Source organism: Phalacrocorax carbo, chromosome 1 (genome assembly GCF_963921805.1).
Source record: "Phalacrocorax carbo chromosome 1, bPhaCar2.1, whole genome shotgun sequence".
NCBI lineage: Eukaryota > Metazoa > Chordata > Aves > Suliformes > Phalacrocoracidae > Phalacrocorax > Phalacrocorax carbo.
In genome coordinates, this window is record NC_087513.1 from 188,224,037 (window position 1) to 188,292,387 (window position 68,351).

The 68,351-nt window shown below is 41.7% G+C and overlaps 1 protein-coding gene across 2 annotated transcripts; it reads left to right on the plus strand.

Moving 5' to 3' along the window:
• The first annotated feature begins 2,570 nt into the window (after positions 1–2,570).
• RNASEH2B (ribonuclease H2 subunit B) lies at positions 2,571–47,102 on the plus strand. Of its 2 annotated transcripts, XM_064440911.1 has the most exons (11): positions 2,572–2,724; positions 14,782–14,853; positions 18,453–18,560; positions 20,845–20,921; positions 23,464–23,584; positions 28,881–28,945; positions 30,167–30,272; positions 33,279–33,357; positions 34,301–34,343; positions 39,061–39,141; positions 41,083–41,835. In XM_064440911.1, exons 1-11 carry the CDS (start codon positions 2,661–2,663, stop codon positions 41,188–41,190), a joined length of 924 nt encoding a protein of 307 aa, XP_064296981.1. In that variant the 5' UTR covers positions 2,572–2,660; the 3' UTR covers positions 41,191–41,835. The 2 variants fall into 2 exon arrangements, with proteins under 2 accessions (XP_064296982.1, XP_064296981.1); XM_064440912.1 differs by lacking the exons at positions 39,061–39,141; positions 41,083–41,835 and adding an exon at positions 45,096–47,102 and having other exon boundaries at positions 2,571–2,724.
• Positions 47,103–68,351: the final 21,249 nt, after the last annotated feature.

The window sequence follows — 68,351 nt, forward strand, 5'->3', positions numbered from 1 at the left end:
AGATCAGTCTAGTGTTTTAAACTTCAGCATTTTCTTTCTGGGAGATATCACTAAGGTTTAAAAGTGTTGGCAAGACTGGAGGGAAAGTATTTAATTCTTAAGCAAATAAGATTTTAGTATCATCAGCTCCTGACAGAAATCCCTAATTAGTATATCTTTTGTTTATAATGATATAGTATATCCTCTGTTTATAAAGACAGATAGTACATCTTAAATGTGCATGAGTAATAACAGAACGTTTTAAATATTTAATATGTATAAATTACTGCATTATTTTTATTCCAAAACTGATGTCATTCTAAAGCCTTATTCGGGCCCATTTGGGAATTACCATTTGGGGCATTTTGAAGTATCTGAGAAAAACATTTCTATCTGAAAGTTCCTGGAAAAGGACATTATAGATCCCATGGCCAATATGCATTGTGGGAGACGCTCATAAATCACAAGAAATGAACAGCTGGAATGTCCATTCAATTCAACTGATGTTAGGAGTACTCAGCACATCTGAAAATTAGCTTGCTTACCAGGTGCCTAAATAAGGATGGATCGGTGCTTTGAAAAATGTGAGCTTAATAAGTCAGTTTTGTAAATGTACAGCAATGTTTGCTATAACATTTCCATCACACACCACAGCCAGGGAGGAAATAGGATGTCTGGAACAACTGCAGGTTATGCCTCTAGTCTTGACCCTGACACACGCTGCATCTGGAGGCTTCCAGGGTTGGATTCCTGGCTTTTCCAGAGCATTGTTAAGCTCAGCAGAGTACAACAGCCTGCGACTGTTGTTATTTTCAGGACGGGAGGACAAATCAGTGTTGTTATTTACAGAGAACCTTTTCTCTATATGGAAGGCTTTCCTTCTAGGGAGGTTTCAAATACAGCAACAAGCTCCGTTCTGCTTTTCTAGTGCTCTTGTATGGATTGCAGTGGAACAGTTGGGACCCTCTTTCTCTCTTTGCTAACACAAGTACTGAGGACGGTTTTACAAGACCCATCTGTGAATGTTGCAATCCAGGCATATGCTATGGCAAATTGCAATCACTTTGAAAGCAAGTAATTTCAGTGGGGACTTCTTCAAAACACATGGTGTGGTGTGGTCTTTGGCACTTAGATCTTGCCCTACTTCAAGCAGGGAAAAAAATCAGGAGAATTAAAATAAAACAAATTTAATGTAATCTCAGAGTTATGAATGCATATGCTCAAACTTCAGGAAATTATTTTTTTTTCAGCCTTACATCAACTCAGCTGTTTTGCATATGTTGGCCTTGGTTAGTTGTGCTCTGTTTTGGGGCATAGATATTAGTATGTTTTTAATACTTGTTTCATATCTCTGAGATTTACAATTGATATGTATTATTATTACTTTTGATAACATATAATATTTGTCTCTTGAATCTCTGGGATGGTGGCCATCAACCCATTCTTGTGTTGGTAAAGCTAAGTTTATGTACATACGTACGCATGTATGAAAATACGCATAAGTGTGGATCTTATTTTGTGACTATGGCTCCTCGGTGCAATCTGTAGGCATAGGGCCTATTTAACAGGATCATATTATACACTGGTGACGACAACTCTGGCTCTGCCCATGCGCAGCCTTGGAGGACCACAGCAGAGAGGGTCTAGTCCAGCTCCCTGCTCAGGGATGAGCCAGCTACAGCAGGTGCTCAGGGAAATGGCGAGCTGGGTTTTTAACGTCTCCACAGATGGAGACTCTGCGGTCATTCAGGGCAACCTGCTCCAGTGTTCAGCCACCCGCACACCAAAGGCATTTTTTCTTATGTTTAAAAGGAATTTCCTGCGTTTCAGTTTGTGCCCTTTGCCCCGAGTCCTGTCAGTTAGCACCACTGAGAAGACCCTGGCTCCATCCTCTTTGCTCCCTCCGTGAGGTACTTATGTACATGGATTAAGATCCCCTCCCCAGGCCTTTCCTTCTCCCAGCTGAACTGCCCCAGCTTTCAGCCTTTCCCCACAACAGATGTTCAAATCCGTTAATCACCTCTACGGCCCTGCATTTCTGCCTTTAGGTCCAAACTCATCACGCCTAACTGAAGCAGTGCCTCCCTCAAAGCAACGCTTTCGGCAGAGATGCTGCCTCCTGCCAGGGGCTGGCGGTGATGGGGCAGTGGCAGGCACCGCTGCGCTATGGCCGCCCAGGCATCTGCCACAGACCTGCTAAACCGTCACGACCCGGCCTGCGATGGGAAGGGGTAAAAGGGAACCTTTGCCTGCCAGCCCTCAGGGTGCGAGGGGGAAGACGTGTATGGGAAAGCAGGAGAGTGGCTACGAGAACACGACCGACTGACTGACTGACTGACTGACTGACTGACTGACGCCCCACACACCCAGAGCCAACTGCCCACTGTGCCGCTCTGCGTCCCGCCAGCAATGGCTCGTACCATTCTCTCCGGGTGGGAGGGGGGATCAGAGGAGGAGCGGCAGCGCAACCCCGGCCATTTCAGTGCTGTGCTGCCGCCCGCCCCCCTCTCCCGCCCGCCGGGTGGCGCCGTCCTGCCGCCACGCGCGGGGCTGCGGGGCGCGCGGCGCCGCTTCCCGCCTTTCCTCTCGCCGTCCCCCGCGCGGCCCCGCCCCGGCCGCCATGTTGCGGGAGCGGCGGCGGGAGCGGCGGCAGCGGGAGCGGCGGCCGGGGCGTACGGAGCATGCACGGCGCGAAGCAGCGTCCCGCGGACGCGCACCCTGGCCAGTGGGTGCTGATTGCACCAGGTAACCCGGCGGGGCTCCGAGGTGGGACAGGCTCTGCCGCAGCGCCGATCTCTCGTTCTCCATCCCGCCCTGCTGACTGTCCCGGGCGGGGCTCGCCCGCATCGCGGCGGGGCTGGGCCGTCGCTCGGGCAGGAGAAAGGTGCCTTTTCTCCGAGGGCTGGGGCAGGTCTCTGGGCTGCTGTGTGCAGCCAGCCTCAGCCCTGGTGTGGTAAGGACGTTTTGAGACACAGCCTTTACACCAGGCCCTACGGAGTACCCCCTTCTCCTCTCTAGGGACCCTGTTTCCCTTACTGCATCTCTGTGTTTCATTTTTGTGTGTCATTAGGGTTTTCCAAAGGTCAGCTCGCCCCCGGTTTGCAAACAGCGTTGTGAGCCCTGGGGAGAGGAGCTGTGGAAGAGAGGTCCTGTCGCCAAGGTCCCTGATGGAGCCCCGCTGTCGTCCCCCTGCTGCTGGCAGCCCACCTCGCCTCCATCCCCTTAGTCCGTTACGTTTAGTAACGTTTAGGTTTAGTGCCCTAAGCCTCAGCTTTAAAACAAACTCCTTGGAAACTACGAGTCCTTAGCCAGAGTGAGATCTCGTCTCTTCCTCTGCAGGCTAAAGAATCAGACATCACATGGCAGCTCGGCATATGCAATGTACACAAGGCCTTAAACACTGTGCAGGCTTAGTTTCTCTCATGTAGCGCTGAATAAATGAGCAGATGCCTTTCCCCCTGTATATTCATTTCTGCTTAGTATCAGGTTTTAAAATTTTCAATTCACAGATCACAAAAGGTTTCTGTGTTAAAGAGGATGAGTGAAACAGGGTGTGCTCAAACTCCAAGGCACTATGAGGAAGCAGACACTTAATAAGTGTTCTTTTTCAGTTTGATTTCTTAAGGAAATGCAACTTCCACAAAATGGGTCAGCTTTGTACTGTGCCTATTTCTTACCCCATCTCAAATTTTTCAGTGTTAATTTCAAACAAACCTGATAACGGGGAGCTCTTCAGAGTTTTATGAGCTTTGTGAAAATGTCTACGATGATGTGAGAAATGCTATAAATGGCACCACTGAAGGAAAAGTGTAGCAGGAGCTTAGTTCAGCAAAGGTTGAAAGCAAGGCAGGAGCTCAGTCTTGAGGCGTGCAAGAAACCAGGCTTCTCTTATACATAAGAAACAGAACCAACTGTTATGATTTCACATATTCCTCTTTTCCTCTGGTTTTAATTTTCAGTTCCACCCTTTGGTATCTAACATGCTTGATGCCTAATAAAGGAATTTATAAGTGAGGAATTCCTTTTTTTTAATATTGACTCTCTGCAGACTAGGATTTAAAGCTGAATCTTGTATCAAATGACTGGCTATGCCAACAGATGTCCATACTGTGCAAATATTTACAAATATGCTTAACTTATGCATAAGTAGTCAGTTCTGTGCAGTAAGTTAAATTCTTCAGTAAGTGTTTGCAGGATTGGAGCCAGAGCTTGTAACTTTCATGAAGCCAGACAGTTTGTATTACCAATTATGCCAGCACAGCTCTGACAAAATTTATATAGTACTCCAGACCTGCAAGAAAGTTTATTAAGGCTTAGTAGAACCTCAGAGCACATAGTGATTTTTAAAAGTCTGTGGCTGATAATTTTAGAACTCCATGGCTGATGAGACTTGCCACTCATGTGAATAGAAGTGCTGAAATGAAATAGATTTAATGATTTTAGTTTGGTTTTAACTTTTTTTTTTCAGAAAAGAGTTTCAAAGGTAATGTCTATCACTTTTCAAAGTGTTGCATTTCTTAATTGCTTTGTTGAATGGAACTCAGAAGTTCTTCACTGGCCATTCAGCAGAATTTGTAGTAGGAAGGCCTGATTACTTTTAGGAATGAAGATGGATGTTGTTGGATTTATAGCAAAAAATGCTTTTTCTTTGACTATGTTAAATTTTATTCATATGGCAATCCATATCTTCATAATACCTCCATGGCATTATGCTATGTACATGCATAAAAATGACGGGTGTAAATAAGTGCAGGATCTGGTTCAGGATGTGAGTTTAATACCATTTGTTAATAAGTCTAACATCACCTTCTAGGTGTAAATAGCCTATTTACCTTCTTTTAGCTGGGCCATTATCCTGCGCGGAGTGAAAGGGAGGAGCAAGGTATGTTTTAATGCTACGCAAGAAGCTCAAAAATTTTTCTTGTAATAAAGGCGCTTTCTCAGATCCTGGTTTCAAGGACTTAAGTTAGTTTGAACTACTCACCTGGGTAGTCTGCCACCTAGAACAGCCTGTAAGGTTAATAATGTATACCATCCTATACAACCTAATAGCATCTCCACTTGCCATTCATCTTCCTTTGATTGTGGCATCTTAAAAGTTCCTGTATGGATGGAGATGGTGACTAGTTCTGCAAAGACGCTAGATATCTTAGTCTGAAAAATAATTAGGTCTGTCAGAAATATAGAAATAAAGCAATGAGAACTGAAACTTGCTTTCTTAGGTATCAGTATTTTTCAGATATTCAGACTGTTAGAAGTTCAACAGTAGCTTTCTAGAGCTAGGATCTAGGCAAAGATGTGGCTGGAGTTCTCAACAATGATGTGTGTGTTGCTCTGATTCCTTAGTTATTATGTTGTCTGACTGTCTGATTTTACACCAGTCTCTGAGCATGGTTTTGCTGCTTATGTGACGTGTAGTTTCTACGCTTTACTGTGTGAGAAGGACATGTAAGAGAAAGGTGAGATTCTTTCTTATGTGGACTTCAGCAGCTGACAAAATCAGGTTGATATCTGGAACGCAGTGGATAAAAAGCAGGCAGATGTCATTTTTTAATTGCCATAGAAAGTGAGCAGAGTATGCTTGTCTGCTTTAGTATTGAAGATTATAAAATTAGTTTCCCTCTTTCAGTACACATGTATACACTATGTTATAGGCAATAGATTGCTGCTGTGCAGTTCAGAGCATGTTTGATGACTGAGCCAATTTTGTTTCTGATTTCTTAATTTTTGTATTGATTTCAGTGTTCTGGAAACAGATCAGAAACAAGGAATCTCCTGTGTAAGGTAGAACTGCCCATGCTCTTTGTTGAAGTGATGATTATGGCTAGAGGAGTGATGCAGTTGGAGTGGTAGTTTTACCAATGATGTGTATTCCCCCAGCCCTCTTGAACTGTTCTAGAGGGCCAGGTTCTGTCACCTGCTGCAAGTGGTTAACTCTATATTTCTGGTGCTGTGAAACATTGATTGGTAGCGTCCATCTCATGCCTACACATCACAGGACAGAGCTACAAGCCACGCAGCTAGCTCAGCAGGTATTTTGCATGGATTATAGAGGTGGGTGAATGTGGGAAGGGGGAGCAGAGTTGCCGGAGCTAAGAGGCAGAGTTGATGTTCATTCAGCCAGCCGGTCACCCTGTGCTGCATTTCGGTCTGTCTTTGCCTACCCTCATTAATTCCTGTGGCATTCGTTCCTTGTTCACTGTTCTTATCAGTAGCCTGTTGATGGATGTGAATAGTCAAGAGAGAAAACAATGAACAAACAGGAAGATGGTAGATGGAGGGATTGGTCCTATGGAGGGAGGCGATGAGGATAGAAAACTTGGGCATGTAGGTGGGGGCAGAGCTGTGCTTGCTGGGCTCGAAATAGTCAGCTCTGGGCAGTTTCTCCAGTTGCAGATTAACTATGCTGTGGATGTACCGGCACCAGATTTGGCCTAGAGCAGACTCAGCTCAGCACTAAGTTTATTAGTTCAAGTGCTGTGCCATGTTAACACATCTTTGCTATTTCCAGGACCAGCTTTGCAGTGCAGCTGCTTTCAGACAGTGTCTGAACTAATAAGTCCTGATGGACCCAAGCTGGCTCTGTGCAGACCACTTGGGTGTTTCTGTGCTGTGCTCTACATTCCAGGGGATTTTATTAGCTTGGCTGGAAGTCCAGATCTAAACTTGCTTTGTGCAGGGTAGTTGACATCGATGGTTAAGAAGACATCCTGAACCCGGAGTTCTGGAGGAATCATGGTACAGAGACACCAAAGTGCTAGTAAGTCCTGAAGGACCCACATGGACTTCACTGGTGGGTGGCCATATTTCCAAATTGTGTTTTTCCTACATTTCTTGTAGTTGTTGGATACTCAGGGATGTTATATTACCCATGTATCTGAGCCCCTGTTTACCCTTGAGAATGTAGAGCTTCCTGTATAGACTTCCTGTTGTATTGGTCTAACTACTGAACAGGTACAAGGTAAAAGAAGCTGCTCCTAAGGATTAAAACCTGTCCATCTCTAATCATGTGCTTTAGTACAGGAGATTCTGTCTGTGTTTACTGAGTATTCATATATATTTTTTTTAAATCCTACTACCTGAACCAATGAGATTTTTTTTTTTCAGTCTGCATATAGGAAATTTCTACTTGCTTTGTGAGTTTAGCCCATGGAACTGCCATTTTTAATGTTTTCTCTGAAAATCATAAGAACTAGAAATTATTTTCTAGACAGAGAAATAATACTGAGACCCCACCTACATTGTAGGGTCCTAAGGGCAGTTCTGTGGCTCTGGAAAACCCTCAGTACTGCGATAAAGTCATTGTGTATGGTATAGATGTGTATAACAAATAAACATTCTTACATAATGGCTTCAAACTGGTCTTACCAATAGCAACCAAAATCATACTAGCTGCTTAACAGGATGGGTGTGAAGGGCAGCCTCTGTTCAGTACACTTTGTCAGGGATAGGTGTTATGTCAGAAATGGAAATACTTGTGTCCTTCACTGGTTTTAGCAAAGGGGTCAGGAATTGAAGGCAGTTTTCTAAGTCTGGTGTTCCATTCTACACCTAAAGTTAAAACTGCGGTATTTAGTTTGTTCTGTGCCTGTCTGTATTAGGAACAGAAGTAGGGGTTAGCTGCAAGCTGAAAATTATTTTCAACCTTTATTTTTCTGAACTAGAGAAGTTTAGATGACTATATTTTTTCAGTCTGCTGTTTTCTCAAACAGTAAATTGATTAGGTTTTTTATTGTTTTATGGGAACTGCCATATGAATAGCACTGGAAGGATTGCAAGGGGGAGGGAAATTTAACAATCCTGTTATTCTTAGAAATTACTTATTTAAAAATAAAAGGAGCAGTTTCACATTAGACTTGGCAAGTTGTTTGAACAAATCTCATATATGCCAAAAGTCAGGTGGAGGCAGAAATAAATGGGCTGTGGTGCCAAACCATAGGGCATCAGCACACATTAAATTAATCCTTCATTCTTGCAAATGAGACTAAGGAACTTTTGTCTCCGTGCAACAACAGAGGAAGCATTTGACTTGAAAATTCTGGGTCATATTGAGAGAAGATGTCATAGCAAAAGAAGCTGTGGAATACTTAATGCATAAAAGTAGTTTTCTTTAAAATCTGAAGTAGGCAGGTTTTATATCTTTTTTCCATTCTCACACCTTGCACTTAGTGCTTTGATACGTTCTTTTATTTAGCATTTAAAAAACTTATCTGCTCCAAAATAGACCACACTTCTGGGCTGTTAGGGAGCTTGATTCAGAAATTAAAATGAATGTTAACATTGAGCAGGATACTCAAACATTATTACTTCCAGAATGATTTAGATAAAGAAATTTGAAATAATGTTTGTAATAAACAAATATGTATTTTTTTAACAGCTGACTTAAAACATTAGAAAGATTATATAAAATAGGGGCACATATTTATATACCTTTTTAATAAGGTGAATGTGAATACACTTACTTTAGAAGTTAGCACTCTGTGGGCATATTTTACTTAACCTCCCTCTAAGCTGGCATTTGCATCTCCCGAACAAAGCCTTTTGCCTGCAGGTGATTTGCACCATTTCTTATATGTCATCTCTTAAAAGGCATACTGAGCTCAGCTGTGTATAAAGCAGATATAACTGGCAAGCTAAGGAGCCAGAAGGAAGCATAGCAAATAAAATAACTGAAGAGAGATGTTTTAATGTGTAACACCATCTCCTTCTTCTGCTTTCTGCCATCTGGCTTGGAAGAGACCAACTTATGCCAACTTAGGCCTCTCTGCACATGGGAATAGGGCTGATTCAGCCAGTAATAGAGCTGCACCAGCGTTGACCCCATAAATATTGAGAAGGGAAGTCTGAAGTTTTTATTCTTTTCAGTGATAACCTGTTCTTGAACTTCTCAAGATTGACCTTTCCTTCGTTCAGCTCAAACCCCTGGATGATCTGCCTAGCATCTAATCTTCAGTAACAAATGAATTAGTACTGTCCATTGTTGCTAGTGAGTCCATGAACATATTTTTTTTGGCCTAAGAAGTGAACTGTGCCAGCATAAGGGGAAGCCAAAAGATGTTGTCGGGCAGAGGTCTTAATATTTAGCTGTATTGCATAGCTGTGTACTGGAGCAAAAGACCACTCAAACAATCTAGTAGCATTTCCATGTGAAGTTTTGCTCAAGAAAACAGTGCCACTTTAGATATCATTGTGTTTTATCGTAGGATTTTCAGGTGAAGTGGGAGCCAGAAAGACTTTAAGGGGTGTAAATTATGTCACATTAAACATAATTTCCTTAGGGCACCAAATAATAAATGTTGTGATTACCAAACTCATAACCATTCTATCTGTTACAACAGGCCCAGCAAAAGTCTCCTCACTGAAGCTAGTACTCTATGTATGTCAAGGAGAGGGTAAGGTGGTAACATCAAGTTAACATAACTGAGTAACAGCTAAGAAGGTTATTTCCGAAAATCAAGTATCTGCAAGTGCAAATCCATACCTTATGTGTAAGCACCTGCAAAAGAGGCTGTTGGAAGGGGTAAATAGAGCTGTGTGCCATTTAGTATTCCCCTTAGAGTATTGTGAGCCAAGGAGACAACATTGTAGTCTTGTGGCTTATCTCTTGCTTTCCCACCTCCATAAAGTCACACATGATCTAGTTTTCTAATTAGCTTACACTGGTCAAAGACCCCCAGTGTCACATATAGAGTAGGTTATATTCTATGCCATCTGCTTCTGCCATGGATTCTGTTCCTTTGTTCTGGTGATCGAGTAACCATATGGTGAGTGAGAATAGCTTACTGATCTGAAAATTAATACTTCTTTTTTGTGACTGGTTACTTCTCAGCTGGATCAGGGAACTGAGTGACTTGTTGCGTGGCCACAAGACAGCTAGTTTTGGTGGAAAGAAAGCAGCAGAGATTGCAACAGGGAGGGAACAGAGGTAGGGACCTCAGGACTGCGCTTTTCAATAGCCTGTGATCCGTGGTCATTTGAAGCCATTCATGAAACTGTATCTTCAGACTGTGCGTACCTGAATTCATTCATTATGCTAATAGCTAATTACCTTGCAACTTATAAAAATTGTAAAAGTTTGGGTGATACAAAGTACTAGATTTATTAATTAATTTTCACTGGGCTTTTTTCAGGGCATGCTGCGGGACAGAGGACACAGGTACCAACTTAAAAACATTTACTTCAGGGTTGACTGATTCTAAAAAGAACATAAAATGATTATTAGATCTAACATACCTGTATCCTTAGGCTGCATAGTTTAAGGTCTTCCTTACAAGGTCCATTTAATGGGCTCCATCATAATGTCTCTATCTGACACACCTTTCGTGCGTGGTTAGAAGTTAAGAAGGGAATGGAAAAGACTTGTGTAGGTGACGTATGGTTTAATATCTGTTTTTAAATGAAATCTTAACTTTATATTTCCAGACTTTAAATAATCCTGGTTTTTTGCAGGGTGATGGTGGTAGGGAAATTTGTGCTCTCAGAGGGTTTTTTCCTCTTACGCAATTGACAGATATTTACAGCCTTTTTGCTTGCTTGGCTGGCAGCTTTTTGAATGGGAATTCCATATAACTTGATATTAGTATGTTATATATAGTATTCTATAAGCAATTTTTTTTAAAAAAGAACGTGAATAGACCTTGCATCATGTATAACAGTTTCCTAGATCTTAGTGGGAGTTTTATGTTCTTTTCCAATTTATTCATGTTGCTGTACCAGCTAACACTTTTTTTTTTTAATGGCCAGATTCATTAGTGCCTCATATCTATCCATTGTGGAAGAAATTATTACCAGAAATCCTTTGACAGCTGGTTCATTTTCACTTTGTTCTGTTTATATATTTTATAGAATTTGCCTGGTCGTATGTCTGACCTCCACAAAATACTTTTTTTTTTAGTAGGCTTTTCTCCTTTTCTGTAATGGAAAGCTTTGTTTAAGCTTTTATGGTCTCTTTAGCTCAGCTTCAGGATTCTGAGGTTCTGTCTGTAGACTCCAGGACAACTGATGGATATATCACCCACATTTTTGAATGGACTTCAAATGAACAGTTAGACTATACTTCAGCAAACTAGACATACTTATCAGCCCAGTGTTGGCATTTAATTGTCCTGCATTGTGCTTACCTCAGAATTCTCTCCTCTGGTATAGCCGTATCAGTACTGTACCTAGATTCATTCTGTGTTGCTGGAGGTGTCTGTAAGCTCAATGGAGACAGGCATATACTTGCAGGGGATGATACAGGTGGGTTTAGGCTTTAAGTGGGTTCAGCTGCCTCCTGGAAGTGCCTGTCATCTGTCTTCCCTGGCAATTTAGAGAGTGGCTTGCTAATTGAGATGCCTCCTTGGACAGGATTAATTGAGCCCCTCTGTACCCTAGTATCAGTTTTTTGTATCCTTGTAGTGAATGTTGTCCTAGGAGAAGAGCATGCTGTACTGGCGCATCTGTTAGTAAGCTCACCTGTACTGACTGTGTTACCTGCAGCTTACAGCTGCAAGACAGTTGATAGAGAGTGTACTATTAGTCAGAAAGGTGTTACCTCTCTCATTTGTTATTCTTGTAGATGACCAATTTTCTCGGGGCTGAGCTATGGAAACCATTGGAAGCATAGTGGCAATCATGTTTTCCTTTAGGATTTAACAAAAAAGCTCCTCCTGTAATGTCCCTTTTGTATGCTTACATTCTGTAAGATTATTTCTTATCTGGATGTGAATCTTAAAACTAAAAAAAAAAAAAAAGAAGGACCTAGCTTAACTCTTAGTTTTGCTAGAAAATTGCTACAGTACTGCTTTTTAAGAAGTCTTTATTTATTTAGCTGTAAGAGATCCTTGCGCAAATACAAGGACTGATAAATGTAATGACATTAAAGAAATAGTTACCTTTCCTGGCTGAAGGCCAGAACATGCACAAATTAGGTTTGGACACCAAAATTCAGAAATCCCTTGCTCAGCATTTTCCTAGTCATGAGGGGCTTAAATTCAGATAAATAGGGCCTTCTTCACCATTAAGTCCACGTTAATATTGCATCCAGTTTTCCAGGCAGTCGTTCTCCTAATTGCCTCTCTTTATCTGCCAACTTGACATCTAGTAGAGCCAATCTGTAACAAAAATATACTTCAGATGCCCCTGGAGCGGGGTATTGCCTACATTTCGAGGAAAGTAAAGGTAAAAGAAACTCCAAGAAATCACTTTTGTCTTTGCCCACTCTTTCCTTGTTCTTGTGTGTGCATGCACATGCGTGTCCCTTCTGGTAAACCATCTTCTGTGGCAGCTGTATGGAGAATGTGACATATATTCCAATCCCATCAGTACGAGTTACTCGGACTGAAGGCTTCAGCTCAGACTGTTCATTAGGGTACGATCCCTGCTGTCCTCTGTGCAATGATGAACCCCACAGAGCTTGGGAAGGACCAAAGAACTAAATGGGCAGAACTTTTCTTCTCTTCACATGGGGAAGAGCTACTGGCTGAGCCAAGGCAGCTGCAAGGCCAGGGTGCATATACAAAGAGGCAGAGCAGAGAGTGCTGATCCTGGGATAGCATAGGGCAGGCCTTAGTGATGGAGGGCCATCATCTGGGTTGAGAAGGCAGAGGGCTGATGAGGAAGAGGTGGGACACTGTGTCCCTTGGGTTTATTACACGAAGTGCTCCCTATGTGCAGGTGTCTCCCAGGCTCAGCAGGGATGGATAAATTCAGTGTGTTACTAGAAGGTTAGGAAAAGAACATATCAACTAAATAAAGATGTGAACTTCGTTAAAAACAGCTACATTAGGAAGGATTGTCTACTTAATTGTTCACATTATACAAGATGCGACTTAGGGCTCAGCTGGACTCATTCCCAGTGTTCATAAATCTATGCATGAAGAAAGGAGAGCAAGTGAGCGCTAAAAGTTCCTTTGGGGTTTTTTTTGTTTGTTTTGCTTTTTGTTTTAAATTTCAAACTCATATTTAGTATGTATATTTTAACATGTTCATGGGAAACACATCAAAGTAAACACATGCAGTGCGTTTCTTTCACTGTCATTAATCACTGTAGTGTTTTAAAAAGTAACAAAAAATACACTAATGTTAAACTGTGGTCAAGAATTGAAATATACACAGCTCTAGAAATTTGACATTTGCCTTTGCCAGGGCAAATGGAGCTTGACAACTGTGTGTGTTTATGTATCAGCATTTGAAGCAAGCCTGGTTAGCAAATACAGGCTTTTTCCATTAAAAACCCTTAACCTATATTGAAGCTTTTTAAAGCACTTTTTCAAGACACCTGAAGACATTGGCTGAAAATTCAGGGGAAGAAAATGACTCTAAATTCTCCAAAACCCCTCCGAGAACTATTATCCTCTACCACTTTATCACAAAATGCACTTGCTTTTTAAGCCCTTGTTTTTATCTGGGCATTTTCTGTTTGTGAGGCAACTGAATAAGCAGGAGTGGATGTGAAAGATGAGGGTTATTTGGGGCTTTTTTTGCCACTGAGGAGCCAGTGAACAACCTGTGAGAAGTCCACCTGTCCTTTCTGGATGTGTTGGGGATATGCTTTCAGCCAGAGTAGAGGACAGTTATTTTTGGTTGTACTTGAGGTTCCTACTTCCCTGTTTTCCACAGAGAAGAGCTGTGCTATCTCCTTCTCTACAAACCTCCTGGATGCTACTGAAAGGGGAAGGATGATGTGGCACTTGTGTTCCTTCCAACAGCCTCTGTTGTGAATAGCTGTGCAGCCCACCTCTGCTGCTCCTCTCTGCTTTCCTCAGCAGCACCATAGCACAAATATCAGTCTGATCTGCCAGGCCATTCTCTGGGGTCTGGATACTGGTTATGCATGTGAAATGCTTTAGTAATTTTCCTTGCTCTGATGAATGCCTGTATGAAAGGAATTGGGACAGAACTGGCAGTGTGCAAGCTAAGAAGGATGATGCTGTCATGTTGCTCTTCACTCAGATGGGGGAAGTTGTTTTCATAAATACAAGTTAGACTTTCATAGAAAAAGAACTTGGAGAGAGTATAATTAACTGGGTTTCTTATAGATGTTTTTTCAGAATTGAATCAGCATCCTTGTGGGAGCTGTTTCCTTTCTAATTTTTTTTATTTAATTTCACAGAGAAATCGTACTTTTGTGGTTCTGCTTTTGTCTTTTTTGCTTAAAGACACAGGAAAGAGAACACTGTCAGAGGCTTAAACCAGAGGTGCTGTATTCTCTCAGCTTCTTTTTCCTGTGGGGTGAATTAAATGCAGTCTTTACTTTTCAGGATTATACGTAACAGATAAACAAGTGTGCATATTTTTCATACAAGTAACAACTACTCAGACAATTCCTGCCCCATATTCCTGCATAATCTGACTTCCTGAAAGCTTTAGAGGACCACTGTTTCTTCTCACAAATATTTTACCTTTTGCACTTCTAACTTTTTAATATCCACACTGTGCTTGGCCTAATTTACCAAAGCATTCTCATTGTCTTTGTGACTAATCAGGGCAACATACCAGTTCACCTCACTTAACTGAGATGTCAGACTTAGGAGCACCCTTGCCTAAGGCTCTCTAGGAGGAAGTGGTTTTCAAAATCAAAATCACCCGCAGGGGCATATCTTTCCTCTGGCAGATAGAGAGTGCCAGAAGCCTGAAATCATAATCTAGGTGCGTTGATCAGGTAGGATGAATTTCGGCTGAGGCATATAACTTTTAGGAAGCAAATACATGAGTTTTCAAAAAGTGTCAATCCAATGAATTCTGAATGTCCTGGAGAAACATGGCAGAACATGAAATACTTTTCAATTTACAGGTTTATAGCTTTTCCCTCTCCCCCTACAGAGGCTGCTACTGACCACCTCGAGACACCCGACAGCGAACCTTTGTTCACAAAACTGCGCAATCCAAGCACAGGCAAGTTTTGGAACTGTGATACGAGCCTGTTAATGTTCTGTTTGATTCCCTACACCACCAAAAGATTCATATTTTGCAAGCTGAAATAATGATGATAGTATAAATCTTACGTGCCAAAGATACTGCTGGTGATGCCAGGTAGTTAATGCTGTGCAAACATTTAGGATTTCTTTTATAATTTTAATTGGCTGAACTGTTTATTCATCAAGAATATTGGCAGCACAAAAAAGATGTGTAATTTAAGTTCTGTTTTAAGTGCATTAGTTTTGGGGAGCTTACAGTGTTGGGTGTTGAGCCGGGGCTTTTTTTAATCCAAATATAGGCTTCATAGCATTCATCTTATGGTATAAAATAAATAGAGTTAGAAGAAGTGATTCAGTCATACTTACCAAGCTTTTTGAGTCTTCTGATTTTTAAATCTAATTTTCTTCTTTCCCTGGTCCAAGTGGTGGTGTCTCTTTTCTTGTTAATAGATGAGGAGGCACTTTGAATTGAAAATACATTGGAAAGACCAGCAAATGGAGGCAATATAATGACACCACCATCCCACAGTTAATTTCTAGTCAGATTTTTTTTTTCGTCAAGGATGTGGTATTATATGAATAATGTAATAATTAGAGTATGAGATACTGCAACAGAAACTTGCAGTAAGCCTTTGTTAGGGTTAACATATTTTGTTTGAAAAACGTATACTTTTTTTTTCTTTTCATAAGCTTGTTTGTTTTCAATAGATTTAAGTTGTATGTTTTTGCTTTGAAATTCACTGCTCATATTTATATGTTTGTAATTAAAGTCTTCAGGTACGTTTTAATGTCATAATATAGTAACTGCTACTTGTTCTTGAAAGAGGAAAATAATTAAGAGAATAAATATAGAATATGAAATCACTTACTCATCGTGATACCTTTTTTTTGACTGCTCAGATTTACAGTGGGAATATATAGCCACAGAAATTTTCTCCTTGCTGTATTATATTGGCTTTCTAATTTGTTATGTTTTTAAAAGTGTAGATATTAATTTGCTTTCCTATGTGGAACAAGAGATCTGTTTACCTTGTAGAATCAGAGATCTTGGGAAAGTTTTTCTGGGGAAAGCCTAAAGTCCGATGATTGCCTGGGTGTGTTCCTTTAGAATTTACAGGAGCTTATTTATAGACCTGCATAAACTTTCAGTTATGTAGCTTATTACAAGTATAGGGTCTGAAAATTGAAGGACTGAGAACACCCTGTTAATGTATTTTCCTTATGTTTGGGTCTAACAGATGAATTGTTGATGCCAGGTATTGTATAAATATGCACTGAAGGACTCGGTGCACTACAGAATTTGTGCTAACCACTTTATTAAATAAAAGTATGCATGGTCCTTTTTATAGACAAGTAAAAAGGACAAAATTTCTATCCCTTACAAAGCCTATAAACTAAGGTTCAACCTGCAATTCAGAAGCACCACAAGAAGCATTTTTCGAAGTGCTGAACTAAAAGAAGTGAAGTAACCGTACCACAAGACTTAAGCAACTAACTGAAGTGGTGAAGTTGTGAGCAAAGCTGCCTAGGTTCTCTGTCCCTCCTCTAGAGTTTCTGTCTAATCATACTGTTGGGAACCTGTGTTGACTGTCCTTTTAACATAAGCAAATAAATTAAGGAGCTGGAGTTAGGCAATAGGAATGGTCACTTTCCTGAGATTTTGTGGCTCACCACTGCATTTGGCTAGCATGCTGTGCCGATTTTGGCCAAGATAATTTTCTTGCTAGTAGTTAGTATGGGGCTGTATTTTGGATTTGTGCTGGAAACAGTGTTGGTAACACAGGGATGGTTTTGCTATTGCTGAGCAGGGCTTACACAGAGTCAAGGCCTTTTCTGCTCCTCACCCCACCCCACCAGCGAGTGGGCTGGGGCTGCACAAGAAGCTTGGAAGGGATACAGCTGGGACAGCTGACCCCAACTGACCAAAGGGATGTCCCACACCATATGACGTCATGCTCAGCATATAAAGCTGGGGGAAGAAGAAGGAAGGGGGGGACATTCAGAGCGACGGCCTTTGTCTTCCCAAGTAACTGTTATGCGTGATGTAGCCCTGCTTTCCTGGAGATGGCTGAACACCTGCCCACCCATGGGAAGGAGTGAATAAATGCCTTATTTTGCTTTGCTTTGCTTTGCTTGCGTGCATGGCTTTTTCTTTCCTTATTAAACTGTCTTTATCTCAACCCACAAGGTTTCTCACTTTTACACTCCAGATTCTCTCCCACATCGCACCAGGGGGGAGTGAGTAAATGGCTGTGTGGTGTTTAGCTGCCTGCCGGGTTAAACCACGACATGTGCTCACTGGTAGGAGTCTTAAGTTGTTCAGTGAGCACTTCTGTGAGTAGTTTGACATCTGGTGATGATCAAACTATGGTCTAGACCCTTCTTGAGAAGCACATGGTAATGATTGAAACCTCTGCTCCCCTTATATCTACTCTTCACTCTTCTGCTCCTCTCCACAAAAGAAAAATTATCAGAGAACTGAAACTATATCCTTAGGTGAGGTTAAACATCTGGTCAGCCTTTTGGATAAAGGGGGAAAAATGCGTTATCAGTCATTTTTGGGAAGAGATGTGTCTGCCCATTTTAGCTGACCCCCTCCACACCTAGGGATCTCTGCAGACCGAGAGCAGCAGTGCTGATGTCAGCTTGCAGGGGCTTACACTGAGGTTTTTTGAACAAGCGGCTGTGTGGTGCTTAGTTGCTGACTGGGGCTAAACCACGACACCAGCCTATAATCTGCAAGTTTGTGCAGCTTTGCAATTTATATGTTTTGAGCAGGACTGCCATGTTGTAGTTCCTCTGTCTCTTGAAGATGGATTGATAACCAAGTCAGAACCAGTCCAGCCAACAGACTCAGCTGACCAAATTTTGGTGGCCCCTTCTGTAGTTCCGGCAACTTCCTGTTTTAAATATGGAAAACGCCAATCCTGTTTGCAAGATATTTGTCACCCTTTCATTATAAGCCAGAACTAACGTGAAATGGCAGAGCCATGCTGTGGGGTGGCGTAAGACAAAGTTTTCCTTTTCCTTTCCAAACTATCAAAATTCTGATGAGCACTTTGAAGCAACTTCTTTTAGCTTCCTTGTTCACCTTATTTGTCTACCTGTATCAAGTCATCAGCAGTCCATTTTGATGCACTCACAAAAAATTTATTTCAAATTGTCACTTCAAGGTTTGAGACTCCTGTTCCCCTAACCCAGAGTCTGATATTTTAGAGACAAACATGATAGAAGGAGAGGGAGTTTTCTTGTTTTCTGCCTTCATCCTTCAGTACAGACAAAAGCTGATTTTTTGAGTGATTTTGATTTGGGTTTGGATCAAAGGCTTTGTGTTGTAAGATGAACTATTCACACATCTTATTTATTGATTCAAATTCAGTTTGGTTTATAGAGTTGGTAAACGAACATCTGTATATAATAGTTTTCTTTGTCTGAGTTTTCTTTGTAGTGAGTTTATGTAGAATGTGTGTATGTTTGTGCGTCTGTACGTATATAAGGCACATTCTTCAGATGTATTGGGTATTCTTTTGATTTTTGTGAAAGCTTACAAACACAAACCAGATTTCTTTTCAACAGGGGAAGCAACCCTTTACTTATTCAATAGTGGCGCACAACAGCTGTTTGAAGTAAAAGCTTTTCATGAGGAATATCGTTCCTGGTTTATAGGTCAGACTGTTCAACAAGGTGAGTAATATAACGTATCCTTCCCCCAACTATAACTAATGTTCATACATAGACCTTCCCTCTCTCTTCTAGTAAATTTACAGGTGTTTTTCCTAGTTGTTTGAGGCATGCTGCATCACATCCCTACCTTCTGACACGCTCATTTGCCATCTGGATTTAAGCAGGGTTGGGGGCTTTGTGGTCTCTCTTTAAAAGGCTGCCTTTGGCAGCCTCAATTAGACAGATGTTCATTTGTCTTGGGGGGGGTGTGTCATTCAATTGTATTTAAACTTAAGTGCCATAAAACCATAAAATACTTAGCTTGCCTTGTCAATCAGACCAGCAAGTCCTCAGTGTAAGTAAATTATGTGTTATCCTACAGGAGGGAAAAAGGGCTGGAAGGCCTTAGCTAGCTAACCAGAGTGGTGTGTTTAGAGCTCCAAGTGTTGGAATGTATGGTCTTCCTTGCTTTTAATTACCTCTGTAGTCCCCTGTGTGAGTGCTGGGTTCTCAGGATAGGCCTGCTGTCTGAAGATGCCATTTCAGTGTTTTGTCTGAATTGAGCTCATCTATACCATCCCAGTCATTCTCTGATCCTAGCTCGCCTTTCTGAAAATGAGGAGGAAACTTACATAACTGGTTGTGACAGCTTTAACAGTCCTTTATCAGTAAGGATGCCATTAGAGTAGTGTTTCTCTGCCAGCATGTCCACAGACCAAGCAATAAGTATTAATTCAGGAGATGAAGGTATATTTATTTTGTCCTTTTTTTTAACTAGAAAAAAAAGACCATTTGTAGTAATAAATAAAAGCAGCCCCACCAGACATATGCCTTCTTTAATGTTAATATCCCAAAGCGTATGTTAACTTTTAAACATCCTCTGCAGGTGCGTATAGCAATGCAAGCGGTATGTCTATGAGCTTTTCCTTGCTCCATCTGGGGGTGAGCCAGAAGACTGGATCTGCTCCCTGCTCCCAATTATGTCCACATTGTAGTCTCCCCCTCCTTTTCTAACCTCTATTTTGGCCCTTGGGAAACAGTTGCCTTAAGGAATCATTGCCTCAGTTTTCTCTAAAAGATACAGGGGGAAAAATTGTTCCTGAATGTTAGGGCTGCTGCAGCTCTGAAAGTGTCAGGGAAAGAAGAGCACAAAAAAGCTGTGTGCTTGCATTTAAAGCAAATTATCTTGTTATCTGTAGTGAAGGGGGGAGAGGTCTTTATACACCTGTAGTGAGTCTGAACTCTAAAGCAAATAAAAATACCTCTTCCTGGAGTACAGTGGAAAGCATGTAAATGGAAGCTTTGAGAAAGCAGCTAGTGTTTTTACTCCTAGTTTTATTATCAAAGCCTTCATGTTTGTAAGTAGCCCCGATGCTTGCTTTGCCTCACACAATACATCATGTTAGTAATACAGATGTTAGATTGGGTGTTAGCTTTGTCCAAATCACGTTCTTCCCACCCAATCTTTTGTTAGTTTTAGGGCCATCGCAGTAGGATTTCTTTTTTCTGTAATTAATCATGTGATTTAAAACAAAAAAAATTATTTGCTTTTGTTTTGCAAATTAATGTCAAATTGTCATCAATTATTGGGTCTTGTTACTGAATTTCCTTGATGTTACATTGTTTCCAATTATCTACAATTATACAAAAAGCCTGACTAAGCCATTGTCCTGCAATGAGCTCCAGATGGGCAGAGGTGTCTATTTCAATGGGAGACCAAGTTCTTCCTTTCTGTGTATCTTTGACTACAACATACTGAGCCATATTTTCTGATCTATTTAAATTTATTTTGTTCTATTAGGAGACTCCATGCAGATTCTCCCTTTATAGATGAGAGGCAGCTCTAACTTAACTAGCTGTTGAAATTCTTTCTTGCCCTGCCTACCTCTTCTGCCAGCACAGTGTTGCCTTGCCCGGTGTTTGAGGTGAAGTATACTGGATATATCTGGTATCCCAAAACAAGTTTTTGTTACACCCAAATCTGCCAATAGAGGGCAGCTTCAATTTTGCTGTTTTTAATATAGTCCGAAAAAGGCAAAATTTAAGTGTGCTTGAAGCCAGCAGACCTGAAGTGGAGCTTGTGCTTGGTTTGACAGGGCTGAGAAATAAATTACCTCTGTATTTTTAAGATAAAATCACAAATACTATTTTCCTGCCCATTTTATTAAAATATTGGGATACTTACTGAAAAAAAAATTCTCTCCTTGCCCACACTCCTGAAAAACATCCTAACAAGAAAAAAAAAAAAAGGTCAATATATTGTGCCTCTTGGTACTAAGCTTACTTTTACATATCTGTCACTTAGATGGGCGCCTGCTGTTTGTTACACCAATGGACCCCTTATTTATGGTACTTTACTACCTCATAAAGGCAGACAAGGAGGTAAGCCTGCTTTATTTTTTCACTGTTTATGCAGAAGTTATGTTAATTTTAGAAAGAGGGGCTTCCATAAGAATGGAAATACGATTTGCATTTAAAGCAGAGATACCCACCCTAGAAGTAATTTTGTTTGCATCAGGTTTTTTGGTTGGTAAAGTATTCCAAGAGTAAATTTGCAATCTCAACAAACTCTAATCACCTTTTTAAGAGAAGCAGAGGATCTCTTTTGTCCTTTTGTGACAGCCTATTCCATAACTAATGAATTTAAAATGATGAGATGTCATTAGAGTAAGACAGAGTCCTTTCTGAGGCATTATTAGATGAGTCATTTTGGGAAAGAAGGGAAAAAGAAGAATTTGGATACTATGAGGGAGGAAGAAAGAACATTGCTGTAGCAGTTTGAACTTGAAAGGAAACATTGCCTTTTTAGAAGCAGTGTTTGTATAGATGCTGTATCAGAGAACAGCAATGGGATAACCAAGTATGCAAAAGTTGGGTAAAAAATGGCTTAGTTGATTTATCATGGGTGTGGCAAAACCTCACTTAAATTGCTGAAGTGTATCAAAAGGCATAGGAGAAGTTACTGATTTATTGCTTATAATCTGCCTGTGGAAAAAAGGGCATAAAATAAAATATAGGTGTTAATCCTTGTTTTTTGTTTCATGGAGGCAATAATTTCACTTTATGCATCCTAAGAGTTTTTGCTCTAAGAGCATTTCCTGTAAGGCTGCATGCTATCTTCTGCTTTAGATCGCAAGTGGAGGATGCAGGAGGCCAATTTTTATATGGTGAAGAAATAAAGTCCTACTACACATTTGTAATAGTAACCTATTGTTCTGTAATTATTTTTAAATTATTTATGGTACAGGATGTGCAAACGTATTCTGTATTTCTGTGGTGTGTTCCTGCTTCAGGGTGGCCCATCAGAAGAAGTCATTTCACATGAAAGAGTTTAGCTTGTTCTCTAGGCACTGTGCTCTGTTTGAATTCAGCATCCCTTTGAAAGCTTCATACCAAACTTAAATTAGGGAAACAGTAAATCTGTGTTGATGTGGTAGAGTGTTGAGGTAGCCTGAGTAAAGGACAGCTACTGCTGCTGTTTCTGTGCATGGGGAGAGTTCTATTCTGCCCTTCACTTTCTCAGTACATTGTTTTCTAGGTTTTCTGGTTTTCTAGGCCAGGCATGATGCCAGATAAATGTATAGCGCTGTTCTGGGTCCTAAATCAGGGCAAATGCGTTCCTGCAGTGACGTGTCTAAGTTAGCATATTTTTCAGTAAAGGGAAGTCTTGAGGGTTGTGTTGCAGATACCTCATGCGAGGCAAGCTTGAATGCAGCGTTCAAGCACTTCTGGCTTGAACTAATGAGTATCAAGCTACCCACTGGGTATCTTAGGATCATCCTTTGCACCATCCTTTGGTTTTGATAATGTGGTGCGGGGCTGCTTAACATGTGTTCTGAGCAGAGCCATCTCCTATCTAGCAGGCTTTCTTGGCTTAGGCTCTGTGACCCTGCGCAATGTAAATGTGGCTGTCTTGCTTTGGGACACAAACAGGTTTGTGCAGGTAAGTTATCTGTAGGAAACAGTTTATTGCAGTTTATTTCTGCATGTTATAACCTCCTTTTTGCCATTGTTATCGTGCCTTTTCTTAGAAGAAAAGAACTTTAAATCCTTTCTGGTTTGTTTCTTTTTCTTGTTTTTATTGTGATTTAACAGTGGATGGTTACTTTTATTAAGCCTCTGACTGTCTAGCAAGAGGATTAATTAATAATGAAAGCAGTATCCCCAAGTGGTTTTTCTCATGTTGACCAGTATAATGACTTCAGCCTTGGCTCCTGAGACCATGCACTCTCTTAAGGATGGAGAGCTGACTGAGTCTTTGTACTGATGCACTAAAGGATCTTTCCAAAGGGAAGGCTGCCAGTTGTGCCAAACTGTGCTGAATGATTATGCATTGTTTGGCAATGGCAAAATTTGTTTGATGGTTCTGTCATGTGTGGGGCTATTTAAGTTGTGCCAAAATCACTTTATATACATACTTTGGCCAAACTGGAATTGACTTTGCAGAGGTGAAAGGTTAATACTGTGTTCCAGAAGCTGCCCTGCTCCTTTGAGATTTATCTTTATGGAAGGAAAAGCAAAATTTGAATGGAAGTTATGACACTGGGTTTAATCCAACAGGTTTTGGTCTAAAACACTGTTGGCACACACTGACTACTGTGTCTTATGTCATCTTCCAAAATATCCCTCTGTACTTCACATTAGTTTCTCCCCATGTTGTTTTAAATTTGGTCTTTTAAATGCAGTAATTGAAGAGTTCAGCCTTTTGCAGGTATTTACTGGTTTGAAATAAATATTTGTAGCTTGCTTTGTAATCAGTTCCTGAATGTGTCATGTGTTACCATTCAAAATACGACCTTTAAATCCTTCATTTTAAAGCTATGGCCATTGCAAGCGTATATATTTCTATGTATGTGTAGTGTCTTAACATTATAATAATTAACTTTATAATAATGCTTCTGTAATACTTTTGATGTGTTTTCAGCATCAAGGAAAGTTCCAGCCACTCGATCAAGTTGTGCTAGACTCAGAGTACCCTAGCTGCCCATTGCTCCTGAAGTGTGCAGATGTTGAACTGTACATACATCATGTAACAGAAGAAAAAGGTGAAAAAAAGGGGCTGGGAGGCAAAAAAAAAAAAAAAAAAAAAAAAAAGACTGGATTTGTTAGTGTCACTTCATTACAAGATAGATTGCAATATTGGGTTTTGCTTTACCAAATACCCAAGGTACTTGACAAAGCTGTACTTCAGAAACTGAAGCTTAGGCTTAGAAGTCATCATTGCAGTATTGTGAATAGAAATGTGTGGATCTCAGATTATCTGCTGTAACTCTAAAGTACTTGTACAGCCTTGTTGCTGGGTGTCATAAAATGATAATGTCATCGGAGCTAGCTTCTTGACATTATTGTATGTGTTGTGAGCTTTCTTCGCCTTCTGATGAAAGTTTTACGTCTCTCTATTTAGTGTAGGATGGTCTGGTGTGGAAGAAGTTAACCTTTGTCCATTTGGTTTTTTTTTTCCCTTTGTCATACACACTACACACACAGAATCAGAGAATCATAGTCACAAAGCAGTCAAACAATAAGTAGGAAAAAGCTGGAGAAGACAGAACATGCTTCTGAGAAAGGAGAGCACAAGTTTTCTAGCTTTGCATAATATAGTGTTGTGGGTTTAAGTTCAAAGCCTTGATTTTTAAAAAATATATAACTTGATTGGGATGCATAAGTGTGTAAGAGAGAAAACCTAAATGGAAAAAATCAGCAAAGTGTCAATTCTGTACATAGTTTCCTCAATCTTTGCCCAGAATTCCCGTTGGTATGGCGCTTTTATTTTATTTGAGTGCAATATGTGCTTTCTAGGGAAGAGGAAGGAGTGTTACATAATTTTTGCAGTTTGGCAGACCTGCAAAAGATGCAAGACCTCAGGTTTTATATCCAGTCCTTTAAAGAGCATTCTCCTTATGCTTGCTGACTTCCTGATAGTGAATGGAGTTTTACCTGCAGGCAGATGGAGATCTACAGGAGGAGTTACAGGAGTCTGAGAACATGGACTTTACCACCAAGTCCAAAACAACTAAGCTGTCTGACCCTTATTCATGTAGAGCTTCTTCAAGGAGCTGAGGTACACGGATTAAAAGCCAGAAATTTTAGGAATTTGCTTTCTCAAAGCACTCTGCCCTTGTCAGTCTACAGGTAGTTGGGAAGTGGCTAAGGAAAGGTGATGGAAGAATGAAAACACTGCTAAGGAGTAAAATACCAGACCTCTTTATTGCATATAGAACATCAACGGGAGGGGCTGTGAGTTTTTCCTGAAAGATTTAGATGAACAAGTTTAAGTATTTCCTGTATGATACGGGGTATATGCAGTAATGTAGGGCAGTTGCTTCCCCCAGAAAATCAATTTGAACTTTAGGGCAGGACTTGTTTCCATTGAAAATGATGACTTTAACAAGAGAGTAGGAAAGCTGGGCAGCAAGACTGTTGTTACGTTCTTGCTGGGACTGGGGTAGTTGGAATTATGTGCTGTTCTGATACTCCTGGATTTCCAAAAAAAAACTTTTGGAAGACACTTAGTTACATTCAGTATCATTGGGAGCAGACAACCTTTTTCTTTGGGTGAGTTCTGACTTTTGAGAAGGCTTAAGACAGGTGCATCTGAACTGCAAACCCACTTTTGCCTTCCTGTGAAGTGATAACTACTTCCAGGAAATACTATTATTAAGCTTTTAGGAAATTGCTGTGCCCTACTTGTCTAACACTGGCTAAGGAGCTAGGGGTGAGAGAAGGGGGACTAAACTTCTGTGCACTCATCTGAGAAGGTGAAAAATCCAGATCCTCTTGGCTGTCAAACCAAGAAGTCTGTATAGGAATGTAGGACAAGGTCTGGGTTATTTTTCTGAAAGGGCACTTCCTCCAAACAGCAGTGCTGCCTTTGGGCAGTGTTTATGTTCCCCTCTTAACAGCAAAATAAAAATTTTAAAAAAAAAAAAAGTATTTGCTGTATTTGCTGTAGACAAGGTCTTGTATCTTGGTCTAACCTCTGTATCCATTCTGAAATTGCATTGGCAGTTGTTATTCATCAGAGCATCCTCTGATAAACTGTATTCTGTTAGACAGTAGTGAAGATGCTTTACTGCTTGGTTTTTTGCATTGGTGGTTTTAATAATGTATTACGTTCACCTATAAGTTTGTGTCATTTTCCCAGCAAATTATATTAACTGTTAGAGAAGTTATGTTCACTTTCTGGTTCTTGTTTTGAAATATAAGGTAAAAATTGCTTTTGTCATTAAAGCTGTACACACATGCACACACCACTGTACGTGATGTTCTTGGATGTCCCTAGACACATACCTGCATGTACCTGCTGCTTCTTTTCTTGTTCAGGTTTGAGTTGGGTTGAAAGTAACAGTGGGGCTTGTTCTTAGGATTTCTTTCCTTTTTTAGAACACCAAGCATATTGTTATGCAACAAACACATTGGCGCTTGCTTGCCTGTCATGCGCAGATCACCTTTCTGTTCAATCCACTTCTATGTGTTTCATATTCTCATGTCTTTTATTGCCTGTAAAAAATACCGATGTTATGAATGAGGTGCTCTTTTCTAGCTCTAAGACCTGTTGTCCTCTTTGTAGCCTTTCTCCTTTGAGGAGCGGGGCTTTAGCACAAGAAGCATCTGTTGCGTTGAGTCTTCTGCAGCTCCGACCTGTCTGGCAGAACCTAACAACGTAATTATTTCACTCTTAATTTAATCTTAAGGCATTTAACATCTGTCTAGCAAACTCTTACTCTAGAGCACTCACAGTTTACACTTACTGAATTAGCAGAAAGTCCACCTTCCATGGTCTCAGTGTTGAAGGGCACTGAAAATCCATTTTGCTGGATTAAATTCCCAGTTACCTGCTTTAGTTGTTGGGGAAAGGGTGTGTTACAGTTCACTAAATCTGTGTGAGGCAGGTCGTTTGCTAATAAATTCAAACATGGGATGGAAAGTACAACAGAGAAGGTTTAAGAAAGGGTTATGAATTCCAGTTCTAGAGTGTTACTCTTTGTTTCGTTTTGCAATGCAAAAACTGCACTGTGATCTTGTCTGATGTGATTAACATGAAGAGCCAAGAAAACTTACCTGATTAGAATAACTAAGTAATATTGCCAAGCTTGTATTCCCAGAAGGTAGGAAAAAAGGGGCCATATGAGTTTCAGAGTTATGGAAAACACTGAGAAAATGGATGTTAAAATGTGCTTTAGGCAGTTTGCTCAACAATGCATCAGGGAAACTTCCAAGTCTACATAGCGATTACCCGATTGCTGAACATATTATTTAATTGTAGAACCACTTATATTCCATCTGTATTTCTCAAACCCAATCTTTCCAGATGTCTCAGACCAGTTTTATAGGCACCAGACACATTAGGGAACAAAAGGCTTTCCAATATATACTCATATTATCAAACATAGTCGCTAACTCTCACCAATATCAAATGTGCATCACATGTTAAATCCACGTTCCAATATTGAATCCTTTTGTCAGCAGTTTGTGACTTTCATAACTCACTTTAATTCTTCAGAGGTCTCAAATATTGTCAGTTTCTAGAGTTTAATAGTCAAAACTGTCAAGCACACAAAATATTTTCAAACAAAGTGTTCTCTGAAGGGTTCAGTGTAATTATTTTTCACATGTTTTAATGAAAATGGCTTCACAGTTCTACGTTTCCTTTCCCTAACTGAGTCACTCTGAATCATGCTGTTGTGGGGGAGTCTGCCTGGGAATCCAGACTAGAATTACTTTTCAGCATGGGTTCGGGGCTGGTGGCCGGAGGATGTCCCTTCCTCGAACTTTCTTAGATAAGAGAGGAATCCACGAATCGTACTCACTGTTCTTGGACCCAAACCACATTAGCTCTTTGAGAAGCAGGTTCAACTACCCAGAGCATCTCCCCCATTTTCTGCTGCTTTTCTTTCAGAGCCATTTAGAAGCTTCTAAGTCCTAAAGGCTGCAGCCAGCAATGTCACAGCTAATTACTTTACCTGCAGCTCATCAACTTCATGAAGCAAAGTGTGTATTAATGTGTTTTTCCTTTTTGCTCTGAAAAATATTTGCATTTTACTTTTATACAACTGTTTAGATTTAATCTTTATCTTGTAAACAGCTTTCCTCAACCTTTCCATACCCCCTACCGTGCAGGCACAAAGAGCACATAATACTTAGCTATTTGTATGCAATTTAAAAGAGCCAAGATAAACCCCAAAGAAGGAAATGCTGAAGGAATCATAAATAATATGTTGTTGTTTGCAAGGGGAGAAGGAAACTCTGTGAACTGAGTGTTGAAATATGATACTGGATCAGTTAATGACATGAAACAGATGTAAGTATTTATGGAAACGGTATACAGGAGATTAAAACTTACTGAAATACCTGTTAAAGAAAAAGACTGAAATGCCGTGGGCTCTAAAATCTCATGTGATATCTTATTAGGCATTTCATTCAATATCTAAAAGGTAGCTTTCTGTGAATTAATACTGAATTTTTATACTGAAATTTCCATGAGCGTTTGTCATTTTCTCTCTCTGCCTCAGTATTGCGAACTCACATATCTCCAGATAACTGATCACATGCGAATAATAGTGTTCATGATACCCTAGTTATCATAGGGGAAACACTTCCTGAAATTCTTATATCATTGAGTTAATTTATGTTACTCAGTAAATCATAAACGAATCACGTACTTCCTCCCATAAGGAGTGTGTTTCGTTATTTTGGATTCTGTATTTTCTTATGACACTATATTAAACACGTAAAAGGGGGTTAGAAGTAAAACTTTTGCTTTAGTCACCCTGTGAAGTGAGAGGGGAGAACTGGTAGGAAAAGGGTTTATTGAAGGGGGTGGATGGTTTGTCTTCACTAATCAACTCTCTGTCCTGGTCTTTTACTAGGCACTGGAATTCAATAAGTAAAGATTTTAAGATATTATGTATTAAATTAAAAACAAAACAAAACAAAACCCCAAACCACCAGTCGAGGAACCAAGATTTGTGTTGTGAACTACGTAGTTAGTCACCAGTCTGGTGGCACAGAGCAGTGAAGGTTTGGCAAACTACAAGGGCTCGAGAAGAGTCTTACTGAACTCAGGCAGCCCAGGATTACACATAAATAAATAAAACATGTGCTTTGCTGGATTAGGGCCTAATTAAAGAATTGTCAAATTGTTAAGACTTGTGCGTATCAGCTCAGTGTGTTTATTTTTCCACATTTCCAATATTTTTGAAACTTATTGCCCTGATATCAAACATGTGCAAGCTGCAAATTGACTTTCGTGCTGTATCTACAACTTGAAAGATTTTAAAGGTATTAAAAATGCAATCCGAACCAGTCATGACTTTCTTCCCCTTGCTTGTTTTTTCTCAGAGATTGGCAGTCAGAAATTCCACAAATACAGCGAAGAGAAGACACTGAAGTGGTTAAAGAAAAAGGTATTGTGTTTCTGTTTTGCTTCCAAATTTGTTTTATGTTTAAAATGAAAATGCTTATTAGCTTGTCCATGTCCACATTTGGGCCATGTGGTGTGCCTCACTTCAAGGTATGTGTCCTGTCCAAGAACGACAGACATCGCAGTAAAGTTGTTGCATTTGGGATTGTGATGAGGTATTAGAGAAATGACAGGTTTGTTATATTTCTCTTTCTGATGGGGGCTGGCATGAAAGGGATTCATGGAGCGTGGGGAAGCAGAGAAGAAGCTGAAGTTCAGCTCAACACTGTGTTCTGTAGGCTTTGCATAAGGTGAGGGACTTGTCTTTTGCTTCATCCACTTTACATATGGGCTAGAGGAGAGCTTTGACTACTGCAGGTTTTAAATTCTGGCATGCTTTAAAGCTGACCTTGGTTTTGTGCTACAAATGGGTTTCCTCATGAAGTTTTGGCAGAGTTTCTCAGAATGGTCCTGGTATGGTTGCTGCTATCCTGATCCAATCGTGCTGTTTGAGAGGTCTGTACAGTACACAGAAAATAAACTAGGGTTATAGCTAAGCTTGATGTGGTCAGTTATGGTATAAAGAGGGCAAATCTCATTTTACACATTCACATGTGCCCCTACTATGATACCACTCTGTAGAAAAAGATTGTATATATCACATGATACAGGAAGCCTTGTCATTTAAATAAGTCAGTGCAAGCACAAATCTGGTCTACTTTCTGCAATGATGAGGCATGGAGATACCTATTTTGCAATGAATACCTGAATGTTTACATCTGAACAGGTACCTGTTTGTGTTAAAATACCTTCTGCTAGGTATCTCTCTGTTATCTCCAGTATAGCAGTGCCCTGTGAAGTCCTTAATCTTTGAGTTCCATCAGGACTGCCTTTGCAATCCAGCTGAGCTCAGGTATTCTCTGTTCTCCGAGCAGGTGTATTTCTCACCTGTATAATCACAGCTGTTCCATCTGAGTAGCTCAGCTCATCTTTGGGTGCTGCAGAACTGGTGCTGTGTTGCCAAGGCAACATGTTCAAAGGCATGCTAGTTTCTCTGGGTTTTTTGAGTTCATATGCTAGTCATTACAAATGTATATTAAATTTCACCACAGTCCATAACTTGAGTGTTTTATGTGCTTGAAACAAAATTACAAGAGCTTTGTCACTGCATTAACATGCGCATAACAACACTGATACAGACATTTCGTTCTGTGGTTTCCAATAGGTCAGTCAAACAGTGAAAGCACTTAAAAGCAACAATATATGTGTAAGTGAAGGGGTATACGCAGCTACATTTATCAGCGGTAAACACATCACAGATACTGAGGAAGGTAAGAAAACTAAACATTGTAATGAATTCCATTTTTGTGAAATTGCATATGTGGAGATAAAACACATTATTAGAATCTAAAATGTACTGAAATTTGCCTTCGCACTAAATTTATTCCTGTAGAGAAAATTCCATATATGTTGTGACAGTCTGCCTTGACTTTCCTGAGTTTTTTGGTACCTCCATCAGATGCCATTGTAATTAACAGTAGGTAGACGTTCTTTTAGCTTCTCCTTAGTTCAAGAAGACCTTTTCTCAGTGAAATATATGCTGAAGTGCTTTGCTGAATTGAGACTGTCTTGGACAACAGGACACGTGCTTAGAATATATATATGAGTATCCACCCAATAAGTGTTTCTGTATTAGAACAGACTTCTTCATTATTATTGTTTTTATTAGCATGCAAATACTCCTCATAAAATTCTCCAAAAAGGGAAGGGGTCTTAGGAAGTCATAGTCACAGAGTGAAAGCTCCTGGTCCAAACATTACTTTATGTGACAAATGTAGAGAATACACAAGTGTGTGCTTACTAAGGGCAAAAACTTTAATGATACGTATTAAATTTCCCTGAAATTGACAGTCCTGGTACCAAAAAGTCTGGAGTTTGCTTCTAGTCACCTTTTCCCTGCAGAGGATAATGTCCTGAATGTTACTGTGGTATGAAGTTGTGTAGAGAAACTTGAAAACGGACTCAGAATAAATTCTTTGAATGTTAATGAAAATTAAGAAAAGTTTAGCACAAGAAGAACAAAAGTAAATTGTTTCTTATTGCAAAGACATTCAGAAGTATGCATGCTGTTGAAAAATAAGGAGAAACAAAGCAACTTGCTGACCAAGTGGAAAATGCGTTACCAAGTAATGATATCAAAGGAAACAACATAAATGAGATTTAAGAGGCAACTAGACAGTTTTATAGAACAGAGATTGTAGTACATGGTTTTTAAAAAGAGGCAAAGCTGCAAAACTTGTGACTTCAACGTTACAGTAGCTTTTCATCCTTCTCCCCACCCCCATTTTTTAAAAGAAAGGGAAAATTGTCCTGACAGCAACCATCTTGACTATGCTTTAATACTTTATCACTTGAAATTTGTAATTATACTCATCTGCAGTGTTTTTTCCACCTTCCTTCTTACTTGGAGTAACATGGATATAATAGTCTTTTTAAAAGCCTTTTTTTAGGCTTAAAAGAGCAGCATTGAAATAGGGAATACTGGGGGTTAAAAGTAGGTAAGTGTTGGAGGCAGTCCCACTGTATCTAGCAAGGTGAATGACAGGAAGTCAAACTGACCTTACTCAACACTTATTTTTAATAAGACTAATTTTCTGGTCTGATCCTTTCACTGCCATGACAGCGCAATTTTTATCTGTAAAGAGTTGCTTTCATAGGTGTATTATGAAATTTCAGTACCTTATAAATAGATGGGTATGTGTAGTTAGCATCTACAGATGTTGTAGAGCGAAAGTCTGGGAGGATGTAATGAGTGCATATAGGGAAGGAGGGGAGGTTAAACATGTGAGACCTGCATATTTCATTCAGAAGACAAAGAAGGGAGGTACACAAATATTCCTGATGTTTGACAGGAGGTTAATAACAAAGGAAGGCTAGGGTGAGAACACAGACTCCCTAGAAGGCAAACAGTGGTATTTTAAAACTGGTAAAGGAAGCCAGTGAAGATTGCTTCAAGGCAGAAATGCAGAGAGAACGGGTTTTGTATTTAGTACAAAATAATAGCAGTTGACTTGGACTCACCGTTCAGTGTCATAATGCAAAGAGTGAAATGATGGGAATATTTTTCTTAAGCGATAAATTGGACATACTAAGTGCTGAGGTGAAATTGTCTTGGATTAGAGTTATTTCTTGTTCTCTCCTGACCCTAAAGTGGGCTTAGGGAGTGACAAATCCTTTGAATCTAGGCAGTGGAGGAAGATAGAAGATGCAGGAGGCAGTGCAGATAGAAGATACTAAGAATTTGATGTCAGTATAATTGAAATGGATATGCTGGTGTCAGTTTGTTAATGCTTTCTGCTTCAATGCCAGTTTGCATCGGGCTTTTTATATTTAAAAAAAATAAAAAGGAATAAATAGCTCTTTACTACCCTGAGGCTAGTTTACCACATGCTTCTGAACTCTCTACATGTGTAGGCGTATGAACAGGTAGAGCTGGCCTGTCGTAGATAGAATTCAGAGGTGAGATTTTAGCTTAATGTCTGTCTGGCAAATACTTTCTGTGCATGGGTGCAGTTACTCTCTAGCAGCCCAACAACAGCAAGTTTAAAAGATCCAGCCCATGATCAGAAAGTGCTTGTGTAGAACGTGACAGGAAAAGATCTGGTTTAGGGCTTCATGTTATAAAAGGGTCACTTTTTTTTTTCCCAGTCTCTCAGAAAACATTTATAGCAGGAGTGCCCTGTACTGAAAACAGCTTCTAGTAGTTCATATTTCCACAGATAATTATCCTGTCTTGCCAGTGATGTTTAGATAGGCCTTGGCATTTTGCGTAAAGTACTGAAATTAAGTACACGACTTTGAAATAGACTCATTGTCTCATCTAATTGTTTTCAGTTGAAGCCAGAAAATGTACTTTAGTACTGAAGCCCTTGCCAAATAATTGTAAGATCCAGATGCTTTAAAATTAATGATTGCATGTTCTGTTGAGTCAGCTTTTTACTTTTGCAGGTTTTTAAAATTTAATTTCTCCAGAAAAATACATGATATCTAGTATTCTCAGAAAGTGAAGCTTTTGTAAAGTACATACAGCAGATATTAATAACATGTGCTGACAAAGTGAGTGTAGTAAGTCTTTACTTTTTAAATAAACCTACAAGTGTCATATAACATAAACTACTCAACACAGAGAACCATCACAGTGTATCCATTAGAAGTCTCTTACTATTAATTCAACCTTATGATTTATGGTAGCACATGCAACATGGCTAAGGCAACGTGACTGTATAATGTGAATGTTCTTTTTCTTCTCCTTCCCACTCCCTGCTCTGTTCCTGAAGACTATGTACGGTATGCCCATGGGTTAATATCAGAATATATTCCTGAAGATCTGAGTAAGAAGTTGTTAAAATACTTAGGGTAAGTATTGTTCTAGCTAGCTGCTAGTTTTGTGTGTCATGCATTAATGTCCTTTTGGTCATTTCTGTTGAATACTGAGATTTGTTTATCAAGGTTGCAGTGAATGACACAATGAGATTAGATTTGCCACACTTGAAATGTGATTTTTTTCAAATGTAGAGTGTGCCTTTCTGTTGTTCCTATGATGCTAAGGACCCTGGGCTGGAGAAGAGATGTAATATATTAAGTCTGATATGTCTGTTATCATAGTGGTACCATGAAACCCTGAGCAATGTATCCCATCTTAAACCAAGGCAGGGAAGGAAGTCCAAAGAGTTAAAGGAGTTTGTCTGGAATTGTCAAGCATGAGCAGCAGAGCCAGGAGTAGAACTGTCATCCCCAGCCCTCTTTCCCTTTCCCTACTTACGCAGTGCTGCTGGGGTTTGACTTCACATATCTAACCTGTGTTAGTTTGTATTTAAATCTGGAAGGTGAGCCAGCATCCTCATCCTGGTGTTCCCTGCCAGCAGCGGACTTTGCTTGGAGCATCGCTGGGACCCTGCACCTGCCCCTTAGTTCAGTTCTGTTCAAAGGCTTCTGTTATGGTGGCCTGTGGGAAAATGTGCAATTTGCTGCTTCAAGTCCCATAGCTTAACAGTTTAATTGAAGAGATGTTGTGTACTTTATAATACCATCTTACTAATAGCGAAGGGTTTCAAAAGTAAGGTGGAGTTCTCCTGTTTTGGTTGCCAGATCTAAGAACTTTTGAAAGAGCCTATGGTGCCTAGCTCTGCTTTAGTTATCTAAGTCAGAAATAAAAAGTCCATGAGCTGGTTTTTTTGCAAACACATGCCATGTGTGAGCAGCTGATAACCAAAGCAGCCTTTGTGTGGAAGTGATTATAAACTTTATTTTGTGCGATCCAGCTGTCTTAATTTATAACTTCAAATCTTTTGTTCTACAGGCTCCCAGAACTTAAAAGCCAAGTACCAGAGCCACCATTGAAGGTAGGAGAACATTAAGATAGTGACAGATACGTTGCGTTGTAAGCTGATTTCTCTCAGTTATTATTAAAACTAGACTAGGCCAAGCACTGGGTCAATACAATAAGTAAGTTGGCTTTGTGAAAAGCCAGTTTGAAATAACACAAGAAATTTACCAGGTACCTCATATTTTTTAATAGGGAATATTTTGGTTGGTTTTCCTGTTTAAAAAAAGGGAGGGAAAGAGACAGACATATTTTATGTTTTTGGTCAGCAGTCTTTTCATACGTGTTTTGCTTATTTAGTTTTATTGAGGTTGATGGGACAATATGACCTCATAGGTTTTCTTTCATATGTAATTTATGAGGACCCTGAAAGGGACCTCCTGGGTCATCGATTCCCAGACAACCATGTTGGATAATCTCTCATACGCTGACCATTCTTCACTGTGAGTCTCATTAGGATTTTTTCTTTCCATTACTTCTCTTGGAAGACTGTTCTATAACCTCATTCCTCTGATGCTCAGAAACCTTCCTGTAAATTCCACCTTGAATTTATTCATGGCCAATTTATTCCCCTGCGCTTTTGTGCTAACATTATCATTGTTGTTTTTAATTGAAATGGTTCTTTTCCCTCCCTAACATTAGTCCTTTCAATGTGTAAAAGGAAAACATAATATCCTTTCTGTTTTCATTTTGTGAAGCCAAACTTGGTTGTGCAAGATGGGTCCTCCATTCCCTCATCATCGCAGGAACATTTCTTTACACCTATTCCAAGGTGAATTCAATTGTTTCAAACCAGATGACCGGAATCATATATAATTAATCATGATACAACCTTCACCGGTATAATATGATGGTATTCCTCCCTTCTTGACTTAACTGGAAGTACTTTATCTCATTGTATCTTAAGAGACCCATTTGCCTCTGTTACTGTGTGATGTACCGGATAGCTCACGGTCATGCTAGGAATAGGTAAGACACACAGTGGTTTTTTTTCTCCACTGCAATTTTTAGTTGATCAGTATTTAGATTTACAATAAATTAATGCAGTTAGCTGCTGTGAACATGACCTTGTACTGCTGTACGCGTCACCCGTTTTTAATGTTTCCAGTCTTGAAGGTTCTCTGTTTTTTCCTTCATAGTGTTAAAAGCTCCTTAGGTATTCATAATGCTACTCTGGTGTACATTCAGCAAATGTTAGCATGCTGTTATCTTTAACAATTAATGAACCTTTTGAATAGATATTGTTCGTGGCGCTCCGCTAGTGATCTCCATCTGATCCAATGACATTCCTTTCTGCATTATTTGCCTTTGTTTCCCTTTTACCCAGTTTCTTACCTACCTTAAAATTCTTATGCAATCTTTATTTTCTATAATTTTAGTTGCTTAAGTGGCACCATGTCAAGTCCTCTGGCAATCCTTCACATTTTCTGCTACCAGAAAATGCATTGTCTTTGAGATAAAAAGATAAGTCAGAGGGCATGACCTATGTTTAGTTTTTATTTACTCTATATCTTTAATTAGTCTTCTTTCACTTTCCACTGCCGCCCCCCCCCCCCGCCACCCCCTTCTGCTGAGACCTACTGTCACTTTTGTCTCTTCCTTACATATAGATGGGTGTTCGGCTATTCTGCAGCAGTATGTTCCTTACCTGATAGAACAGTTGCCAGGTTTTGCGTCTGGACTTGTGATTTCTGAGGCAGTCTCCCAACAGTGTCAGCATGTTGAGTTTTACTTCTATCTTGAATAGAGTGATTTCTGTTCTTTTTTCTGCCCCTGTATTTAACCTCTTCATCTTTACTGAAAACAATTTACTGAGGCAAAGGATTTATTCCATTTTGGGGCTACACATAGATTAGCTTTAATACTTATCCAATCCTTACTGTATAGCAGCTTCACTTTTTCTTTTTTGATTCCCTTTTTGCCTCTGTGGCTAAACAACCTTCTACTATTTGTTTTAATTTCCTTTCCAAGGTCTAACTCAGCTTGACTTTTTGGCAGTTCTCACTTTATCCCAGTATTACCTGACCCCTAAAACAAATCTATTTTGGGGGGGTTTGGTTTTTTTTTTTTGGCAGCCTTTCTTCATTGCAGAATTCTGCTTACGCCTAGCATCTTTTTTTGGGGGCGGGGGGAAATACGAGTGCATCTGTGTGAGTAAGGGCAAGCATTTGTATAGTTTAGTCTGAGAAGCCCTTTCCTTCAAGATTTTTTACCTTGTTTGAAGTAAAAGATCCAAAATCACTTCTTCCATCTTTTTCTTTTACATTGCAAGTGTCTTCCTCACACATCAAGTCCCTTCACTTTGGCTTAGAGAAGTAATGCATATGGTTTGCAAAGTTTGCCCCTCTAGAACCAAGAATCCCACTTTTGACTATCCTTTCAATTTAATTTAAACTGAGGCACCCTATATCTACTGAAACTAGGTTACTTACTACACCGACCTTTCCTGCAATGTCCCTGCTACTTACTGAAACAAAGTCTAAAATAACCTCATTTCTGGCTGGTTCACTGACTGTTCTGTTAAGCAGTATGTCAGCTAGCACATGCAGGAATAATTGGGCCCTACTGTTATTAATAGCATTTGTTCTCCAATGTATATCCGTGGATATAAGTTATTTCCATGTGGTTGGACAGTTGTTCTGGCTGCACAGTTACTTGGCCCTTTGATTCAGTTAAGAATTATCTTTATGCATTGTAAGAAATATTAAACACACATCAGGAGCCAACTGATATTCATTAGCCATATAAGCATGTTACAACAACTATATTAAACTACATGTGATGTACATTATATATTATGTACGAATAGCTTTTATACCATTGGGATAATTCTGAGGATCTATTTTTAAAAATAGTTTTATTTCAGCAGTTTGGTTACAGAGGAAATGAGGCTTAGAACTGTTCAGTTGTTGGGCAGTGAAATCTTGCTGAGGATCTGATTAATTTCCAGAGCACTGACCAGGGTGTGTATGATGCTTCTGCATTTAAGTCTTTGCAACTTCAGAGATTCAAACACTCCTTTATTTCACAATCTCAGAGGAGCAAGGCAGGCTTGTGCACTGGAACCTGTAGTCTCCTTTAGATCATTTTTATTCACTTGCATTGACGTGTATTCACTTGTGTTGACGGCAAAGGTGTATTGACAGGCATAGTATAGAATTATGGCGAATAAAGGAGGGTTTAACATGTATTTTCTATTATGGTAAAGTAATTGCATGTTTAGAAATGATGTTTAATTCTGAAGGGAGGAGAGATTTAGAAACTGAAGTGGTTAACAGAAAAGCTGCGACAGATTCTCTCTCTTGCAGTACAAGGGTAAACTGGGTACAGTCTGGACTCTGTGATTTAATGATTAAATCAAAATTACATGTTCTTGCTATTAATTGTAAGCCATTGATCTTGTGTTGTAATCGCCATACTGTCTAGTTTGTCAGCACAGGGAGCACGGCCATTGGCAGATGATGACAGACATCTACAAAAAAATATGTAGGCTCTGCTAGAACTAAACAGCAAATGTTTTGCTGAAAAGCAAACATTTTGTTGTAAGTTTAAAAAAACTTGTTTATCAGATTCCAGAAAGAGGAGAATAGTAATTATTCATTAGATTGTCATTTGAAAATGTAATCACAGCACAGTAAACAGCCTCCTAGGGAGGCTGATCCAGATCCCTTTGAAATCAAAAGAAAAGGCTGCTGTTGGATCTGGTTCTAAGAGCTGAGAAATCTAAGCTGCAGACCTGGCTTCTGTGCCAAAGAGAGAGAGGGAAGGAGAGAGAGAGATCACAAGCACCATAAACAAAATGAATAAAACAGGATCTTAAAACGTATGGTACCATCCAAGTTGCTTGCAAAATCACTCTCTTTGGCACAAAAACTAGGAAGGCCACAGTTTAGATTTCACAGGATATTAAGGACAGGGTAGTAATATCAGATATATAATAATAATAAAAATACAGTGTTGTAAAATACTATATACTTTTTTTTTCCCCTTTTGGAAACATACCAGGAAGTTTTCACCTTTAAACAAAACACATGCTCACAGTTTATGGAAAGAAATATTCATTCTTAAGGCCTGATCATGTGAAGTGCCGAGAACCATTCACTTCCATTATTTCTGAAGTTAGAAGGCACCCAGCACATGCAGAGTCAAGCTTGTTAATATACTCTTGGATTCAAGTGATGAAGCAGCCAGCAGTACTATGTCAGTGTTTCACTGTTGCCAAACTGTAGAAACTAATTACTTTTAAAAGTTGTGCACAAACAGATAATAGACTAGATGATGATCCACTGGTGTTGGCAGATAGCAATAACACTGGAGTTGCTGCACAGTTCCATGAGACTGTGGGGACCAGAGTCTAGGTTCCTTAGTTGTTAGACACTAACTTCCAACAGCTGCTCCATAAAGGTTCTCTTAATAGACTTTGACACCAAAGTCACAACCATGGAAGTTAAAAACAGGATTCAAGTGATTTCTAGAAGTTGTTCTTCAGAAGGCTAGAATGAAGAAAATGCTTCCCATGACAACGGAAGGTCTCTTCTGAATACTGTAGAGATGGTATACATGTGTAAAGAAGACAACTACAAAGAGAAATCTTCCACTGTTACTGCAGATTCTTCAGTTGGTTGCCAGTCCTGTTTTAGTGCTATGGTTACATTATAAAGCCAAACCTTTAAACTTCCATGTGTGTACATCGTAAAAGTGGTTGACAGAGCAACTTCCTCACTCTAACATTTCAGAAAAGGAAATTGTCAGATGTCCCTGTGGAAGCAGAAGAAGACTATACTAAGTTTAACAGCAGCAATCTGAAAACCAAAAAGGTAAGCAGGCCTTGCAGTCGTGCACCTTTTGCTAAAGCATAGATTAATATCCAGCACTAGTACAGAGTGCCTATTTTTCTCCTCCAAAACACATCAGAAAGACAAATACAAAATGGGAGATGTCTGTAGTTGTATCTCCCTGAACTTTTCCTTCAGGTTTAATTTGACTTTGATAGTCTTTATGTCCCATTCTGAACTCTTCTATACTGTTACTGTTTGACTGTATTTTATCAGTGTACATTCGAGTGAACCTCACAGATTTTGACACGTGTTAAGGTGCTCAGCTAATGTTTGCAAAGCTCTTTGAGATCTTCAGGTAAGAAATCCTGTGGCTTAGTGACAGCAACTGTTAAATTTCAGTTATTTGAAAAAGAAACAAAGATGGCAGCATTCACTTAAATTCCAAGGCATGCTAAGACAGGCCTTATATTTACCTAGAAATATTGCTTGTGCACTTTCTTATGTCAGCTTAATGAAATCAAATCAACACAGAGCTTGCTGATTGCCAGCTCCAACACAAGTTTGGAGGCCAGTTCAAATCTAAGTCCAGTGGTGCCTGCCACTGTACTATTCCTAGGAGAGCAACAGAGATGTGAAAAGAAATAGATTGTCTGTGTGTGCCAAAGTTGTGAGGCTTGCACTGGCTTATTTCTCTGAACTTTGAAAGAAAATGAATCCTTCTCCAGTCCATTGGGAAGCAAAAAGACCCTCTGTGCTGGTCTTGTGACCTTCAGACTAATGCTGACTACTCTTTTATCCCTTTGCAAAGAGAAGCAGCTGGTGACAGATGCACTCCTTCCTCCCTCCCAAACCCCCAGAAATTTTTTTAATCAGGGCATATGCTAGTTTTGAAGAAAGACAAGGATTGCCCCCTAAGTGAAGGTGATAAATAGTTCAAAATATTCATGTTTCTCCCCTTCCCCGATTATATACCTATAGCTTTTGAACTGAGCATAAAGACAGAAATAAACTGAGGAGAGATAATTCATGTTAACATTAAATATTATTCACTTCTGAAATAATGAAGCACATTGATGAGAGAAACTGGGAAAGAAAAGATAGCTCTTGGACTCTGTACAGTATACTACTCGTTTAAATACTTTGGCAGTGTTTTTGTTTGTATAGTAACGCAGACGATCATACTGTTGTTGCATATCTCCATCCTATCCGTAACCTTCTAGCTGATCCTAAGTACTGTAATTGTGAAGTTCTGCAGACTGAGAAGTATCATAAAGAAAGGTCAATGCAAAGTTTTCTTAATAGGGAAAACAGCTAGAGATTTAAAACATAACATTTTAAAACGTAAGGAAGAAAAGAGGTCAGCTCTATAAAACGTGGCTCATAAAATGTGTTTTAGGTGTAAAAGTCTGGGAAGTTGTCCCAGCGGCCTCCAAGTGCTTTGCAAATGTTAGTTACCTTCTTCATTCTTAGTTCTTCCATCTTTTTTCCCTTTATTTCACTGTGCATAGAGTCTTTGACAATAAATCAGTGTGAATTATTCATCATCTGTAATGCAAGGCTGTAATTCAGCCTGCTGACAGCATAATCATGAGATTGAGTCGGAGGGTACAGTATGCATCTGTTCTGTCGCATGCATTATTCCTCTAAATGCACACTCAGGGATTATCCCAAAGTAAACGTTTGAGTTGGGATGCCTTATTCTGCAGAAAGATGTTTCACCTCCAGGTCTTTGTAATTGATTCTCTGTCTTTGTCTCAGGTTACTTAAATTCGTGACAAGTATTTTTCTGTTTGAATAATCTCAAATTTGTTTAGTAAGGTTTTTCTCCTACAATTTAAAGCCTCCATAACATTATCTTTATGGCTGTATACTAAAAAAGCATTGCAACTTCTTGCTTGACTTCAGTGTTTAGGAGTTCGTAGCTTCTACCCCCCTCCTATGGAGATGCTGCTTAACTTCTCTTTATCATTTCACTAACAGGCAAACAGCAAGATGTCTGCAGCACAGAAGGCTCTGGCCAAAGTCGATAAGAGTGGAATGAAATCCATTTCTACTTTCTTCACCTCCAAACCTAAAGCATCAAAATAAAGACTTGTTCCTGAAAGAGTTTTATACAGTGGTTATTTTTATGTTAAGCTAAAGATGTCTCCTGGGTTTTTTTGTTAGTATAATATATTCAGGGCATGTCTGTGTACATGGTGGAGTGTGATGAAGAGATCTGTGAGCTAGTGTGGGACAGAGCTGTTATGCCTCAGTGGGGCAAGGCAGTACCCTGCAGATATTCCAGCCTGGGGCAGGAAGACAGCCTAGCTGCAGTAGCACGGCCCTGTGCGCTGAGAAGCAAGGTTTAGCGTGGTGCCAGACTGTACTGCTGCTTGTTCTAGAGCAAGCTGAGTCAAGGCAACCACGGAGTTTTCTCCATTGCACTCCATTCTGGGCTGGAAACATGCCCTCCTCTGATGACTTTTTAAGGACAGTTTTTCGTTCATAAGGAGCATTGTTTTTCAAGACTTTCTGGAGATTTTTACCCAGTATAACACCAGAGTAGGATGGCATCGTTAGGTTTTTATGTTGACCCAAATGTAAGTGCTGATGTAAGCATTGCCATTGGTGGCAATTATCAAGGCAAAGGTAGCATCTATACAGGGATTTTGGTTGGTTTGAATATGCTAGAAACAAATTGCAGTAAATGGCGATGTGCACGTAATGCAATAAAGTACTTTATGTGACGTATTTGTGCTTGTTGTATTTGCTGTACGTTTCAAGAGTTAGATTAGGCTTCAGGACATTTCTTAAGGGGTTTTGGTAGTTTCCTGTATATAAATTTTAATCCTTGAAGAATTACAACATCACTTTGGACTTACATGATAAATCTCTTAACACGTAGCAATATAGGGGTATTTTTATGTTTGGTTCCAAGGTCAGTAGGTCCTTACAAAAATAATTGGGGAAATATTTATTTAAAGGCAAAACTGGGGCTTTTAAAGAAGCCTATTTGGAGCTGGATGCATAATTCAAAAGCTTAAGTATGACTGTCTTGGATAGGGTTTAGTTTTATGAAGTTTTGTACAAGGTAGGACTGTTACTTACAACGCACTGCTCTCTCTTGGGTGCGTTCTTTCCTCATTACAGAGTATTCCTGTGTATTCAGAGGGATGGCTGTCTGCTGTGTTGCAACTTCCCTGATCCACAGAATTGAAGAAGAGATGGAGTCACTGGGATCATTTGTATAGGCCTAGCCAATTCTGCATGACACTAACTCATGGTTTCATCCACCAGTTGTTGCACTGAGCCATTACTGTGGATCAACTACTATGTGTGTTTTAGAAAGACACTTAAAATATGTCATTCTTTACTACTTCAGCTCAGTAGAGAATCTGCCCATATCCTTTGATAACAGGGAGTTTCAGAGAAACTAGGGGTTTTCTCTTCAGATTTACTTGCTGCTGTTTACAACCCGTGGATTACAGTGGTGTCTGTTCGGTTGAAGAGCTCTGTGGCATTCTCTTCCAGCCAGAAATGAATGAGAAGCCTTGCTGTGTGTTGTCTGCTGTCCTTGGGGTTTCTGTGCCTTTCAAACCAGTGGGTTTTTCAGAGTTTTGGGCATAGTTTTGTAAATTGGGGAAGTCAGTATGGTTGGAATTCTAAAGAGGAAAATACTTGGAAATCTATGGAATCTTCATCTCTGATTACAGAGAGATTTATTTAACTAATGTGGATGGCCTCCCAAGAGCGTACAGTTAATGTTCCTGGTTCTAAAAAAGTTTGTCTGAAGTGGATCATCTAGAATCAAATTTAAGTTCCTGGGGGAAAAAAAAGAATGCTTTTCAGGCATTCTAAGGAAGCACTACTGTAAGTCTTTGTTACCTCTGAAAATCAGCCTGTAGTACTAGTGTTTGAACTTAAGTTGAGAAGTGTGTGATTCAGGTGCAGAGACTTTATTGATTTTTCAGTTAGAATCATCCCAGGCTATTTGGTGCTTTAATAAAATTCCAGTCATGAATGTCAACTTTCTGAAACAATATCGGGGTGGGGGTGGTAGGAGACACAAGAAAACCCAGGAATTTCTACGTGGAGCCGTAGAGAAATTCCTGTTATACCACACTGCCTTGTTGTTCAGCTGTCTTTAGCAGAATTTCACCAGCCCTATCAGTAAAGTTTCCTTTTCTGACATTAACTATCAGACGAGTTTAAAATCAGTAGTAGGTGTCAACGTATGTGACAATTTTGATGTGCAGCACTTTTAGAATTGCCATCTTGCTTCTTTCCTACCTGACTTGTCTAGGCTGAAGCGAAGAGGTGTAGCAGCACGTACTGGTTTATCCAGTGGGTCCTTACTATGATTGGAAGGAACTGCATTTCGTGAGGCCAGAATGAGCAATCGTGGTCATGAACTGGAAGGGTTAGATTTTGGAAAACATTCAGCCTGGCCCAGCAGTTTATTCGACAGCCAAACCCCCCAACTTCGTATCAGTAGGAGAGGGATGCACCAGTGATGACAACTTTTGAAAATTACCGCTCAAAGCGCAGGATAATGTTATGAAAAAAAGAAGAAAAAGAACAGGCGCATACTGTCATGTTAACGGAGAAGTTCTGTGCAGTAAGCAACATCTTAGGGAGGATTTTGGTAAATGAGAGGAAAGGAGTCGTCTGTCTATTAATGGCAAGCCAATTCCAAGCACTGGAAGATGGGAAGATGTCGAGAAGGCAGACAAGCAGGAGTTTGAATGGAAAACCAAGGGTTACATTAGAAACAGGCACTATGTGGTAGGACAGATACGTGGTAGAAGCTCTTCTGGATGTTTAAACCTGCTACTTTTAGGAGTTTGGGTTTGAATAGCTCAAAAGTTTTGTGAAATAAATTTTGGAAATGCATCTCTTCATTGACTGAACAGTTCAAGAACCTTTCTTCTCAGAAAAAGTCCCAGTTTCTCTGGTCAGAATTCAGGACAGAGGAGGACAATTCTGATAGAGATGGGAAGCCTTTGCGCTGACTTCTGATCTGGGGGTCCCGATTTTCTTTTTCTTTCTCCATACGTGACTTTCACATCTGCCGCTGCTCTCAAGGACTTAAGTCTGGAGTTCTTCCTCTGTGCATAGATGTGTTGTGCTTTAGCGTGTCACATCTCGACTTCAGCTGTCAGCTATGCCATAACTTACAACAATAGTAATTTTATTAGCGACTGTGCTTTTGGTTGAGCAGGAATTAGTGCATGACAAAAAATATAAGCCATTTCCAAAAGCCATTAGAGCTTTCACGTGAAAACGAAAACTCTTTTCCCTTTATGAAATACGTTTAGTAACTTTGAAACTTCCTCAGCATGTAGCTGTAAGAAGTTATGAAGGGCATGTGGTGCCAAATACATAAAACAATATTTCCTACCACTACGAGGATTTAAATATAGTTACTGTGACTGGCCAGCGGTAGCAGTAGGTCATTATGAAGTGCTGCTTTGCTGTTTCTTCCTTGGTTAGCTTAGTATGAAACAAGATGCCAGCGCCATTATAGAAATGTGGCTCTACTTTATTTCTTTTTGGCATTAACATGCCATCTCTACGTGTTCATGTAAATATCTGATGAGTTGTGATGCTTTTATAGTTGTTGTTTTGGGATTAAGCAGCTCTTACATTTGTGCTTTTTTAGACATCACACTGCAAACGGATTGATAACAGCGGGCATGGGAAACTTCATACGGAAATATCAGCATTGACTTAGGGATATGTAAGGGCTGGACTTGCACATCATTTTCAGTCTTAAGTAATAAACTTAGTTCTATTTGTTGAAGTGACAATTGGTGATTTAAATATTTTCAGTGGAAAAGGCGGCTTGGCAGAATTTGCATTCAGATCTGGAAGTCAGAAGAGTTCAGTGATGCTTGTTTTCAGGTGGTCAGTTGCATCCGACTTGCTGCTTTTTAGAGGCAAACTAAATGCATGGATGCTTATTTGAATAGATTAATGTTTATGACTAGGGTTTTCTCTTTCCTTTGTAGATGCCTGTGCAAAGACGTGCAAAGAAGAGATGAAGGGAGCATAAGGAGACTCACTAATACTATTTTAATTTGTCATAATCTCAAAGCAGCTTTTAAAGGCTTTTTTTACGCACTTTCTGAAAATAAATGCTTGAAGTTAGACATGTCCTGTTCCAAGAAAAAGCAAATCTCAGCAGATTAACATTGTTAAATACGCGGTGTGTTAAATATACACTTCTTCAAATTTTATAGCTTATACGCTATTGGTCTATCGGGCCCTTCCAGGAAAGCACTTACGAGCACGCCTAATGTTAAGCACATGAGCAGTGATCTTAAAGTCAGCAGTGTTGTTCGTGTGGGTAAGTGCTTTGCTGGATCAGCGCCTAAAGTCCTGTTAGGTGCTGAGCATCCTGATCCATATCCAGCAAAGCACTTACATCCATGCTTATCTTGAAGTGGAAGAGCCAGTCTAACTAATATTTGTGCATTAGTGTCCACCATAAAATCTCTCTTGGCACAATGACTCACATGCTTAAAATTAAGCACCTGCCTAAGTATTTTGCAAGGTCAGACCAACAGCATCCTTGAGCCAGTCTTAAATAATGACTTGATTTTGTATGAATTTTCTCTTTTTGTACTCATTTTTTAACAGAATATATGATTTTAGTGGCCATAATTACAAGTTTTAGAAGCTGCATAGCAAAATATGTTGTATGTAATTTTCTCCTTCCTTTTTCAAAATCCAGCCAAATTCAACAAGATGGCCTTTTTGGACTAGAAGCCCAATGTTCAGACAGAATCATCCAAACTGAGAAAAAGTTAACTCTGTTTTTTAGGACGTTTATATTTTTTAAAAATTATTGCACTGAGTTTGATTTAAATGGTTTCATCCAACCCTGACCTTTTATCCAAAAGATGTCGCCTACCTCTTGTTGTGCGGACAGTCTGACTCCTGAAGTGCTAAAGCTTGAGGTAGGACATGTGTTCAGTGGGGCTGATGGGGAAGTTGTGTTTTGATTTCACTTCTTTTTTTCTAAGGGATTGAAACCTTGGAAACATGTATAAAATAACGTGTACATCTTGTGTTGAGAAGTAAACCATAATGTATGTAATCCTCCAGGTTAAAAAAAGAAAGACCTAATTATTTATGATTTTTTTAATCATGTGAGAGACGCTTTCTGTGGAGTGAACGTTAACCAAAATGTCAACTTGAGTCTACATAAAACATGCAGAAAAAGGATGCTAATCCTTAAGTGATTAAGGGTTAATCCTTACGCGATCCTTATGTGATCTGTGTCAGATGCAGCCCAATGTTTTTAACTTAAATACCTGTTTATCAAACTACCATTAATATCTAGCTCTTTGCTACAAAACTTTTTAAAAGTAATAATTGACAGGATTTTGAACATAATGAACGTGCACTTCTGTAAATTTTAACCGTGACCCCCATTCACAGACACCGGCAGCAAATGGCCAAAATGTTCTGTAACGCTTGAATATATTTGAAGCATTCTAGGTAACAAGTGAAAAAGTATTTTGCTTCCACTCTGACAAATTGTGCCTAACTTTAAGCCAAACGATATCTCCAAGAAGAGTTTAGCAGGACATTGCTAAAAACGAAATTCCAAGACAAAGAGGCAAAAGCTCATTCAACTTCCTTTTCAACTGATTCTCATCAACTCTGTCTCAGAATCTGAAAAACCTCAACTGTTGACCATTTAGGAACCGTGTATGAAAGGAAATGCAGTCTGAATGCTTCTTTGAAAATTTTGCACTGAATTCTTGCCTGGTTAAGCAATGTGCACTGTCCCTTCTCAAGGGAAAAATATTTTTTTAACATAGTTTTCTAGGGAGTACTACAAGAATATTGTATGGGCCCAAGGTGAAATATCTATTTTTCTAGCTTATACTAAAGAAAAATGTTTGATGTATGAATCAGACTATGTATTTCAGTAAAGTGTTGTTCCATTTTTTGGTAAGATTTTATTTTTATTTCATGTACAAGAAAAATAAATACCTTTGGAATAATTAGTTGGTTACTTCTTCATTGATTTCACAGAGAAACACAAAGAAAAAGGCAGTGCAGTCAGACTACTAATACTAATGCTGCCGTCCACAAGCTAGTCTGTAATCCTGAGCCTGAGGTGAAGGAAATAATGAATCCTGAGATAGATACAAATCTAAAAGTTCATTAAGACAGAACCAGTGAAGCAATCAGGCCAATGCTTGAGGCCCTTACTGTGCTCTTGTGAGAACCCATTTCTGTGTCCATATGCTTGTTGGCCTACGTACTCTGGCCATTTTGATTTTCATGAATGTGGCGAACCTCTGAGTGATGGCGGGATGAGGGGAGTCGAGGAGAAGAGAATGATGTGATATTCATGTCATTTTTCACACATTTCACGTTCTTCGCCATCACGTATACAGCGTGTAGATGCTCCGTCACAGACTTGCACAGAACTGATAGACAATTCTTTTCCATGTGTTTCTGTAGCAGACAGTTAATCAAACACAAGGGAAAAGCTGTTCCGCTGCCAAAACATTATGCTGGTATCGCCATGATGCTGCGCTAAGTGCTGACGTGAGGCTTCAAGGCTGTTAGGAGAGTTATTGCGATTTCATTTGTAAAATTCAGAGAGCAAGGGGCAAAGCAAATGTGGTGGGGTTTTTTGTTTGGCGGTCAAGTTGGTTTATCAGTATTAATGAGAAGCAAGCAAGAAAATCAGTAAGATTTGTACCATTTCATAAACCCATCACTCGCCAGCCCCTACCTGCAGAAACAGAATTACCAGTGCTGGGGACAAAGCACTAAGGCAGCTTCTATTTAAACATGAAATAGCATTTACAGCGCTTAAAGCAATAAAGTCAGTTCGCAAAGTAATGCGAAGACTGAAGAGTGGCATGTTGCTTTCCATCTTTAACGCACTGCCGTAGCTCAGGTGTCTAAGCTTAGCTCTCTAGTACCCTCTGTGTGCACAACCATTGTGTCTTCAGAGTCTGTCACATTGCAAATTGCCCTAATTTTTCCAGAGCTCCCTTCTAAAATGTGTTTTGTGCCCTGAGATAGTTGCAGAGCAAGCAAAGTTATCACAGGTAGAACAACGCCTCAGTGAAGCTCATCGATTTTAAAAAAAGGGAAGCTAATAGGAAAGTGAAAAGCTATGCTTTAAAATCTGGCTTCGAATTTGGGGTTACGTTCATTGTTGTGCTCACCCTTTGTCTTCTCACTCTGAGGGCCTGATTCTTTTTCAAAAGATCTTTTTCAAAAAGAAAAAGATCCCCTTGACTTTGGGCCAACCAAGTAAACTGTTTCGGAACAGGCATTCACATTCATGAAGATGGCCAAAATCAAACCTTTCTGCAACCCTACAAATGAGTGAAGCTGGTCCTGGTTGTGAATGCAACCACCAGCCGCTTCCTCTTAAATTCCCTGTGCAGCTGGCATTGCTAGAGGTTCATCACACAGTCACAGAATGGCAGGGGCTGGAAGGGACCTCTGGAGATCATCTCATCCAACCCCCCTGCTTGAGCAGGCACACCCAGAGCAGGGGCACAGGAGCGCGTCCAGGCAGGTGTTGAATGTCTCCAGGGAAGGGACTCCACAGCCTCCCTGGGCAGCCTGTCCCACTGCTCTGGCACCCTCACAGGAAAGAAGTTTTTTACTCATATTGAGGTGGAACTTCCTGTGTTCCAACTTGTGCCCATTGCCCCTTGTCCTGTCATTGGGCACCACTGAAAAGAGTCTGGTCCCATCCCCTTGACACCCTCCCTTTAGATATTTATAAGCACTGATAAGATCCTGCCTCAGTCTTCTCCAGTCTTCTCATAAACAGTCCAAACTTGATTTAGTAGGAGTGAAAGTAAAAAAATAGCTGATATACTTTCTGATCTTGTAGTCAGTCCTACATCAGATAAACTGAGCAGAATGGTTACAGAGGTTGGTAGCTAGGGATAACTGAAGCTTCCTTGAAGGAAGTCATTAAGGAGTCATTCCACCTCATTTTAACCACCTGAAAGTTAAGTCTCTACGCACCTCTACACAGCTTCCCTGATATTAATAGAAAGCATCCTGAAAAGGTGACTTTTGTATTCCAGAGTTGTCCACTGGAGCTATGGCTTTTTCTCATGCACAGTGAGATAAGCCTAGACACTCTGTGTGCCCACGCGCAATTTGTAGATGGCTGTCTTCAGTACGACTGTAGTGCCTTCAAGAACTGGAGGCACTCCTGTACTTGAGGAATTGAATTTAGACAGGATAGGTCTGGCTCTCAAGATCTCTTTAGCTTTCCAGTAAGTGTTGTTTCTCTCTCTCTTCTCTCTCCTCATTTTATAAATACATAATAAACTTAATTTTTAATCTGTTCTGTTGGGAGGGGAAACCTCCCATCTCTGCCCTACAGATTACATTCTGCACTGTTGCCAAATTGTTTCCCCTTGCAGCCCACTAAAACAATAGTTGACATTTTGCCCTATCAATCCCCTGCCCCCCAGATTATTGTTCTCTGTTTGAGAGGGCAAAACTTGTTTGTAATAATTTTGCAGTCCACTCTCTGGTGCCTAAAACATTCCCATCAGCCTACAAGGAAACACTGAAGAATTGGACTAGATGATCTGTTTTATCTGCAAGCAGTGAAGTTGGGTAAGTTGATCCGGGCCTCTCCCCCCTTTCCAGATGTAACCTTGTGGTGGATTTTAAGGAGTTTTAGACCCTTAATTTCCAGTTATTGTTTCTCAGCTGTTAACTGCCCCCTGCCCCTTTGGCTGCGATGCTGTGACTTATTGTGCAAAGCACATTCAGCCTTTCAGTGTGAATTAAAACAGCAACTAACAGCCAGAGGATCGTAACTGTTTAAGATGTTAAGGCTCAACTGAAAGAGTATATCCAAGTGTACTTCAACTCTCTGTCCCTCAGCCTTCAATCTATAAACTGTGAATTATGTCTCCCTACCTCATCACAGTAAGTTGTGACAGTTACTACCTCACAGGATTACAGTTTAAATAAAAATACATTTAAAACTGAATCCGGTGAACTCAACCCGAACTTCTTTGAATTCCCATACGCCTACCACAAGCAGGAACGCCTCTTTAGAGACCAGAGCTACACAGAGACACTGATTTGCTCTGGTTTCAGGAAAAGCAATGTGAGATTACCACTTGGTTCGTAACACTGTGTGAGGCAGACAACCTGCTGCAGAGTAACTGGACCCTGACCCAGGCTCCCAAATGTGGATGGAGGGAAGTTTTTCTCTAGCTCCAGGTAATGAATTGTTGGTTTAGGCTGGGCTTTGCAGAACAGAAGCTTTGTGGAGGATTTAATGCTGCCATTTTTCCCCACAGACAAAAGCAGTTTTTGTACTGCTTTGGTATGATTTTGCCCTTAGTAAGAAACAATTGTAGCTTCTGGCCTTCCTGAAGTCTGGTTATACCATAAGCCTAGCAAAACAAAATATGTCCATGGGGTTTTAGCAGGATAGGTGCTCCCAGGATAACTTATTGAATGACAGGTTATTTGGGCAACTTGCAAGATCTGTGAAGACAAGGAGAGATTCCCCATTCACACTCCTCCCAGGCAGGACAGGATTTTAACCTTTGCAAGTGCTGCACCCCCAGCACAGGCATAAGCATGCGCTCTGCTGCAGCTCTAAGCAGATAGAGCAGTGGCAGAACTGGAGTGAGATTGAAACGAGGACGTAAGTTTGAAAGTAGTGGGGAAATCTAGCAGAGAGAGAGACTTGATCATCCTACTCTGCTCTGCGTTTGTCAGGATGCACGTGGAGAACTGTCTCCAGTTCTGGTCCCTTCAATTCAAGAAAGACATGGACAGACTGGAGAAGGTCCAAAGGAGGGCCACAAAGATGATCAAAGGGCTGGAGAACCTGCCCTATGAGGAAAGACTGATGGAGTTAGGTCTTTTCTCCCTGGAGAAGAGAAGGCTCAGGGGGACCTTATCACAGTGTTCCAGTAGTTAAAGGGCAGCTACAAAGAGAAAGGCTCTCTCTTCATGAGCAGTCACTCGGAGAAGACAAGGAGCAACAGGTATATGTTGCACTGGGAGAGGTTTTTATTGTGACATAAGGAAGATATTTTTTACAGTAGGAACAACCATTCACTGGAATAACCTCTCCAGGGACGTGGTAGAGTCCCCATCGCTGGAGGTTTTCAAGATGCAATTGGACAGGGTGCTAGATAATCTCATCTAGGCTCCCTTTCCCACAAAAGGTTGGACCAGATGATCTTTCAAGGTCCCTTCCAACCTGGGCTGTTCTATAATTCTGTGAAATCTGTAATGGATGTGCTGCCACAAAACTGCAGCGAGTGTGCTATGTCCTTTTTTCCCAGCCAGTTGGTTAGAGAGTGCAGCTTTGGCAGAGGTCAGGCCTTCAGGGATGATTGTCTGCTGTGTTTTATATTTCCAAGGCAAGTTGTCCCTGTGCGCATATGTTGGGCTTGAAAAGATTGACATTTCCCTTCCAGGGCTAGGCTTCTGCTTAGTGACCAGCAGCATGAGCCAAAAGGTCTCCTACAGGGATCAGAGGTGGGGTTTTTTTGCAGGAAGTTAGGGGGCGAAGAGGCTCAAGATGGGAAATACAGGAGCAGAGGTAAGAAGGGCAGAGAGGAGAGAGAGAGCTTGGACAGCACAGGGGAGGAAAGAGGACCATGGTTCAGCACTTTTCCATCCTCTCATTTTGTCTGGGAGTTGTGCAATAAATGTTCTTTACTTGTGCCAGTGGTATGTGAAAACCACTGGGTAGCAGGAAACGACTAAAAAGCAGTAACTCATTAGAATGGACATGCTACTCCATGGCAAGAAGAAAACATTACTGGACCTTTTTAAGAAAAAAACACCACAGAAATCATAGAATCATAGAATGTCCTGAGTTGGAAGGGACCCACAAGGATCATCGAGTCCAAATCCTAATGATCTTGCCAGTAGTACTTACAAGGTTCAGAGGGATTCTGGGTCCAAAGTTTTCCAGGGCCTTTTTCAGCAGTTCTTTATAGAAGACTGTTTATTTTTACAGTGTACAAAAAAGCCCTACTTGGCTTTGAAGACCACTGAAAGATGAGGTATCTGTCCGACAGGACTTGCAGAATAACTAAAACCAGTGACATTCTCAGTTGTCCTCATACTTGTGTCCATGTGTTCTGGTCTACGTGTGTGTATTTTCAACTCCGCCAAAGTGTAACCACACAAATCCTATTGAGCAGAATGGGAGTTGTGTAGCTAAATTATTTTCTAGGGTTTGGAAGTATTGAGTTTAAATGAACAGTGCGTATTAACATACTGATGTTTATAGGTTGGCAGAGCCTAAGCCATTATGCTCAGAACACCTGGTCTCCATGAGGGAAGGAAAGGGCTTGGGGAGGAACAGATAGCTCCCATGGGTCAACACCTGATTGCACACCTGGTGTCAACAGGGATTGGGCATTTGCAACCATGGGACACTCTCTGAGGACTGAGGCCTGCAAGGCAGAGATGGGATCCACCTGAGCAAAAGCATCTTTGCCAATAGGCTGACCAACCTGGTAAAGAGAGCTTAACTAGGAAGGACAAGGGAGGGAGGCAGTGATGATGACCCAGTTAAGTGAGGTAGTAGTGTACAAGGTCAATAGCAGAGGCTGCAGCATGTTCGATGAAAGAACGACTTCATAAATGATAAAGCAGGGCAAAGGGGATCTTGCCTCAAGTATAATTACACGGATACAGCCAGTCTGGGAAACAAACAGGAGGAACTATGGCTCTGCATGCAGACACGACACTACAACACCATTGGTATACGAAAAATAGTGGGACAGTTTGCCCAAGTGTAATGGATAGATACAAGCTCAGGAAAGAGGCAGGCAAGATGAAGAGAGGGACTACTGTCTATGTGAAGGAGCAGTTTGGATCATAGAATCATAGAATCATTAAGGTTAGAAGAGACCTCTAGGATAATCAAACACTACCATGTCTCCTAAACCACGCCCTGAAGTGCCATGTCTACATGTTTTTTGAACACCTCCAGGGATGGTGATTCTACCACCTCTCTGGGCAGCCTGTTCCAGTGCCTGACCGCTCTTTCAGTGGGGAAATTTTTCCTAATATTCAACCTAAACCTCTTCTGATGCAGCTTGAAGCCGTTTTGTTCTATCACTAGTAACTTGGAAGAAGAGACCAACACTCACCTCACTACAACTTCCTTTCAGGTAGTTGTAGAGAGCGAGGAGGTCTCCCCTCAGCCTCCTTTTCTCCAGACTAAACAACCCCAGCTCCCTCAGCCGATCCTCATAAGACTTGTGCTCCAGACCTTTCACCAGCTTCATTGCTCTTCTCTGGACATGCTCCAGCACCTCAATGTCCTTCTTGCAGTGAGGGGCCCAAAACTGACCACAATATTCAAGGTGCGGCCTCATCAGTGCCCAGTAGAGGGGCACAATCACCTCCCTGCTCCTGCTGGCCACACTATTCCTGACACAAGCCAGGATGCTGTTGGCCTTCTTGGCCACCTGGGCACACTGCTGGCTAATGTTCAGCCAGCTGTCAACCAGTACCCCCAGGTCCTTCTCCAGCGGGCAGCAGCTTTCCAGCCACTCTCTCCAAGCCTATAGCATTTCATGGGGTTGTTGTGACCCAAGTGCAGGACCCAGAACTTGGCCTTGTTAAACCTCATACAGTTGGCCTAAGCCCATAGATCCAGCCTGTCCAGGTCCCTCTGGAGAGCCTTCCTACCCTCAAGCAGATGAACACTGGCCACCCAACTTGGTGTCGTCTGCAAACTTACTGAGGGTGCACTCCATCCCCTTGTCCAGATCATTGATACAGATATTAAACTGAGCTGGCCCCAACACTGAGCCCTGGGGAACCCCACTCCTGACTGGCCGCCAGTGGAATTTAGCTCCATTCACCACCACTCTCTGAGCTTGGCCATCCAGTCAGTTTTTTACCCAGCAACGAGTATACCTGTCCAAGCCATGAGCCACCAGCTTCTCTGGAAAGATACTGTGGGAGACAGTATCAAAAGCTTTACTAAAGTCTAGGTAGAAAACATCCACAGCCTTTTCCCTCACCCATTAGGCGGGCCACCCTGTCATAGAAAGAGATCAGGTTGGTCAGGCAGGACCTGCCTTTCATGAAGTCATGCCGGCTGGGTCTGATCACCTGGTTGTCCTGCACCTGCTTGGTGAGCACATTCAAGATGAACCGTTCCATAACCTTCCCCAGTACCAAGGTCAGGCTGACTGGCCAGTAGTTCCCCAGATCCTCCTTCTGGCCCTTCTTGTAGATGAGTGTCACACTGGCAAGCTTCCAGTCACCTGGGACCTCCCCGTTAACCAGAACTGCTGATAAATGATGGAGAATGGCTTGGCGAGCTCCTCCGCCAGCTCCCTCAGTACTCTCGGGTCGATCCCATTCCGCCCCATATATGGAGCTCCTCTACAGGGCCAACAACAGCTGCATGTGGGATGGGACCAGAAGACAAAACAGTGAGTGTGACATCACGGTGGGAGTGTCTCACAGACCAGTGTGAGGAAGCATATGAATACTTTAAACAGTTTGAAGAAGCCTCTGACTATCAGACCCTGGTTCTCACAGGGAACTTTAACCTACCTAACATTTGCTGGAAGGGCAACGCTGCTGGACACAAGCAGTCAAGAAGACTTCTGGATTGTGTCAGAGATAACTCCTTTGCACATCAACCGGGAGTGATGCATAGCTGGATCTGCTATTCGCTAACAAGGAAGGACAGTTTGGGGATGTGATAATGGCAGCCTGAGCTATAATGACAATGAAATAGTGGAGTTTAAGATCCTGATGGGAGTGATGAAGGTGAATGCAGACCCTGGACTTCATGGGAGCAGATTTCAGCTTAGTCAGGGAACTGGTAGGTGAGATCCCACGGGGGCTGCTCTGGAGGGCAAAGGACCTCATGAAAGCTGGCATATCTGTAAGGACAGCATCCTCCAAGCACAGGAATAGGTCATCCCAAAATTCATGAAAACAAGTAGACCAGGAGACCAGCCTGGTAAAGCAGAGGACTCATGGTAGAGCTCCAGAGCAAAAAGGCAGCATACAGGAGGTGGAAGTACTGCCAGACAACAGAGAAGGAATTTAGAGACATTTCCCAGGCATGAAGGGATGGTGAGAGGAAACCTGAAGCACAACTGGAACTCAGGTTTGCAAAGGACAACGTGAAGGGTTTCTACATTAGTAGTAATAGGCTGAACAAGAAATATGTGGGCCTGTTGCTGAATAGGGCAGGTGATATTTTGACTGGAGGTCTACAGGGCTGAGGTGCTCAATGCCTTCTTTTGCTTCAGTCTTCACCAATAAACGTGTCCCAGACCTCTGTGTGCATTGAAAGGGTTCAAGGAGAACAACCAGCAGTGCAGGACTGAGCCAGGGACTACGTGAGTGAATCCAACCTGTACAAGTCCATGGGACTGAAAGGCTGCCTCCAAGGTTGATGTAACAGTTCAGGCCGACACCCTTGCTAGGTTGCTTTCTATCGTTTTTGAAAGGTTGTGGAGACTGAGGGAGGTCTCTGATGACTGGAGAAAGGTGAACTTTGCACCCATCTGCAAAAAAAGCCAAAAGACTAATCTAGGGAAGACACTGCAGGCCCTGAGAAAAGCATGGAATAAGTCTTTTTGGAGCACATTTCCAGGCACATGAAGGAGAAAACTAGCACAGATTTAAGAGAAGGTATATCACACCTGACCTTGATTGGTTTCTAAGACAAAAAGTCTGGATTTGTGGTTGAGGCAAGAGTGGTGGATATCACCTGCACTGGTTTTAGTAAGGTTTTTGACATACTTTCCCATAGTATTTGTTTTACCCAGGTTGGGACATTATGGTCTGGATGGGTGGGCAACCAGACGGGTTGATTGGCCTGGTTGGATGGCCAAGCTCAAAGGGTCATGGTTATTGGCCAGACCCTACCTGGATGCATGTGACTAGTGGGGTATTGCAGGTCTGTTCTGGAATCTGCCCTGTTTAATGGCTTTATCAGTGACCTGGATGAGGTGAGGAGTGTGCTCTCATCAAGTGTGCAGATGACACCACATCAGTCAATATGGTGGGGTCAGTCAATATACTGAGGGGTAGGGCTGCCATCCAGAGGGCCTGAGACAGGCTGGAGGAATGGGCTGACAGGAACCTTATGAAATTCAACAAGGACAAACGCCAAGTCCTACACCTGGAAAGGAAAGAGCCCTGCAGTGAGGCTGCCTGGCCGGGGAGCAGCTCTGCAGAAAGGAGTTGGGGTCCTGGGGAGAGAGAGCTGCACAGCAGCTAACAGCATGATGGGCAGCAATGATGGGCAACAGCCTCCTGCAACAGCTGTATTGACAGGAGCAACATCAGTATGCTAGGACAGTGATCATCCCAGTCTGATCAGCACACTTTACACCACATCTCAATACTGTGTCCCCTTTTGGGCCCCTGGTGCAAAAAAAAAGACATCGATAAACTGGAGGGAGCTCAGGGGAAGCCACTGAGATGGTTGGGGTCTGGAGCACTTGCCCTGTGAGGACAGGGTGGGAGAGATGGGCTTGTTCAGCCTGGAGAAGAGACATCCTTGGGGAGACCCACCAGCAGCCCCCCAGTGCCTACAGGAAGGTCATAGAGAAGATGGAGCCAAGCTCTTCACAGCAGTACAAAAAAAAAAAGCAGAAAACACACCGAAGTGGAAACAAGAGAGGTTCTGACTGCAAATATGGAAAAACTTTTTTCCCACGAGAACAGTCCAGCAGTGGACTGTAACAGTAAAGAGATTGTGCTGTCTCTATTGCTGAAGGTTTCAAGACCAGACTGAATAAACCCCTGAACAACTCAGTCTGATCTCCTATCTGACCCTGTTTTGAGCAGGAGGTTGCATAGAGACTTCCTGAGGTCCCTCCCAACCCGAATTATTCTACTGTCCTATGACAACGGAGGACCTAGATGAACTCCCGTATAAAGCAGACCACCATTCTTAGGAGAATAAGAAACACTCAACATTGATTTGCTCATCCAGACCATGGCAAGGTGTTCGTGCTTATGTATCCTTCTGATTGAAAGTATGTACTTTATTTTTATCCAAAGTACGTTGGGCTTTACCTTCTCAGCACTGCATTTCCTCCTCCTTTGTAGGGTGTAGAACATAACCACCTTCTGTAGCCTGAGTTGTCACCCTTCAGCTTTTTGGGGGGAGACTGAATGCATTGGAGTCTTTCATTGTAAGACGTACTTTCCCCTTCTCTTGGTTCAAGTCTGAATTTTTCAAAATCTGGATCCTACTTGGAATTTTGCGGTTGATATCCAAGGATCACGTTCTCCCTTTCGACCACAATGTTGCAGATGGTGTGGGTGGTCCATCAGTTGTACACTGGGCCCACACCATGTTTTCTCTCAGATTCATTGCTTCCTGGGACAGTCTGTGCTCTTTACCCTTAGGCATGGCAGCACCACCCTGCATATGGATAGCTTGTGGCCTACTGTCCTGACAGTGTCACTAACTTGTTTTTCTCCTCTAGCACCCTATCAGCTGCAAATATTCCTAGGAAAGATTTTGTGTGTTTTGCCAAGTTGTTGTAAAATATGTATTTGCAGAGGGGCAAAAAAGGCCATCTCCCTCCACCCCAGCCTTGCTTGACAAAAGCCCAGCTGATGCTGATGCTGATACTGATGCCCGTTCTACACTTACAGGGAACTCTATCATTTGGGCTTGGTTTTTTGTTTATTTTACCCACATAATTTGTGGGGCATTGATTTTTGCCTCGTTGAAGAATCATAGAATGGTTTGGCTTGGAAAGGACCTTCAGAGGTCATCTAGTCCAACCCTTCTGCAGTGAGCAGGGACATCTTCAGCTAGATCAGGTTGCTCAGAGACAGCCTGTCCAACCTGACCTTGACCTTGAAGAAGCCATGTGGTGCTAAGCTACTGATGTTGCAGCAGCAGTTGTTTGTCCAGTGATCTTTAGTCTCCGCAAGGAGCACTTTCAGGTTTCATGTGGTTTATCTTCTGCAAGGGGCTGAGAATGAAATAAATGAGACAGGAGGAAGGATCAGGAGGGGGGTGTCTTAATGAAAAAGTGATACCTTCCCTAGGGGACCAGGAAAAGAATTACAACCAGAGCCTGCAACAAGGGTCAGTGAGTAGGTAGGAAAAGTGAGCAGGGAGCTGCAGAAGACAGGGACAGAAGGGTTCATGTCCTGAAGCCAATGACAGCAACACTGGTTTCCAGCCTGAGAGCTATGGGTGGCAGTAGGCAAAGTGTCCCAGCGAGGCTCCTTGGGCTGCGGGCGTGGGGTAGGGTCTCTTCACATTCAGCAGATGTGTCCAGGTTCCAACAAGTGGTTCTGCTCTGCAACTCTAGGAGCAGCAGGACCTGGACACCTGCACCCAGCTGGACACAAGCCAACAGCTGTGGGTTTCATTCCCCTCTCACACAGGTAAAGGTCACCTGACTGACCAGAGGAATTGCTTAAAAGCCCAGGCGGCATCTGAGCAGTCTGGGTTCAGTTCTTGGCTTGCTCCAAAACTCCACTGAGACCTGGGGTGAGAGATACACCCTTTTTTTGCCTTATGGAGGGGAGGAAGGATAGAAATCTCTGCTTCCCCTCCCCCCGCCCCATCAGTAGTTTTGTGATGCCTTGTGTTTTTAATGTGAGCTCCTTGAGGCAAGGCCCATTTCCCAGCCATGCTCATGCAGCTCTTGGCTTACAGGAGTCCTGATCTTCAGTTGTCCCTCTGTAATCTCAACTGTAAGAATTTTGCATTAGTGAAGACCACAGGATTTGCCCATCTAAAATATCCATTAAGCAAATAAATTCTCCCTGAATGGTGTTAAGTGCTTTTTGATCTTGTCTAGAAATCCACTTAACAGGATGCTTAGTTTTCAATGTACACCGCTGTACTTCTTTACAGCCCTTGCTGTAAAACATGTGTATTATTTACTGGTGAATATTTGATTGAAACATTTTCAAAAGACTTCATTTTTTAAGATATCCTCTTCCTTGGGCCCCAGATTACTGTTGATTTCAACTGGGCACAAGTACAGCCTTTTGCCTGCACTCACTGGCTGCCAGCTTTGGACTGCTGTTGGTCTATTACACTCAGGGGAGTAGTATGAAGCTAATGACCAAGGGGAGAGGAGAGTTACACAAAAGACTGTTGAATAAAGCCTGCAACAAACCAAAAATAACGGAGGGGAGGCAAGGAGGAGGGAAGGCAGGTTGTGCTGCATGAGGCTCTAGACCAGTGCTGTGTACTGCATTACAACAACGGAGCCACAGGGGCCAAGCAAGAGGTCCCCATCCCTATTTCATGTGCAGCACCAACCTCTGGAGCATGGTTCTTGCCAGGCAAAGGATCCCCCAGCTTCCTGCCTCAAGGACGCCTCCCAGCCAGCTCAGCTAGAGGGCTGATGTTTAATAAACTGGGAACCAGCATAGCTTTTCGCTCCTAGAGCACTTGTCCTGGTGGCTACTTAAACCAATTCCTAAATAAATAGTGCAAATAGTAAACACGCAGCAGCATCCCAGTTTAACCAGGCTGGAGGTGAAGATAGGGTTGAAAGCCTTTATTTGTGTTTTAAAAGACTACTCAAAACCTCATTTTCAAGGATGAGTTAAGTAGCCTCATTGTCATGTCGTTATTGCATTTTGAAGTTAAACAGCTCCGTGATCTATAAACTCGAATCACACAGTTAATTACCCCACATTCCCCCTCCTTGCTCCCCTCCCCTGCCCCGCTTTGCTCTTGAAATACATTATATTTCTTTGACAGTCCACCGAGAACAATGTCTGCTTTTGTGACAGCGACATTGCCAGTGGTGTAAAAATCTATGCGTCTGTCAGGTTTCCCCATGTGAAACATAATTGCTTAATTTCCATTTGAAAGTACATCCCTGACATTAGAACAACGTAGACACACCAAGGATAACAATGATTTCTTGACACCTACAATGGGGCATAATGCGGTAATAAATATGTGTGCAAAATGAATGCTCCGCACACAGAGGGAGCAGGTCTGAATTTACAGCTGCAGATGAAGTGTTCCTCAGGAAAAAAAAAAATAAAATAAAAAGAAAGAAACCAACAGATTAGCATCAGTGTGAGTCTATGTCAACCAGATGGCTTGCTATGGAAAAAGAGCTTCCCTGCTTTATTCCAGTAACCCTGGCTAGCAGGCTGAATGTCTGAGATGAGAAGAGAAAAATGATCTCATTCAGTTGGGTTTTTCCTCCCCCCCCCCTTCTTGCATACATACAGCTTGAGCTGGAGTAGAGTAAAAGCTCTGAAAAGAGCACAGTAGTAGTCCTCTAACGGTGGCAGGTGGTGGACCAGGAGAGCTCATGGTTGTGGGTTCAAGCATGCAGAAAGCATAGTGGAGAGCACTGCCAGCTGGGAGGAGGGGAGCCTTCTGGGACTGCCACTGGTTCTAGAGAGGAATCTACACTGTGCCTTGAGACGATGATGTGTTTTTTCCTCTAGCTTCTCCCTCCCTCACGTGGCCCCTAAAATGTTTGGAGCAGAGGTCATCTCCTCAGGCCCGAGCATCCTTAGATGCTAATGTGATGGCAGTCATGGCCAGGCGTGCTGGTCTTAACCTGCCAGTGGACTTGGCAGTGGAGCACAGAGGCAGTTCATGTGGAGGCAGCTACACTGCAATACTCACCAAGTCACCTCATTTTAGGCATTTAACTGAACACTTTATTAGAAGCAGTTTCCTCCAGAGTCACTGGAGACAGAAACGTGTCTTCATTTGAGTGCTGACAAAGGGTCTGGTCATGCCTCTCTCTACTGATTGTGGGAAAAAATCTTAGCATAATAAGACTCTCAACTTGGCCTGAAAAATGGGACGAGTGCAGGCTCAGGTGCCTACCTTCAGAGTGATGACTGCTTTCCTTTGCTGGAGCAGGTCAGGACATCCTCACCAGCAGACTATCTGAATTGCACATCGTTTCTCCCTGGAGACCCTGCAGTTTGACAGCTATGTAAGGGACCTGTAACTGGCAGTTCAAAGGCAGCCAAGTATACTTAGCTTAACAGACTTCTGAGACCCAATAAGAGATTTATAGCAATGGCTTGCTGCTAAAGTATAATTTCAAGAAAACTCTTGTACAATGGTTCCTAGGTCAGGCATCTTTGGACAGTGTGCTTCACACAGCAGGCAATTTGGCTTGGAGTTTGTGGATTTCACTGAGAACTAAGTGCGTTTTAGTGACACTGTGATCAGAGTCATCCTACAGAGAGGCTGTAAAAGTAATCGGGGTGATTTGACCTCTCTTATCTGCAGCAAATGTGACTGTGCACCAAGAAACAGGAGATGAGAGTCCTCCTTCTCATAACAGAAGGTGTGACACCATTTGTCAAGACCTGCTTCGAGGCTAGGGCACGATTCGCAGGGCAAGAGCTGAGTAGTTATTTTCCATTTTTCTTTGTTTAAATTCTGTGCCCAGTGGAAATTTCTCACAGTAAGAAGAGGGGAGGATGTTTAACTTTGATTGGGTCTATGGTAGAATTAATGTTCATGGAATATCCAGTCCTCGATTCTTTGCTTGTCTTTGGCAGTGAATAAATGTCTGTCATTGCAAATGTCTACAAAATTACTATTTTAATGACCTGTTTGCTTCAATTAAGGCCTGGCTATTATCTTTCCAAGAGGCAGAGGGTTGGGGAGGGGGAGATGGAGTGGGAGAAAAAAGCTGATCGCTAGGACGTGTGAGTAGAACATTTAAGGGGCCAGCTGAAACTGAGAGTGGATTTGGAAAGGCTGTGTGATGAATCTGTGACATTGCAATATTTCAATCATCACATTTCAGATTCTGGTTCATGCATCATTTGCTATGAAAGTTTTGAGATTTTAATCAGTGTTTCAAGAGTAAATTGATACAGCCTAATCATTTAGAATCTCTGGCACAAGACCAAAGTGTATTATGTTAAGTGTATGTTATGTATTATAAAAGCTGCTTGCTGAAAATTAATTGAGTATTCCCGTGCTAGATAATGTTTCTCCATTCCCCAGAGCCCATCCCTTTGCGTGCGAGTGTTTTCCCAAGTGCAATGCAGATGCCAGAGAAAAGGTGAATATATAACATATGTAAAAGACTGGCTCGGTTAGACACAGCACAGTATCAAGCCTGCTAACCTCCCTGGCTAGATTGTGGGGCTGTTTATTTGTCTGCATGATGTGTAGGAGGAAAACTGCCTGGTACAAAATGAAAAAAAAAAAAAAGTATTTTCCATAGAAGCAAAATATAAGAAAGCCTGTGTCGTGACTCTAAGTCATGTAAAAAATTGGAAATGTGTTTGCATTTCTCCTGATGACTTATGCGGGCTTGGCAGAACAAGCAACCCAAGTAAATGACATGGTTAGCAGCCAGTGAGTCTAGGTAACAAATGTGCCATCATGCTGTGTATTCAAAGGCTGAGTAAATTCCCATGCTATCCTTGTCCTTCATTTTTTACCTGTGGCAATGCTGCTATAAGGAATGTGTTCAGAGATGAGGGGCTGGGCACACCTTTATTTTGCCGAAAGCCAACATTGGGTGGCCACCAGCATTATTTATGCTCAGTGTTGACATTTCTGATAAAAATTATTTCCATCTGGAGGGGTTGGTTTCTCGGGGGAACTTGAGCCCCTTCTGCGAAGAGGTTTTTGGAGCTTCCCCTACCTACCTAGGACACAGGCAATCAGTTCAAATACTTTCTACCTGAGTTCAAATACCCCTGCTGCCTGAATCATGGCTCTGCACAGGGGAGTCTCCCCTGAATCTCCCACCATCAGGGTGTTCTCCCAGCATCCTGGATGAAACTGCCCTGACTCATTTGTGGTTTCCAGTCATTCTCAATGTCAGGTGCAAGAAGATGGGTCTTCACTGCCTGCGGCTGGCGTTTGCTTCCTCCAGCTCCAGCCTCAAGTCCTCCTCGTCACACATTTACTTCCTCTTGCCCTCACAGCTACCATTTTTAGAAATCAGAATATCAACACCCTGTGTCCACCCTCTCACAAGATGTCAATGCAAGTCCATTAGTCTGAACTGGGTATACCAAAGTTTTGAAGCCTGTTTGTACACAAGAGCCCCCCAGTCAGTATTGCTCAAGCCCTTCAGCCTCAATATTAGGAGAAAGGCAGCATTTCTTTCAATGGCTTTGGCTAGAATACCTAGTCTCCCCATCTGACTGTCTTTCTTTGCCTCTTGCCTTTTTTTTTAAAGCCCCAAGGCAATGGGAGGAAAGCATTTATCTGGGGTCACTTCAAATGCTTCAGTCAGCCAGAATTAATTGTTTCATTCTGCTGAATATTGGGAATTTTTTTCTTTCTGTTTCAGTTCATTGCATAGTCTCCTCCCCAAATGAAAAATCAATAATTCTCTGTGGCCTTAATCAAAGTATGCTCATTACCAGGCCTTTTAAGATCAGACATGGTCCGTAAGATGGAGGAGGGAGATAGCTGGAAGGAGGTCATCCTGCTCTCCTGAGGAGACAACATCCCATTGCACTCAAGCGACTCTTTTCTGCTCAGAAGGTTTGTAGTCCCTTGCCTCCATGCAGGGCCTGGTTTGATTAAGACCATCACAGAAGGGTCAAGAGTCACGTACTGTATCTCATTTACCGAGCAGGAAAATCCCACAACCGGTTTCCTCTCAGGGCCTTGTCATTCTGCAGTCATACATCTGCAGTTCCACTCTGTTGTACTCTCTGAACTCTCTGTCAAAGGACAGCTAGCTGGCCTCATCTGTCATCAGCTTACTCATCACCCGGTGGCCACAAAACAGCTGAGGGCATGTCCTGCTCCCAAAAGGAGTCCTGCAGTCTAAGGCTGCAGCCTTTGCCCTATCATCTGACCATCTGATGTGCTGTCTTTGATCACTGAGGAAGGTACTTGGGTGTCCTATGAGAGAGGTTTCATGCTCACGATCACAGGTGATTTAACATTGCAAGGAAATGCAGCTTAGCTGCCCACTCCTACAATTAGCAGAAATAATCCAGGCATTTAATCACTAATTCTCTGTTCGTACTGGCACCTTCTGGTAGGACAGTGAGCAAGAAATAGAAATGGTGTATCTAAGAAGGTAGAATACCCCTAGGGTTCAAAACTGATATCCCTCTTCAACACCGGGGTTGAAAGTTCTTCCCTTTTGGAAGAAGTGAATGATTTGGTGACTATGAAATCCTCATCATCTCCCTTTGTGTCACTTGGACACAGACAACATTCCTCCAAGGATAGGAGGCCAAGCTCTTTTTCGTAGATCATGGAAGAGCTTGAAGAACTTCCTTGAAATAGCTGTCAAAGGTATTGTACCCTTAACACCGGATGCCAGAAGACACAAATGCTCCTGCTTCATTTAACACATATGTGAAATGGCATGACCAGGCATAAAAAACCAAAGAGCTAGAAGTTCTGAGCTGCTAGAGTTGAACATCTCCTCCTTAATGTCAGAGTCCATTGCTTCCTTCCTGTTGCTGGCTGCTTATTCACCATATGGCTGTGGCCATCCAACCACACCTGGTCCCATTTGTTGTTCCTTTCCAGAGGGAGCCTGTGAGGTGTGATAACACTGAGTAGCCATGAAGAATCCAAACAAATGAGCAAACTGTCTGAGCTGAGCCATCTGGGGCATCTCAGAAAGCCCCTTCCAAACTCCTTCCTCCCCTGTCCTGTTGAGCTGGTCCATAACATGGGAATTGCTATGATCCACTATAATGCTATTGACTGGTCTCTTGTTTCTCTAGCCCTGTCAGAACCCATAAGCCCCCCACGCAACTTCCCTATTCCTCTCTTAGCTCATCTCTGCATCTCCCAGAAGCACAAATGGATGAGACGGTGTTGGAACTTTCCCTGTGTCCCCTGTTCTCTGTATCCTTCGCCTGGGCCAGGTGAATGCCTTGCTGCTGAATGCCCAGCCTAGTGCAGGCCATGACATCCGTGAGGGTACATCTGTGTGACCTGCTGTGGGCTGGGGCACCTGGCTCTGCACATTGCTGCTGGGGCACACAACTGTGGAAGATGTGAGAATGTGGTTAACAGAGCCAGCTAAAACAGGCCATAATAATAACAGAGCTCAGCACTGCCTTCACTTGGTTTCCAGTCAGGGAGGGTAGAAGTGCGCTCATGGAGACAGGACAGCCTGAGTTAATGCTTGCCAGGTCTGCAGGAGCCATGAGTGCTTTTGTGCTCTTATATCTCCCAGGGACAGGTCTGGGAGTGCTCATGGGACCTTTTCTATGGATGACCTAACAGAGAGGAAGGGATTGTGGAGGATGAGTGCCCCAGCTTTCTCTTGTTCATGTCGTGACCTTTGCCAAGTCATTTTGCCTTTCCGTGTCTGCTTCCCCTTGAATGAAATTAAATGGTGCTTACGCAGCTCGGTGAGGCATCTGGTGCTCCTGCAATGAGGGGTCTAAATCATGTCAAGGAGTAACCAAGCTACTGTGAGCTGTTAATGGGTTCTGACTTTGGGAATGCCTGCAGCAGAAAAGGAAGAAATCACAGGCAAAATATTCAGGCGGGTCTGTGCAGACATCAAGGAGGGACAGAGTTCATCACCATGAGAATCAAGAGGGTGTCAGGGCCAGAAATCACAGTTTTATTCAATTCTGTAAATCTATGGTTTCCAACTTTTTTCTTCCCTGTTTACAGTCCCTTGAAAGTTTTTCTAAGAGAAGGACACACCATTTTTTAGTGAATTTAAGTCTGCTAACAAGAGGCATGTCTTGTCTCCACAGGCCACAGAGACCCCAGGTTGAAAATATCTGCTATAGCTGTAAGTAATAAGTCTTAGGTACTTGCTGTTCCAGACCTTGGAGGACAACACAATCTTGGTTTCCTAGCCAAAGTATTATATGGGCCGCCTACTACCGGATCTCTGGCTCCCCATGCTTAACTTTGTGCTGTGCTTCACTTGTGAATGAAATCAAGCATAGGAAACCAAAGTCCTTGGTCAATGTTACCTCTGATTCTTCTGTATAGCGCAGAGGATTTGAATTATGGCTCCAGATCCAGCTTGTAGATACCTGCCCTCACCCTGTATGTTTTTTATTAAAATAGTAAATGTCATATTAGCAAACCAAAGTTTGGGGGCTCTTTCCTCTTTTAAAGGGCAGTTACTGTGTCATGATATTATATCTCATCATCATCTTTATATTAGCAGCCAAAGAGAAAGGCTCTAGACTGTATTTGATTGTTAAAAAGTAGGTAATAAAACTTCTCTTTTTTTCATTTTGGGACTCGATAGCTAAAGCACCGAACACTTCTGTTTACCTTTTTTATTACACGGTATTGGAATTCTTGAAGTCTGGACTGAAAACTCATCATCTTTTTTCATTAAAGTGCTCAATATCAGACTTTCTGCAATTTATTGTTCCTTATTTTCCATGTATTACGACACAACACTAAGCCTAGGATGTCCGTTGCCACTGCTAAAGCACTGCATCCTTGTCTGATTGGAAAGCCACTCTTCATTGTTCCCTTTTGTACACTCTCCATTAAGCCAACTGGCTTCAGCTGCTGGCAGATAACAAGTGAGAACAAAAAGAGGTGTTAAAAAAAAGTGCCAGGAAAATCTCCAAGCAGTCCTCAGCATGAACAGATCTAGCTTGTTAGATTTCACCCCAGGAGAAAACTCTGGCGAAGTTGAGAAGCCCCTTGCTTAGATGCCTGTGCTGTCCCTCGAGACTCGCCTGTTTTCCTGGGCAGGGCTGGTGCATTGCGTCCACCTCTGCCTGACAGAGCCTGCTGCTGCACTTCTGACTTCTTTTGTCATCTACCTTATTGCAAGTTCTACAGGTCATGTAGCAAAAACAGCAAAACCAAAAACCTCAGAGCAAAAGTGTGCTAGAAAATGGCTTATGGGAGACAGAGGAAGGCAGGCAGGGTGGAACATAACCAGGCACAGCAAATGCACATGGGGTGGCTTGAAGGAACATAGATGAAAGGAGTGGAGCACAAAGTCCTGGGAACAATCCCCTTCTGCTTTGTGACTCTCACCCAGCAGACCAGAGGTGAGGATGATGGGGTGAAGGAGTGACACCGTAGAAGCGCAGGGTGTCTACATTCTTATATCCATTTTTCTTCCTTAGAGCTGTACTGACTCACCTACCTTCATTTGCCAGTGAAGCAAACAGCAATTTTACAGTGTCCCTAGGGGATTCCACACTCCCCCAAAGACCTCTTGAAAACTCAGTGATGAAGGTGACTTGTGATTTTGAAGTGGGGCTGCTGCAGGGCAAATGGCTATTGGAGAGGCAGGTGATTTGGCATCAGCAGGGCTGGTTGCCAGAACAGCTTGGGAGGTGATGGCTTGCTCTACACAAAGTAAATGACCCTCATAGTAACTCATCATCAACACATAAAAGTGTGAACTCCGCTGTGACCAGACCAGATTAGTACTGTATTTCATGGCAGCAGTGTTCAGAGTGAATAAGGCCAAATTAGGTTATAAAACCACTTCAGCTTGTGTGAAAGGGTCCCACATAGTGCAAGATTTGAAATCTGGCTTTTAGCATGGTTTGCTGTGGTGGGAACCTAGTAGTGATGCCCTTTAGCTACGGTTGGGTTTAGCACTAACATAAATCCCTGCTGCCAAATCCCGTTGCTGCTGTGCAGGTCCACCAGGCTGGAGCATAACTTTCCACTGGCACTGGTGATCATGAGTCTTTGCCCTAGGAGTAGCCAGGGACCCGGTGCAAATCCAGGTCAGCAAACAAAGCAGCAGCTTCCGCCAGCAACAAGCAGAGGTAAATTGTTAGGGCTGTGCGGTGTCCATTAGCAAAACCAAAGGGATAGGTTTCAAAGGGACTTTGTTGCCTCACTCCCAGGGGAATCAGGAAGAATGGAGAACATAAATGCTGTTGGAAAAAAAATCTGTCCCTCAGCATGCTACTTACCATAGGAACCAGATGAGGTATGACCTGGCTTTACTAGGCTTATCTGGATGATCCTCAGCCCACCTCGCCTTCTGTGAAATAAAGTGTCAGGACCATTTTAAAACAAGCCTTTGACATGCTCACCGCCAGTAGTGCCGCTTGTGGTGAGCAGCTGCTCATCATCAGTGTACTCCACAACAGCGATCACCTCGCTGCCGAGGCTTCCTACAGCACCTGCCTCCAGAAGGAGTTAGAGGAGGAAGAAAGCAGAGGTGGCAATATCTAGTGCCCTGAGGAGGCTGGAAACCAAGGACTCAAAAGATGAGTGGGGGGAAGGAGGGCTCTTAAGGGCCAGGCTTTCTTAAATTTTATTTTCCTTTAATGAGCGCAGGCTTGCTTGGATATTCACACCCACACAAGGGCATGTGTAGTTGCCAAGCTGC

Bases quoted from the DNA above. Each gene is read 5' to 3' on its own strand.
- RNASEH2B (XM_064440911.1), top strand. From the start codon at position 2,661: ATGCACGGCGCGAAGCAGCGTCCCGCGGACGCGCACCCTGGCCAGTGG. The intron at 18,561-20,844 runs GTGAGTAATATA...TCTGTCACTTAG, and splicing joins AGGTCAGACTGTTCAACAAG to ATGGGCGCCTGCTGTTTGTT. The intron at 28,946-30,166 runs GTATTGTGTTTC...GGTTTCCAATAG, and splicing joins TGAAGTGGTTAAAGAAAAAG to GTCAGTCAAACAGTGAAAGC.